The 62,833-nt window shown below is 51.6% G+C and overlaps 1 protein-coding gene across 1 annotated transcript; it reads left to right on the top strand.

Moving 5' to 3' along the window:
* Nucleotides 1-22,889: 22,889 nt before the first annotated feature.
* On the top strand, nt 22,890-56,430 carry TGM2 (transglutaminase 2). The gene is made up of 13 exons (XM_082746315.1): nt 22,890-23,117; nt 26,344-26,523; nt 31,307-31,549; nt 35,053-35,171; nt 37,830-37,958; nt 39,036-39,213; nt 43,251-43,386; nt 44,066-44,169; nt 45,990-46,232; nt 47,789-48,061; nt 52,481-52,641; nt 53,703-53,839; nt 54,612-56,430. The coding sequence occupies exons 1-13, from the start codon at nt 23,108-23,110 to the stop codon at nt 54,760-54,762; spliced, it is 2,064 nt and encodes a 687-aa protein (XP_082602441.1). The 5' UTR covers nt 22,890-23,107; the 3' UTR covers nt 54,763-56,430.
* Nucleotides 56,431-62,833: the final 6,403 nt, after the last annotated feature.

Below are 62,833 nucleotides of genomic sequence, written 5' to 3'. Positions count from 1 at the left end.
GTGGTCAAATTTTGTGAACAGGTGAGGATACCAAGCCATGTCCAGAGGGCAGGGGTGTCTATAACTTATCGTGGGTTTGTCTGATGTTTGGTTTCTTTTCTTTTTTTAAGATTTTATTTATTTATTTGACAGAGAGAGACACAGCAAGAGAGGGAACACAAGCAGGGGAAGGATCAGAGGGAAAGGTAGAAGCAGGTTTCCCACTGAGCCGGGAGCCCGATGCGGGGCTCCATCCCAGGACCCCGGGATCATGACAGGAGCCAAAGGCAGATGCTTAATGACTGAGCCACCCAGGTGCCCCTTGGTTTCATTTTTTTGTTTATTTTCCTTTTTCAAGGAAATGGTCTCAGTCTTGAGGGGCCCTGCCTTAGCCGTCTCTTTAGCAGGGACGTGTGGGCTCTGGCACCAAAGGAGCAATCGGCAGGGGCTGGGGGAGCAGATGACACCCTCCTTCTGCGCACCCTGCACCCTCCCAGCCTGTCCCGCCTTCTCCTAAGCCCCTGCAGCCTCACACTGTCTGGGTTCGGCCTACCACCTCACTAGCTCTGAGTAAATCACTTCCCTGCTCACTGCCTCAGTTTCCCCAGCTGTGACATGAAGAGCTCAAAGTCCCTGCTGGCATTCTGAGTTTTCTCTCCCTGTGTCTTGCTCCTGGGTTGGGGGTGGGGAATGAAAGGGCCAAAACATCTATTCAGGGACAGAAGGGGGTCTCTTCTCAGGGGAGCGGGCTGGAGCTTGGGGGCAGGCTGGGGGGCCTCACCCTGATAAGCCCAGCCTCAGCTCTGGGGAGGGCAGCTTTGCCACTGAGGCCCCCAGCAGGGCCGGGCAGGCTGAGCTAGCAGAGGGAGGAGGCTTGTTTTGCAGGGCCTGGCCTTCCCTAGGGGAAGCCCTTCCTTGGCCTGTAGGGCTTGGCCCAGCCCTTGGCCCAGCCTGGCCTCTGCTGGGGGTAGGAGACTCTAGAGGGTAAGCCTGGCCTGGTCCCCGTCTACAGCCTTGACTCTGACCTGGCCCCACTTTGGCCTTCCCTGATTTTTCAGCCGGGCATGTCTTCCCTGGAGACCACCTTCAGAGGTCTGGCTCTCCTGAATGAGCAGGGATGAGCAGAAGTTAGGGAAGAAGGGCTGCCTGTAGCGGCGACCGTAGGAATTGATCAGGGTGAGATCTTTGGGTAGTACAGTGTGGTGGTGAAGAGGCTGATGAGTACTTTTTTATTGAATCCCAGTTCTGTCTTTCAACTTTTCTGGGCCTCAGTTTACCCATCTGTAAAATGGTACCAGTAACGGTATCTGTTTACCTCTTGGGGTTGCTAGGAGGATTGGCTACGCGATTATTGGCGTGTAGCAGCGCATGGCACGCAGCCAATGCTCTGTAATAAGTTTGTACTCAGCTCTGTGGACCTGTGGGACACCAGATGTCCAGATCCTTCTCTGAAATTCTAGTCCTTGGAGGCCTGAGTAATACCAAGCAGATGGACAGCAGGACAGACAGCAAGAAGTGTCCAGGGAGTGAGGAAGGAGGAGTAGAACATGAAGTGAGTAGAAGGCATTTTTCTTCGGGAAGGTGGACTGCTTTATGTTCAGAGACCCTCAGAGTGTGTGTAAACGTGGTCGAGGTAGATAAGGGGGTGAGCGCACTGCCTGGGGCTGGGGTCAGGAGAGCCTGGGTCCCAGCTTCAGTGCACACCTGCCTTGCTGTGTGACACACACAAAAGGCACTGCCATTTGCAGCCCCTTGGTTTCCTGGGGGCCAGGTCCATCTGGTCTCAAGGGGTTTTTCTAGCACAACCGATGGCTGGATCTAGCACACCAAACTCTGAGCCACTGGCAGAAGACAGGGCTCTGAATCTCGCTCTGATTATCCTTTCCCTTTGGCTCAGGCAAGGACCTGATGCCCATTTTACAGAGGGGAAAACAGGTTCGTGGACGGAGACACTCACTAACAGTTTGTCACCTTTCAGTGGCAGGGATTGGTTCCAGAGCCCTTCCGGGTGTGCAATTACCCACTTAAATAAACTGTGGGATCTCACATCACACGAAAACAATGGAGCGGAAGTTCACGCATTCTGGACGCCATGTTTGGGGTGACCTGAGTTGCAATACTGGCCGCCCCTGGTATAGAGCTCATGTTGGCGTTTTTGGGTCTGGCCAGAGCATCTCAGGGAGAAAGCAGCTATCATCTGGCCAGACTGAAAGTGAGGTACAAGGAGAAGCAGGTGGGAGATGAGGCAAGTGTACTACGGAGCCAGAGAGAGAACAAACAATGGTGGGGTGGGGTGGGGGTTTCTCTGGAAACATACACTGATTTTTGGCCAAGCTGCCATCAGAAAGTCAAGGGCATGTTGTTGAAGTCATATGCTCCTTGGCAAAAGGCAATAGTTTATTTATTTAATGATGATCAACATTCCCACTTGGCTGTTTGAGGCAACTCGAACCTCACATGGCCCAGACTGAGTTCCGGTTCTCGCCCACCAAACCAGCCATCTCTCCCAGACATTGGCAACACCCTCCTTCCTTGGAATCATCTTCGATGTCTGTCTCTCACAATCACATGCAATCTGTGAGCAGGTCTTGCTGGCCCCAGCACCACCTCCCCTACTGCCACCACCGTCTTTTGCCTGGATGATCGCCGGAACCCCTCACTCAACCTCAGGCTTCAAACATCTGCTCAGTGCGGTCTAGTCCCTGCACAGCATCCAGTTAACGTCCTATTAGAACCTGAATCGGAGGGCTTGTCTCCTCTGCTCAAATTCCTTCCATGGCTCCCATCTCACATAGAGTAAAAAATAATGTCTTTGGAATGTTCTAGAAGACCTAAACAGTCTAGTTCTCTTTATTGGCTCCTTCCAGTACTCCTGGGAGGTAAGCAAGGGAGGAGGGATGGCTTCTCTGTTATAAGGAGGGAAACGGAGGCCTGAAGGATGGAGATTGCGTGCTGGGGTTTGGAGCACAGATCACCCATTTCTGGGCTCTGTCCACCACTCTGTCCCAGACGCCTGAGCAGACAGCTGCTGGTGTCTCTAATCCAAAGGGCTGCTCACCCCACCCTCTCCGCAAAGCACTGGCTCCCTGCCCGTTCTCCAGAGGGGTTACTGCCAGATGTTGAAACAGGCTTGTAGATACTGGGTGCTTGGCTGGGACAGGCCCCTGGATTCCACCCCTTTTTAGGCCAGATCACAACATGGCATGATCCACTCTGGGCTGCTGAGTAGCCATCAGAGGAATTTAAATCCTCTAGGGCCCGAAGGGGGTCAGCCCTGGGGCAGTCTGCTGGACCCTGGCTTTTCCTCTTATTTGCCAAGTGACCTTGGGCAAGTCACTTCTCTGTTTTTAATTGTGCTCTTTCTACCCCATGGGGGTCTAACATTTAAACACTCTAACAACAAGTTGATGAAAGGTGGCCTGAGGTTCTATGAGGTTCTATGAGGTTGAAAAAATAGCTACAAGCCAGAAGATGCCAAATATAGGCTCACAGCTGATTCAAGGAAACACCTATGGTGAAATGGCGCTGGGTTTGATCCCAACCCCATTCTGTTCAACATGTCCATCAATCATGTTAAGATGCGAGGATGGCCCATTACAGTGTGGTTTGGGCAGGCAATAAGACAGTGGGTGTCTGTACCAGGATGTCCAAGGACTTTGACCTGCAAGACCAATGGGCTGATTATAAGAACACAAAATATAGGGGCCCCTGGGTGGCTCAGTTGGTTAAGCGTCTGCTTTCGGCTCAGGTCATGATCTCAGGGTCCTGGGATCAGGCCCTATGTCAGGCTCCCTGCTCAGCTGGGGAGTCTGCTTCTCTCTCTCTCTCTCTGCCCCTTTCCCTGCTCATGCACTCAAATAAATAAATAAAATCTTAAAAAAAAAAAAAACACACAGAATATAATAAGAGTGAATGTCTAGCCCTGCACTTGGACCCAAACCCCAACAATGGAGTCTGGAATGAAGAGGTCAGGATGGAGGTGAAGCCAGTCTAAATCAGTGGTTCTCAGTGGGCATTTGATTTCATGGGGTCATTTTTGGCTGTTTCTACAACTGGGGGACTCTAATGACATTTAGGGGACAAGGACCATCCCACGTCACACCGAGCAGTCTCCCACAGTTGAAAATTGCCCGACATCCTTTCTACCTTACAGATAACTATCAGATGAAAACACAACAAATGAAAATAGGTCAGGCTTTCATGCAGCCCACTGGAAGGTTCGTACAAGAAGTGATGTGGAAAGCTCAGTAACTTAGAAGAAGGTTGTTACTGACAGGGAAGCATACCGAGAGTAAGGACAGTAACGCAATCGTTGAATCTGTAGTCAATGCATGAGACCGTCACCAGCTCCATATTTCGAGGAAAGGGGTTCCAGAACATGAATGCAGAAACTGCAAAAACAGTGAGGCCAACTGTGACTATTTAAGAGGGATGTGCAACTCCTTCTTCATAGGCTTAGAGCCAAATATTAGTAAGTTAGAGAGGCAAGAAATCTCACTGAATTTTTTTAAGGATGGTTGTGTCGAATCCATGTGATGAAAGCTACATGTTGAGATCAAAAGCCTGTTGTTTTTCAATCTTACTTGGATGCACCCCGAGGTGTCTTGACAACGTCGGATGGAAAGCTCCTTTTTGTGATCCATGCATTCATCGCCTCTGCCTAATGAGCGATGTGATTGCAAAGTGCTTTTTTTTTTTAAAGCTCTAAAGACAGAATGCACCCCTATTGAGGAACGGGTTTCTCTCTCCTTCCTGCCTGCCTTCCTTCCTTCCTCCCTGCCTTCCAGATTTTATTTATTTGACAGTGAGAGAAAGAGAGCATGAGCAGGGAGGATTGGGGGGGAGGGGCAGAGGCAGAGGGAGAGGCCCCGATGTGGGGCTCCATCCCAGGACCCTGAGATCATGACCTAAGCCAAAGGCAGACGCTTAACCCACTGAGCCACCCAGGTGCCCCAAGGAACAGGTCTGAGAAAGTTGTGTTCTCTGTGGGACCCCACAACCACCCGGTCCTGTGTCATAAAACGGGAATTACGTGTCACCGCGCACTGAGGCTCACCTTCTTTCTCTCTCCATTTGACAGCCTGCAGTGTGTCTTGGCACACTCTCCTTACTTCAGTTAGGGTTCTTTCTCTCGCGCTCTCTTATACACAAATAAGTCGGGACTGTTGCTCCTTGCCCTAACAACAGTTTTTAGTTTAATTTCCACCTGCGCCTCCTGCCCTGTCATTTTCCCGCACTGCTTGTGTGTGATGGTGTCTGGTCTGCCTACATCTCTGGAATCCAAAGTTATTCATTATGAGTAGACATGTGTTATTACATCTGGGGCGGTGGTCGTGTCCAAGAACACATTGAAATACACATGGTTTTAGTATAAAGTACTTCTCTTTTCTACCTCCTTTATATTACAGACTGGGCATAGTGTTGACATACAAGTGTGTTGGGAGATTATCATCCATCAATTTCATTTTAGAAAATTAAAATGAAAGAAAGCATAAAATCGCTATAAAAAGGGGACTTGGGCAATTTCACTTTGGGGTTTCTACCCAACTAGAATGTGATTATACGTTGACCAAAAGACACGTGCAAGAATGTTGGTCGCAGCACAATTTACAAGAATCCCAAACCGCGAACAATGGAATATCCATCAAAGCTGAATGGATACCTAAACAGAGGCGAGTATTACTCCACCGTGAGAAGAATGGACGATTTGCCACCACACACGGCAATGCAGATGAATCTCAGGTGATCGGTGCAGGTGCGTGAAAGAAGCCAGACACCAAAGAGTATGTATTGAGTTATGTCATTTATATAACGTTCTCAAACCAGCACAATGAATCTATCTATTAGTCGGGATAGCAGTTACATTTGGGGGGTCTGAGATTGGAGGAAAGCACAAGGGAACTTCTGGGTGATGGTCACATCCTCTTTCTTGATCCGCTGTGTTCATTTTGTGAAAATCCGTCAAGCTGTATACTTCTGAGCACTTTCTCTGTGCGTGTGTGTATATATTCATAGAAAGAGATATCTGTATCTGCATGGTATCATGGGTTTTTTTGTTTGTTTGTTTGTTTTTGTTTTTATTTTTGCTTGTTTTTAAGTATTTGGCTGACACAACTCTGGACACTTGGGAAGGCCAAAAAATCTGCAGGGTAGACCAGCAGGCTGGATGCTCAAGGAAGAGTCAATATTGCAGTTTGAGTGTTAGGCAGTCTGTTGGTAGAATTCTCCTTTCCCCCATTTTGAGGGATGGGGGTGGGGGTGGGACAAGGAGGTCAGTCATTTTCTATCAAGGCCTTCTACTGATTAAATGAGGCCCACCTACATTATGAGGGTAATTTACTTTACTTAAAGTCTACCGATTTAAAGGTTAATCTCATCTTTAAAATATGCTCACAGAAACTCTTAGAATAATGTTTGGCCAAATATCTGAGTACTGTGGCATTGTAACATACCAGTGCTTTACCTGAATAAAGTTATTAAAGGAGGAGCCTTTGGACTGATAGGGCTGAGAACCACTTATTTAGTTGAAGCTCATCAAGGAATTCACCTTGTGATTACAGTCACCAAAGAGACACTTCTACATTAAATTGTGTGAGTAGAAGTATTATAACTTGATCAAGGGAGGTGATTCTTTCTCTTTCTCTCTCTCTCTTTTTTCTCTCTCTGCTGATCAGTCATCACTTGGAGAGTTTTGGTAATTTCTGGAGGCTACACGTTCACAGTCACCGAGGTCATCATTGGAATGATGTGGAAAAGGTAGTGGCCAAAGAGAATGATTGGCATGTCAAAAGGGCATGATTCATATAACAAAACAAAACCTTCAAAAAATGGGTGATCTGAACCTGATAAAGGGCATCTATGAAAAACCCATAGCTAACATCATACTCACCGGCAAAAAGCTAGATGTTTTTTCCCTAAGGTCAGGAACAAGACAGACAGTGATGTCCACTCTTGCCATTTTTATTCAACATTGTGCTGGGGATTCAAGCCAGAACAATCAGTTAAGAAAATAAAATAAAAGACATCAGGTTGGAAAAAAATAAAACTATCTCTATTTGTCCATGACATCATCTTATATACCAAAAACCCTAAGGAACCAAGTAAGAAGGTACTAGAACTAATGAGCAAGTTCAGCAAGGTTGTAGAATACAAATTCACTATACAAAAATCAATTGAACTTTTATATGATAACAATGAATGATCTGAAATGAAATTAAGAAAAAATTTCAATGTATAATAGAATCAAAAAGAATAAAATTTTAAGGAGTAAATTATAACAAAAGATGTGCAAGATGTATACTGAAAATTACAGAACACCGTTGAAAGAAATAAAAGATTTAAATAAGTGGAGAGACATTCCATGTTTATGGATCAAAAGACTTGATATTTTAAGAAGGTAATTCTCTCCAAATTGATCTACAGATTCAAGGCAATCTCTATCAAATTCCAGTTGGCTTTTTTTTTTCAGATATTGACAAGATGATCTTAAAATTCATATGGAGTTACAAGGGACTTCAAATAGTGAAAACAATCTTGAAAAAGAAGACCTAAGTTGGAAGACTCACATTTCTCAATTTCAAAACTAAATGCAATACTAGTCATCAAGCCAGTGTGTGCTGGCATTAAGGATAAGATAGATCAAGAGATCAGAACTGATCTCTAAGCACAAACCCTTGTGTTTATGGTCAGATGATTTTCAACAAGGATCCCAAGACCATTCAATGAGGAAAAGAAGTCTTTTAGCAGCAAGGACAGCTGAATGGATAGATATGCATCATACACAAAGATCAACTAAAAATGGATCATAGACCTAAATGTAAGAACTAAAACTATAAAACTCTTTTTTTTTTAAATTTTTTATTTTTTATAAACATATATTTTTATCCCCAGGGGTACAGGTCTGTGAATCACCAGGTTTACACTCTTCACAGCACTCACCAAAGCACATACCCTCCCAATGTCCATAATCCCACCCCCTTCTCCCAAACCCCCTCCCCCCAGCAACCCTCAAACCATAAAACTCTTAAAGAAAAACATAGGAGTAAATCTTCGTAAGCTTGACTTAGGCAAATCCTTCTTAGATACTACACTAAAAGCACAAACGGCAGACCCAAAAAAAAAAAAAAAAAGACATTAGATTTCATCACAGTTAAAAACTTTTGTGCTATAAACAGCACGATGAAGAAAGTGAAAAGACACCCAAGAATGGGAGAAAATATTTGCAAATCACATATCCCATAAAGGATTTGTATCCAGAGTATATAGAGAATGCTGACAATTTATACACATTGTATAAGTGGGACAACTCAATTTAAAAATGGGGTAAGGATCTGAATAGATATTCATCAAAGAAGATACACAAGTGGCTAACAAGCACACAAAAAGATGTTTAGCATCATTCTTTATTAGGGAAACATAAGTCAAAACCATAAGATACCACCTCACACCCACTAGAATGGCTGTAATTTTTAGAAAGAGATAGTTATTAAGTGTTGGAGAGCATGTGAAGAAAATGGAAAAATGACCATGGCTTGTGGGCATGTAAAATGGCAGAACAACTTTGGGAAAACAGTCTGACAATTTCTCAAAAGGTTTAAGATAGAGTTACCATATAATCCAGCAAATCCACTTCTAGGTATATACCCAAGGGAAATGAAAACCATGTTTTGTACATCCACACAAAACATGTACACAAATATCTATAGCTGCACATTTCACAAGAGCTTAAAAGGAGGAACAGCCCAGATGTCCATCAACTGGTGAGTAGATGAATAAAATGTGGGAAATCCCTGTAAGGGAATATTGTCTGGCATGGAACAGAAGTGAAATTCTGGTGTGTGCTACCACTAGACTAGCCTCAAGAGCATGATGCCAGGTGAGAGCAATCTGTCACAAAAGACCACATACTGTAGGATTCCATTTATATGACATTTCCTGAACAGGTAAATCCATACAGACAGAAAGTAGAGGAGTAGTTGCGTCCATTGAGGGAACAGTATGGAGAGTGATGTGAATAGGTATGGAATTTCTTTTTGGGGTAAAGAAAATGTCCTGAAAGTAGACTGTGGTGAGGATCAAGAACTTTGAATACAGGGACGCCTGGGTGGCTCAGTTGGTTAAGCAGCTGCCTTCGGCTCAGGTCATGATCCCAGCGTCCTGGGATCGAGTCCCACATCGGGCTCCTTGCTCCGCAGGGAGCCTGCTTCTCCCTCTGGCTCTGCCTTCCACTCTGTCTGCCTGTGCTTGCTCTCACTCTCTCTCTCTTACAAATAAATAAATAAAATCTTAAAAAAAAAAAAGAACTTTGAATACATTAAAAGCTATTAAATTGTGTGCTTTAAATGGATGAATTTTAGGACCCATTAATCGTATCTCAATACAATTATTAAAAAAAAAAAACACGAAGGGTGAATCCTTGATTCCATGGTTAGAAATTTACCCCGAGGTAATAATTGTCAACAGGCTCAAAGAGGTAGTTCATATCACTCGGAATCCAGTTGTGGGAAGCAGAAATTACATTTACCCTTTATTTATTATTATTATTATTTTTTTAACATTTTTACTACTTTAAACAGAAAGGCATTTAATTCAGGAAGTTAGGTTCTTGCAAAATTATGGAAAGATCTGGAGAGTGAGGTGGGCCTCCGGGAATGACTCAGAACATCCCCGTCTGCCTGCCCACCCGTAGGAGCTGTTGCCTCCGCCACAAGCCCGAAGCTTGGGACTGCTGTCTTCAGGACCTTGTCACATTCATTTTAACGTAGGGACCAGGTGGTGATGATGTTTCCACCACCACCCCCTGGCCACCCACAAGCTGGTGACTGGACACTGAGACCATGGCTGCAGAAATTCTGATGACTTTCAACCGGCAGGAAGAACCAAAGCAAGAAGAAAAGACCTGTGTCTCACGGATGTCCTCTATAGCTCACATGGGGGCATTTAATGGGCGTGACCTCACTGTTCTCCAAACCTGAGCTGCAAGGGAGTCTAAGAAATGTGGTCTTCACCCTTCTGGCCCCTGCAGTACAGGGAAAAAGGTTGAAATGGATGTGGAATGAGCCAACCAACCATAACCCACGGCTGCCGGGATGACCACCATCGACAGACTGAAAAAGGGTTTGAGAAATTAGGCTTCATCTATTGGGTCACATTCTTTTTTTTTTTTTTTTTTTTTTTTTTAATTTATTTGACAGAGAGAGAGCACAAGTAGGCAGAGCAACAGGCAGAGGGAGAGGGAGAGGCAGGCTCTCTGCTAAGCAGGGAGCCTGATATGGGACTCTATCCCAGGACCCTGGGATCATGACCCGAGCCAAAGGCAGCCACTTAACAGGCTGATCTACCCAGGAGCCCCACTGGGTCACATTCTAGACAACCAATAAATGCACTGTAGAAATATACTTGTGACTTGAAAAGTGTTAGACACACACTGAAACATAACGGGTGACGAGATAGTCCTTATAGGTGGTTTTCACAAGAGCAGGAACCACTCCTGTCCTATGCACTTGTGTGTCCCGTGCGCTGTCGGACCTGGTTGGGACAGAGCAGGTGCTCAGTAAACATGTGTTGGGTGACTAAAAGAGATTCTGTTGTTAGTCACTAAGTATATGTAAGTGGAAATGTATTTATATATGCCCAAACTTACAAATACACATAGATTTAAGTATGATTTAGGAACACTGAAAGAAATACAACAAAATGCTAACAATTGTTCTCTCTGGTGGTAATATTTTTTTAAAAGATTTATTTATTTATGTATTATTTGGGAGAGGGGGGAGAGGCAGAGGGAAAGTGAGAGAGAAAATCTCAAACAGGCTCTGTCTTGAGTGCAGAACCCAACATGGGGCTCGATCTCATTACTGGGAGATCACAACCTGAGCTGAAATCAAGAGTCAGATGCTTAACAGACTGAGTCACCCAGGTGCCTATTTGATATGGCTTTTACTTTGTTCTTTTGGCTCCTCTGTAGTTTATAAATTTTGAACAGTGGACACGCTTCTACATCCCTTAGGAGAAAACCACAGATGTTTGGTTAAAGCCACAGAAAGAAAACATGCCTTTCTCATTTCTCATTTCTCATTTCTCTGGCTCCCTCAGGGCTTAGCACAGAACTGGGCCCGGAGTGGGCCTCAAGTCATGCCCCGTGACCAAGTGAGTGCCCCTTTATTTGCTGCCTGAGGGATTTCTGGTTCTTTCTCAAGAAACCTGAGGGAAGAGTCGAGCTCCTAAGATAATCCTAACATGTTGGTGCTTCTCCCAGCTGAAAGTGGCCAAATGCCAAAGTCATGGGACTCTTCCCGAGTGCCATTCCTGAATGTTTGTGGAGCCTGTACCTGGGTGAGGTCATGCTCAGGGGTCTTTAGCAGCAAGATCAGTGACTCAGTCCTGGTCCTCCTGTGCACCTGTCAGGACCTGGGGCCATTGCTGCTTTGGTCTATCAGCAAGGAGGCCTGATGTCACTGCTATCTGCTGGACTTAGCCAGACAAAGGCCCTGTGGGGACCAGAAAGGGGGGTCTGTCCTTCTTCAGGGCTAATCCTTGGTATTAGCAGGAGTTCCCAGTGGACAGTCTGTACCACCTTCATGTACACAGCTGTTGAGATCTTAGGTCACATTAAGAGGAGCATAGGGACCACAATGAGAAAAGTGAGAGTCTCAATTAGCTCTGTGACACCCACAGCCACTTCTGGGCAAGTGAGCAGATTATCTGCCTCTGTTTCTCCATCAGCTTCTGCCACACCCTTTCTCCCAGTGGCCAGGAAACCTGGTAATGGCTGGGACTTTAGTGAGGGTTGGGGGAAACCCTAGGATGCTTGATAACACTGTCATCACTTCATGTATCACACCCATTAATCAGATGAGAACATTGAAGCTCCAGAGAGGAAGAGATATGGTCAGGGTCCCATAACCAGAAAAGGAACCTGTAGGGAGAGGACTCCCTTACCAGTCATGACTTTCAGAGACTCCGGGGCAGGACTGAAGGGGAGAAACAGAGAAAGGGATGTCACAGAAGGATGGGAACTAGTCCTCTTGGGGAGAGATTACCTCGAAGGACCTGCAAAGATATCCCAGCCTCAGACTCCACCCACCTAGAGAGACCAGGAGGGAGACAATGCTTCTGACCCTGGCTAGCTATGGGCATCACTTCCACCCTTGCCCCCTGAATTTGTTCAGCCTTAAGATCAGGCTCAGGGATCACAATAATTATTGCTAAATTCAAGCTCTAAACTTCCATGGTTAAAAATTACACCACGATCTTCCCCCAAACTCAGCCCTAACTGCATCACCCTCCTGCTTAGAAGTTTTTCTCATGGATCCTTATGACTTGACCTGAGCCTGGCATACAAGGTCTTCTGTGGTCTGGCCTCTACTAAACTCTCCAGCCTTGACATTCCTTCCATATCCCCCCCCAAGGTACAAGCCATGCTGGTTGACTCCACCTTCCCACAGGTTCCACAAAGTCTCCCTCATCTCTGTGACTTTGTCCCTGAATGCCCAGATAGGTCCCTTTGCATGACATGTTTTTCTTTGACCTATTTGCCTGACAAACACTTGCTCACACTGCAAAACCCAAATTAACTGTCATCTCCTACATGAAGCTTACCCTGATCTGCCACATAGAAAGAATCACTTTCCCATTTGAGTCCCCTCAGCCCCAAGCCTTCTTCCACCTCAACCCAGTTCTGTCCCCTAGTTTATGAGAATTGCTGTTTATATGGTGAGTGAGTTAGAATCTATTTCCTCCACTGACCTGACAATTCCTTGACAACAGGAACTGTGTCTTATTCATGGCTCACCCATAGGTGGTACTCAAAATGTCCAATAAATGTATTATCTAGTAAGTAAAGTCATCCTTAAAACAAACAAGCAAAAAACCCAAAAAACAAAAAACAAAACAAAAAACCCTATCTGCAGTCTCTAACTCTTTATGGGTTTCTGGACAGTGTGGGCCTCAGCATCCCTAGCCATCAGATTGCAAGGCTGAACCTGCTGGTTTCTGAGGGCATGGCCTATCTCTTCTCATAAGCTGTGATAACTCAGAAACCTCAATGTTGCCATCAATTCACTTAAGTGCTAGTTAGTAATGAGGAAATGGGGACACAGAAAAGTTAAGAAATCTCTAAGATAACACAACATCTAAAGTGTTGGCCAAATCTTTACCCCATCATTATTGAATTTCCTCTGAGCTTACTACAGCCTACTACTCAGATGCAAAACCATGCTCAGATAACCACATCAGGGAAGAGCATCTCAGCTCCCAGTGGATCTGGGAGGGAAAGTTAATGAAAGCCAATGTCCTTCTGGCCGCTGCCTTTCAGGATACCCCAATGGGTGGCCTATCTTAATGCCAGCAATCCAATTCCAGTGGCTTCCTTGGAGCTGCTGGTCTAGAAAGATGCGCTTTTCCTAGAGTTACTGATGGCCATTGGGTGGGGTGCCCGCTTTGCACTCAGCGGGCAGAATGTGTCATAACACAGGACCAGGACCTGCAAGAAAGGGACAGATGGAATGCAAACCCAACCTACAGACCCAGGGCCCATCCTGGCTCCCAAAGCCCCACCCACAACTGCAGGCAACCCCTTGCTCTCTCTGACCTTCACCCTTCTCATCTGGAAATTGGGGGATGCAGCCATTCATCAGGCTCACAGAGGAGCACTGGAGAGAATGACAATGTAGCGTCCTTGGGCAGCCAGCTGGGGATGGAAACCAACAAAAAGCACTAAGGTGCACCCATGTCCTCCACGCAGAGCTTGCAGCATTGGGTCTTGGTGATGCCAACGTCCCCTTGCACATGCCCAATGGAACACACGAAAGCTAGGTCCTCCAAGCCCTTGGGAATCATAGGAGTCACAAAAGCAGCCAACACTTTACAGTTTTTCCTGGGCCCCATGCTATCTCAGGCCCTAACTCATTATTCCTGAGTCTGGGAAGTGGGTGTTCCCTTTATGCCTATTTTGGGGGGTGAGAAAATAGGTGCAGAAGTGGAAGACACCTGCGTCAGGTCCTGCAGCTGGAGTCAGCCTGGATCCTGCCCTGAGCTCCCAGGGAGGGTGGTGTGAAGGTGGGTCCTCATGCAGGACTTGCCCTGACCTGGGATAGGACACCAGTCACCTCCCTCTTTCCACTTCTCCATCTCCCAGCGAGCCAACAGCAGCCAACAGCCATCAGGCACGGACAGGGTTAATCTCATTTGAGCCTTCAAAAAAAGGACCCCAACCTGTCAGGTCTTGTTTAGAAATCTGAACATTCTGAAAATATTGACAAAGCAAGGGAGCTGCATCCATGAGAAGATTCTCCGGGAAAGAGGCGACACTAATCCAAAGTGACAGGGGTATTTTTATCTGAGGCCAGAAAAGCAGAGGGTGCAAATTGCTCCTCTGGGGGTCAACCAGCCGGGCACGGGCTCAGGAAGCCCTCTGTGGGGGACTGCCATGAGGTGAGTGCGGGGTTACGCTCCTCCACCAGCTCTATTTCTCTGGAATAGTTCATCCGAAGACTAGGGCTTTGATGACTCTGCTCTTACAGTCTCAGCGTGTGGGAAGCACAGACTCTAGGGGCATCTGGAATTCACTATTTGGTCCAACCTTGTCATTTCTCAAACGGGCAAACTGAGGCTGGAGGAAAGGAGTGAAACCTTGGTTCTATCAACCGCCCATCAGCGAACATTGGTTAGAACCGGCATGAGGGAGCTTTTCTCCTCCCACTCCCATAACTAGGGGTTTAGAAAGACGGCTGTGGCTCCCTTCATGACTCTGATTTGGATTCAAGTCCCTCCTTTGTGGTACAGGGCTGGGTATTTAGGCTCTCTTAGCCCGTCTCCTCGGTCAAATGAGGACAATAACCCCTAAACCCCGAAGTGTTGTGGGGAGAATTATAGCAAAAAAATGTAGGTGCACCCATTCAGTCCTTTGGTTGCATGAACAGACACAGACTCAGTGAAGCTTAATATCCAAAAACTCAGTTCGAAGGGCATGGGGACTGCTCACAGATATTTACCCCAAAAAAGAGATGAAGTCTCAGGAGAGGCTCTGATTGGCTGAGTTTGGGTCTCAGGCCAGCCCTATACTCCAGTTGGGCAGGGCTACTGATTGACAGCCCCCTAAGCCAATAGAAAAGGGCAGTTACCCAGAAGCAAACTGATGGACGAGGAGTGCAAAAAGGGGCCGATGAACTTGCAGAGACCTGTGTGCATTGGAGTTCATTATTCTGGACGCTGAGGCCTGCCCTTTCAGGAATGAGGTCAAATTTCCCACCTCCTGTGCCATTGAGACATGGTGACTGCAGGCCCCCGTTAGGCTGGAAAGGTCTGGCTTCAGACTAACTGGGTCACACTGAGTGTTGCCTCAGCCCTCCAAGCGTTCCGCTGGGGCACAGTCAAGTGGCTCATCAAACAGGAGGGAGAAACAAGTGGTCAGTTCAGCCAAACAAGTGTTCGATTTAGTCAGAGAAGCTCAGCCACTGCCCTAGAGGGCCATTTATTTTCATGAAAGAAAGTGTGTTTGATTCTTATTGACTGAACTGGGTGTGTCAGACAGACACAGCCCATGACTCAGCCTCAGGGGGTGGGGGTGGGGCAGAGATGCCGGGGAATGGTGCGGAATCTGGTGCCTCATCCCCCGCCCCCCCCCCATGGGAACTCAGCAGGCTCTCACCCCAAGTCTTAACTCCCCTCGCCTGAAATTCTAGCAATATTGCTTATTATCTTGGACTTCAGAGAACCCATTCTGCTCCTCCCAAGCTGTGTGACTTGGGGCAAATCTCTTCACCTCTCTGATTCTCTTTTCAACTAAGAAAAAGATTTTTGGAGCACTTTCTTGGAGTGTGTGTGTGTGTGTGTGTGTGTATCGGGGGCGGGGGGGGGGGGGCTGTGGTGTTCCAGAAGCATCGTGAGACATCTCTAGGGAATAAATGGAAAAGCAATATATAGTCCTCAAAATTCTGAGTTTCAGATGTGGGAACTCTCATCATGAGTTTCATCTTTATTCATGTCCTGTGCTTTAGGGCTTTATTGGTTAAGTTTGTGCCGATATTGACAAAGGTATTTTATGGGTTGGTTGTGGATTTTTATTTTTGGAGGGGCACACTTATTTTCTGTATTATCTCTGTCTATATTTTTTCTACTAACTTTGCCAGAATTTCTTTGTTTTAGAGTCTTTCCATTTTTACAAAGCCTCGATTCTAAGTGTAAAATGGGTTATTCTTTTCTTCTGAAAAATCAGTCTTTAAGAACCACAGGGATACGTAAAAATATTTCTCCACTTAGCAATTTTCTCAACTTCCAGGGAATACTGAAACCACTTTTAATCACTGCTGCCCACCCCTCCAATCATGGCCCCCAAACCCTTCCCACCAGGGTCAACAATTTGGAGTGCATTTTTTTTTTCAACTCTTCTGTGTACTTACATTGACATACTTTACATATATTTCCTTATTTGTTCACATAGAAAGTGAACAGTCACGTGGAAGTCATTATGTGGGAGCACATAATATCCTACTATTTCCTTTCTTTGCTCAACGTTATGACTTGGAGTTGATCAACCCTGGCTGTGTGCGGAGGACTTCCTCTTCCCTTTTTCAACTGTTGTCATCCCCTCCTTCCTGGGCACTCAGGTTGTGGCCAGTTTTTGCCATAACAAATAATACTGTAAAGACCCTCCCTGTCCATTTCCCTTGGGCAACATTCAGAAGTGCTTCCGTTAAGTTCGTGATTGGAGAATGGGGTACTATTTGTCAAAGATCTCAAAGATTTTCCTTGATGTTTTGTTCGTTTTTAAAGCAACCCTTATTTCTTTTTTAAAAGATTTTATTTATTTATTTGACAGAGAGAGAGAGATCACAAGTAGGCAGAGAGGCAGGCAGAGAGAGAGAGGGAAGCAGGCTCCCCACTGAGCAGAGAGCCTGATGCAAGGCTCTATCCCAGGACCATGAGACCATGACCTGAGCTGAAGGCAGAGGCTTAACCCACTGAGCCACCCAGGTGCCCCAGAAACCCCTGAGATACAATTCATACCCAAGAAGATTCATCCATTTCAAGTACACAACTCAGTGGGTTCTGGTAAATTCGCAGACTTGTACAACCATCACCAAATCTGATTTTCTTTACTGCCCTCCACCCCAAAGAAACCCCAGACTCATTAGCAATGACTCCTCGACTCCCACTCCCTTCAGCTCCTGACAACCATGAGTCTACTGTCTGTGTCTATGGATTTACGTCTTCTGGGTGTGTCATGTACATGAAATCGTATGATGTGTGGTCTCCTGGGACTGGTTTCTCTCACTGAGCGTAATGGCTTTGAAATTCATCCATGTTGTAGCATGTGTCAGGACATCGGGCCGTTTTATCATCAAATAATCAACCACCCCTTCTGACTGCTTGTTCGCTACCAGGCATGGTGTTAATCCTCACAGAAAGCCCAAGAGGGTCACTACCGTGATCGTCCCTGCTTTACAGATGAGGTGCCGTGATTTACACCCCCAATCCCCCTGCCATTGCATGGGAAAGTAACTGGCAGAGGTGGGGATGAACTCGGGTCTTTTGAGCTCCCAAGCCTGTGTCCTCTTAGCTGAACTACATTGCTCCTGTGAGAAGCAAGAAAGGAGTGGAAAGTGCCTTGTGGGCTCAAGACGCAGCTCACAAAGGGACTTTTACTCACAGGATGTCCCTGGGTTGCTGTCCTGAGCGCTGATCAGTGCCCTGTGTGGCTGGACAGAGTGAGCTGGACTATATACCCAAAGCCAACAGCCCCAGGCAAGGCCATAGTTGGAGGTCCTGTGCTGGGGCTGGCTGTTTGTGCAGCATTTGGGGTTCCTCTCTCTGTCTGTCTGTCTCAACACCTTGTCTAGTGCTTTTCTTTTTCTCTCCGATCCCAATTTCTCAACTTCTAATCTTGGGGATGGTTACATCAGATCAGAATGTTATCTCTTTGTTAAGACCGGATGCCAAGTAAGGGATAATGGGTTGTGAGCCTGCTCTGAAGCGGGTTTTCTCCGTGAGTAGAGCAAATCTTGCTGCCTGAAATGGTCAGCACTCCACTCTCCCAAAGTTCTACAACTCTCGGCTCCCTGAGGTTGTCTGGAAAGATCACAACTGAAACCACTTAGTGGGGACAACAATAATAGAACCGACTTTCCTTTTGGGAGGGGCTTTCACTTCCTCTTGGGATCTCCTCCTTGTAGCCCAGTCGGCTGGGGTTTTGGAGTCTGTTTTTGTAGGAGAGAGAGACTTGAGGCTCAGATGCTTAAACCAGGGGCGGTGGGAGCTGGGTCAGCCCCCGCCATGCCGGTTCATGCTTGTCCCATTCCGCATGCCTCTTATCCCACCCTGCACCCTGGGACAATGTGGTACCCCACTGCAAGTCACATAAAAGCAGCTTTCTACCTTTTCAAAATGAGGAACAGAGGTGCAGGCCAGAATTTACTTGGTATAGTGTTTGGAGGCTCTATTCCAACCTTTCTGTAACTGGCTATGTGGCCCCGAGCCTAGCGGGAGGTCTTTCTATTCCTAGGATTGTAGGAGAGGTAAGGTGGGTGCAAACGTCTTATTTCTGAGGGATATAACAAGAGTGGAGAGAGGCCCCAGCACCACACCTTGGCTCCTGGTCTTGCCACAGGCAACGGGCACCCCGCTTCCTGCGAATCAAGGCTCTGGGGTTAGTCCAGGCTTGAACAAGTCTCTTCCCTCCGCCCCTACTACCGCAGGTCACTTACTCACTCAACAAACATTGATTGAGCAGGTGGGTGGAGGGAGATGGATACACACACTGGTTCTGTGACAGTACCCTGCATGTCAGGGAAAGGAAGTCCCACTGTGGTGAGCTCCAGGAGGAGGTGGCCTTTGGGAAGGGCGCAGAGCCTCGGTGAAACTTTGAGAGGTGAAGAGGGGATGGCATCCCAGGCAGAGGGCACAGCTCAGGCAAAGGCCCAGGGGCAGATTACCTCAGAGTGTTTCTGCGGCCAGTGGTGTAGCGCGTGAGGCTGGAGAGTACAGATGTGGACGACATGATTGGAGGGTAGGTTGGGCCAGATGTGAAGTGCCTCGAATGGCAGGTGGAGAGCTCGCCTTGCCCCTGAGGTATTTCAGCGGGACAGGCCCATGCACACAGCTCCCAGAAGGCTCTCTTTGGCTCCACGGCTCCCCTCATCATCACAGCAGCCCCGTGAGGTCTGGAAGGTGATTCGTGCTTTCAAAGAAACAGAAACCGAAGCCCCACCAAAGGGAACTCAAGTGCCCACAGTTCCAGAACTAGGGGGCATTGTGAAGGCAGAGCAGCCGACAAGATGGCCGGGTCAGTTTTTCCATCTCTAAAATGGACACATTGGGAGGGCCCTTCCCAATCAGGCACTCTGCTCTCTGCTCCTCACCCCCCGGGCCACCAAGATCCTAGCCCCAGACAGGACACCCGTTGAAAGGTCATGCCTGTGCCTTGACATTTTATAAAAGTCCCCTGTCCTGACACCCCTACCTCACCCCATCCCACCTCAGGGGAGTCTGGCCCTGCCCTCCCTGGGCTCCCTCATGCTAGACACTGCTCATCTGTCATTAGTCATCAGCTGGTAGAAAAACTGAGGCTTTCCAATGCCCTATTATGGTCCCACCCACTGCTGCCCTGCCCTCATCCCTCCCCCTAGCTCAGCCGTCCAGGGCCATCTCTGGCCTGGAGGTCCCTTGCCTTTGGGGAATGGCAGAGCCCAGACATGTCCTGGGAGCCCAGCTGTGCTGTGTGACCTCAGGCGGTTTACCCAACCTCTCCAAACCTTATTCTTTTCTTCCTTTCCTTCCTTCTTTCCATCCTTCCTTCGGCTCTCTCTGACTCATCCGTCTCTCTCTTGTGCCACAAACATTTATGGAACCTACACCAGACACCATGCCTCAGGAGCATGGACCACTGCCTTTGGAGGCCTCACTTGCTAAGAGCTGTAGGACTGAACATAACCCAGTCCCCTGAGACCCTCCACCCCTGGGGGCCCGGGATGGGACAGGTCTGCGCTCTGAACCATGGGAGAGCCAGCACAGGCTTTGGAATCAAGCCTGGGTTCCAAGCCCCTGTTTCCTGACTGTGTGACTCTGGGCAAGTCACTTCACTGTTCTGAGCCCCAGTTTCCTTATTGAACAAAATGACAAAAGCTATACTGTGAGGTTTAAATGCCACATCTGGCTGGTAAGGGGTTATTCAAAAGTTCTAAAACTTCAGCTTTGTCTCTACCTCGAGCCTTAAAGATCCGTATGGAGGGATAGGACTGATCTCTCTAATGGTGGGGGTTAGGCATCAGTCAGTAACCCCAGGTATAAGACTCACCTGGGATGCAAGGAGTTCTTCTGAGCGCCCCTACCTCAAATGTTCTATGTGGTCTGCAACCTGCTTTACTTATACATCAGACTGTCCCTGTTTGGGGGGAGGGGAGTCCTGATTCTCGATGGCATCATCATTAAGTAGTTTTAGGTAATTTTTTTGAGCACTTACTACTGTGCGGGGTACTGAACAGACATCATCTCTAATCCCCAGAGGTGGCAGGGTGGGGCGGGGGGGGGGGTCCTTATTATACCCATTTTGTCGAGGAGGAAACTGAGGCTCAGAGAAGTCTAGTAATTGCCCAGAGTCACACAGCCAAGAGTGACCTCAGATGCTCCCCATCCAACCGTTGCACAGCACTTCTCCTGCATGGGATGACGAAGGACCAGCCGCCACTTTTTGAGGACCTGGAGTGGATTATCACCCTCTCTGGGCCCCTGTTTTTCCTTTAATAAAATGGAATTTTGAATCCTTACATGTCCAGTAACGTAAAGTAAGGCCGAGTTTCCCAGCCCCTCTGAACAGATAGGAAAACTGAAATCCAGAGTAGGGTGGGGGTGGGGCATGTCTTTAGGCCCAGCCTGGGCCCTGACCCCCCGCCTGCCATTTCCTGGAAGCCAGTCCTGACCCCGACTGACCCTCCATTGCTCAAGTGACTGCATCACTCAGGTGACCACAGTTCTCTGGAAAGGGAGAGGAAGGAAGCAGAGATCGCTGTGTGGGCTGGGGACAGGCCTGGGGTCTGGAACAACCTGGTGGGTATTCTAATAAGACTCATGTGGCTTCCTGTGCCCTATGGAGTTAGTTCCCAGAGGTTACAAGGGAAATAAGCTGCAAGTAAAGAAGAAGCTAGCATTTCCAAATGAATGGACGAAAGCAAAATCCACTCTTTCAACCAAGGCAGCGCCGACCCTTGTAGAACCATAATAGCCTAAGGATCTCTTTCTGCAGAACCTGACTGTCCCCAGGCTTCCTGCCCTTCAGGCCCAGGTTTGGGGACGCTGGCATCTTTGTTCCAAAACTCAGGGACCCTAGTTGTCAAGTGCTCCTTACATCCTTGGTGGTCCGCCTCAGTCATTCTGGTAGACTCTCACTCCAGGCCTGAAAAGGAGGAACTCTTGCCCCCATCTTGCAGAAGGGAAACTGAGGCCCAGAGAGCCAAAATACTCACCTGTGGTCACACAGCTGGTCATGGTCAGAGTGAGAACTCAAAACCGAGTTTCTTGACTAATGTCCACTTGCCCTGCTTCTTCCTCTGAGCTCTTGCCAGCTGCAGGAACATAATTGCCCCCCATTTTACAACATCTGTAAAATGGGGGGCAATTATAAGTTTCGCTCCCAGTGTTACTTATATTTTACAGGTCAGCACGGTTATGAGTTTGTTCACCAAGACCCCAGGCAGGGCCCATTGGGCCCAGGAACAAGCATCCATGGAAGCAACATGGGTTTATTCCTCGCATTGTGTTACACAGGAATGGGAACGAAGACCAGTGTGGTAGCCCAGATCCATCAACAGATACAGAACTCATTCCAGAAAAAAATTGGGGGAGACCTACAGGCCCCGGGCCTCTCCAGGGACCCTCTCCACTCAGGCCTCATGTAAGATGTGTCAGACGCTCTGGGGAACCAGAGAGACCAGGATGGGCACAGCTAGGGTGCTGGATTCCCGGGGTCAGAGGTTGAATCCCTAGAAGTTCAGGCTTTGGTCTCTTCTGGTACACAGGGGATCTGCAAGGAAGCTCAGTGGAGGGAAAGGGGGAGAAGGGAGGGAGGGATAGGTGGGTAAGTTGATGGATGGATGGATGGATGGACGGATGGATGATGAGGGGGACAGAGGGTTGGATGGGAGGGGCAAATTATCGGAGCTGGGCTACGGGAAGAGGTGGGGGTGTATCTGTTTGTGGGCATATTGCCGTGTCTGCACATGAGCCCGTGTCTGCATGTGTCCGTGTGTCTATGGGCGCTCCAACCTGCTTTTGTGTCCACACCTGACGACGTGTGTGTGTGTGTGTGTCTGTGTGTGAGGTCGGTCCATGTGCATGCGGGAGCTGGCTACATCCGGACACCTGCTGGTCTGTGGGTGGCTTGGGCTGAGGACCTGTCCGTGTGTGTCTGGCTGTATCAATGTCCTGGCGTGTGTTGGTGATTTTGTGTGTGTGTGTGTGTGTGTGTGTTGGTGATTTTAATCTGATTTTGTATCCATGTCACTGGTTCTCTGTGTCCAGGTTCATCTGCTGTATCTGTTGGAGTATCTGTGTCACTGAGTGCCCCCATCCCAATGTCTCTGATTGTGTCTGTGTCCGCTTCATCTGTATCTGAGTGTGAGTGTGTGTGTGTGTGTGAGTGTGTGTGTGTTCTCCATCCGGGGCAGACCTGACTGTGGTTCCGTGTCTGTGGGTCCAGGTAAGCTGTGTCCTGGTGAAGCTCTGTGTCTGTACCTGCCTGTGTGTCTATTTTTGCGCCTCCACGTTTCTGTTACCCAAAATCTGATTAGGTGTCCAGGTGTGTCTGTGGGTCCTGGTCTCCTTGTGTAGCCCTGTCCGTTGCTGTCCCGGCCTTGATGTCTGTCCGCTCCCGCAGGGGGCGCCCTTGCCCAGCGGCTGTTCCCTCCCTCCTTCGGGCTCCTGCCCCTGGGGGCACCCTAACTGAGCGGAGAGCGGTCCCAGACTGGGCAAAGGTGGCCCCACCAGGTCCCCGCCTTCCAGCACGGCCCCGCCCCCTGCCGCCCAAAGCGGGCTATAAGTTCACGGCTCTCTCAGCTGCGGCAGTGCTTGCCTTCAGTGGTCGCACTTGGAGGGTCCAGCCACCAGTCGGAGGAGGAGCCGCTGCCACCACCTGACCATGGCCGAGGGTGAGTATCAGGCTCAGCGAGCGCTGCCACCACTCGGGCGCCCTGCCCCTGGCCATCCCTCCCTGGTCTCAGGAGTCCTGCCTGGGAAACACCTGGCCAGGGGCTGCTCAGTCCCTAAGTCCCCCAGTTTGGGAGCAGCAGGAAGGCTGGGCTGGGTGAGGAGTGCCTGGCTCCCAGTCCTGGCCCAGTTTGGGCCTTTTACTTTCCCCATCCCGAGGGCATGATCATTAACCCCTGCCTCCCTGGATCAGATGAGGTAACGGAACGTGAAGATGTGTTGTAAAGTGTAATGTACTGGGCTAGTGGACCATTGTCACTTGTCCTCAGTCAGATAGTGGGGATGGGTCCCATGAGGCTGTGTGGAAGGGTCTGGCCTGGCCTCAGAACGCTTAGTTTTGGTTAGTCCCTGCCAGCTGGAGAGGCGTGCGCGTTCTCCCTAGTGGTGCCTGGGAGACTGACCGAGGCCAGAGAATAGGTTCCAGCACCCTTCAAGGGACTGGCCTGCTAGCAGACGGGTTCTTTAAGATCCCTCCAGCCCTCAGATTCTACAACTCTGGTCTTGGGCCACTTGTTGACCCTTAGTTTCCCCTCCTGTAAAATGGACAGCTCTGCAGGTCTTGGTACCTCCATGAGGGCCAAGAGGAGTAGAGAAGGGATCTGATTAATTTCTTACCTGCTCCTTCCCCTACACACGCGCGCACACACGTCCACAGTGGCAGCACTTCTGTCCCAGGGAAAGGATTTCTGCAGTGGGGCATCTCAGTGCCCAAATGCGCTGTACCCCCTGTCCCAGTTAACTCTTGGGTCAAGTCCACTTGAAATGACCTTGGCACACTGCAGCCCCTGGACGGAGGTGTAGGGAGAGGGAATGTGAAGAGGGAGACGGGGCACGTGGAAAAGGGAAGAGAGGGAAAAACCCGTGGACCTGCCTGACTCGCAGTGTGACCTCAGGCCACCTTAGTCCCTATCTGGGATCTGGCTTCCCAACACAAGGGCTTGAAAACCAGCTCAAGGATGGCTGTCATGGGTGACCTAGGTGGCTGCTTGTCTACAATGCATTTTCCCATCCCTGTCCCCAAGAGAGGCTCCGTGGGGCTAGGGGACCCTGGAGGTGCTGATTGTATGAGTCACCTGCCCTCGTACCACGGTGGCCACTTCCTACAGGGGTCCCACTGGCCTGGAAGACTGCAGCTCCTTTCTCAGTGCAGAAATCCTAGGATCCTAGAACTCAGTGTTTCTGCACCTTTGGAGCTGGTCATGATTTCTGGCAATCCTTCTTCAGACGATAGCCCAAGAAGGCACCCCACCTGCCCCAACCCAGAAACTAACCATCTCACGATGTTTGTGTGTGTGTGTGGGGCGTCCTCTTAACCACTTAAGCTTTCTGGAATAGAAGTTTCCAAAAACAATGTTTCCTTACCTCAGAAGGCCAGCAGGAAGCTCTTTCTGGTGGCTCGGAGGTCTCTCCCGCTGTGACTGCAGAGGGGTTCAGCTTCCTCAGGCTTCCTCCCATGCTCAGAACAACACAGGAGTGGGAGGCAGAGGAAGGAAGGAGTGGGGGGATGGTGAGCAAACCCTGAGCTCTGAGCGAGGTGGTTTCCAGCTCAGGCTTCATATTCCACAGCCCGGGATGCAGATCCCTACACTAGTGCTTGCTATTGGACCTGGGACCACAGAATATTTCCCTGTGCACCGGGGAGCTGGTGATAGTACCCTTGTGGGTGGAGCGGCTATGAGCTTTAAGTAGAGATAAGCCATGTCTGGGTCCTCCCTTAGCAGTCACCACGCACTGTGGGATCTTCCACGGCAAAAGTCAGGGGACCTGAGTCAATGTGTCCATGGAAGTACCCATTTGCTGGATGACTTTGGACAAATCCCTGCCCCTGGCCTCACTCAGTTGGGCCACTTACTCTCCAAAGACCCCACAATGCTGAGAGTCTCCCTTGCCTACTCTCCCCATGCTACGGTCTTCCTAATCGTGACCTTGAGCTTGCCAAGATTTATGAGGTTTGCTCTTCCCTCAGACCTCCACCCACCTACCACCCCTGCCTCCGCCCTGGTCTTCAGCTCCCTCCAAAACTATAAATAGAGCTTTCACATAACAGACTTCTGCCCTGGTCCAGGCCTTGGGGAAGGAGTGCCCAGCATTCTCTCCTAATCCTCACAGGAGACTTCTGAGACTTCAGAGGAGGTCCAGAGAGGGAGAGAGACCTGCCCAGGATAACACAACAGGACCAAATGAAGGTCCAGAAGACTCCAAACCCCCTTCATTTAAAAAAAAAAAAAAAAAAATTATTATGGAGAATACTGAACGTCCATCAAAGTAGAGAGAAGTTTAGAAGAGTTTTTAAAAAATAAGGATCCAAGTAGGCCAAAATGTCTCTTAAGTTTCTCTTAACTTATAGTTTCTCCCCTCAATGATTTTTTTTCCCTTGCAACTTATTTGTTAAGGAAACTCCACCTGTTGTTGCCCAGAGTGTGTGTTTCTGTCAATTGTATCCTGGTTCTCTGTTGAACATGTTCCTCAGTCCTCCATATTTCTTATAAATTGAAAATTGAAACTAAAAGGCCAAGCCTGTGTAAATAACTTATGCCAAATACTGCTCCCCCCTTCATTTTTTTTTTTTAAGATTTATTTATTTATTTGATAGAAATCACAAGGAGGCAGAGAGGCAGGCAGAGAGAGAGGAGGAAGCAGGCTCCCTGCAGAGCAGAGAGCCCGATGTGGGGCTCGATCCCAGGACCCTGGGATCATGACCTGAGCTGAAGGCAGAGGCTTTAACCCACTGAGCCACCCAGGCGTCCCTCCCCACCTCATTTTTAACAAAAGGACCCTTTCATAAGGACAGAACAGCTTGCATTGAAGAAAGTAGGTGATGGGCAAGGCACCAGGCTGAGCGGTTCACAATGGTCCTGGGGACGGATGAGGAAGGTGACACCCGGAAAGGGGACTTGCCTGAAGTCACACTGCTGGAAGGCGCCAGAGATCTCCCCCACATGCCATAGTCGGCATGACCTTGTGATTGAGAGTTGGGGACATATGGCCTGGTTAGCCCCAGGGTGGCAGGGCGGGGTGGGAGATTGGGAGGGGGTTGGACAGGTAGGCATTATTTAGAGAGAGCTGACTCCCAGATGACCCTGGGGGTCCCCATGTCCAGGGAGCCCCAGGGTCACAGCCAGCTGAGGGAGGCCACCACGGTTCACACCCCTCCCACTGTCTCCATAGATCTGGTTCTGAAGAATTGTGACCTGGAGCTGGAAGTCAATGGCCGTGACCACCACACAGCCGAACTGTGCCGGGAGAGGCTGGTGGTAAGGCGGGGCCAGCCCTTCTGGCTGACCCTGCACTTCGAGGGCCGAAGTTATGAGGCCAGCGTGGACAGCCTCACCTTCAGTGCGGTGACCGGTGAGTCCCTCCACCATCCCCTTGCCCTGACCTGTTTTGTGATTTCATGGCCCCCTGACAAAGGGGAATGGGGCTCCATTCCTCTTTGCCCCCTGAAGAGTTCCTAGCAGCCGCTAGTCCATTTTACAGATGAGGTAATTGAGGCCCAGAGCGTGGAGGGAGTAATGTCCCAGGCCACCCAGCCTCATAAACAAGTGGGCTGGACACCCGGGTTCTGAAAACCCATTATCACTAAGGAGTGGGGCTCAGCTTCCGACCACAATGGTCTATCAAGGTCCGCCCGCTCTTCCCCACATCAAAACAGCTTTCAACTCTTATCAACAGCTACTTCCCCAAATCCACATAACCCGACCAGGCCTCTGGCTCTGGCCCATGTTGGGTACATTTGGGTGGTAGAGAGAACCTAGCGGGCTTCGTCTCTCTGAGAGGACAATTTTGTGTTCCCACAGTTCCTTCTCCAGGCCTCGGTAGGCTGCCTCAGGCTTGGGGGCTGACAGACCTGGATTCTGGTACAGACTAAAGTGCCCACCCGCTGTGTGACCTTGGACAAGTTGCTTAGCCTCTCTGTGCTTACGTTTTATCCTGTGCAAAGTACTCACAGTGGAGGGTTGTTAGGGCAGAAGGGCCTGACATGGGTTGTAGATGTTAGCAGCAGTCGCTGCACTTGCTCCGGGGCTGGGGTGGGGTGGGGGTGGTTCCAGCGATGGGTGAAGGGACAGTGAGGCCCCAGCCACCCTATCCCCCATGCCCAATGCCCAGGTTTCTTGGTTTGCCATTCCTGGGAAAGGAGCCTTCAATACCGAATCTCTGGATTGGGCTTTGGATGGGAACCACTCCCTTGAGGTCAGCTAGGGGCCGCCTGGCTGGGACTGGGCTGGAGGGTGAGAAAGGCCTTTCTGAGACCTGTAAGGGCAGAGAGAGCAACAAACAGGCTCGGGCCTGTATTTACCTGGCAGCCCTTTGATAAGGCTTATCGCTGAGCCTGCAGACTGGCCACGGATATCCACCCCATGCCTTTCCTCCCTCTCCCTCCCCTTCTGGCAGGGATACACCCACTCTCCCGGGCTGGGCCCCCTCACAGACAGCCAGCAGCTTCGGGGCCCATTTTAACTGACCTGAGGAGCCTCCAGGAGCCTCTGATCTTTTCAGCCTCCGTTTCCCTCTCTATAAAGTGGAACGCTGTGGTGCATAACAGGATACCCTGAGAAGAGTCAGGCTTGGGATGATGAGAATCCCAGCACCTATAGAGCACCTGCTGTATGCATGCTCGACCTAAATCCTCCCATCTTGGAAGCATAAGGAGACCCCATTTTACAGATGAAAATACTGAGGCTCAGAAAAGGTTGAGTTACCTGCCCAGGTTGCATAGTGAGTTAGGGACAAAACAGGATTCAAACCCCGCCCCCAGTGTTGAAGTTTTCCTTGCTGCAAGCTGACAGCAGGCACATTGACCTACTTACCATGAGGGCCAGCCAGCCAGGCCTCAGTTTGTTCCTCTGTGAAATGGAATGGTCGAGGAGTTGCCAGTGGGAGCTACCTGTGACTTCCACCTTCTTTCCCTTCTTTCCCTCTCAAGACATTCCCTTTCTTCTTCTCCCTGCATCTAGGCAGCCTGCTGCTCGGTAGTTAGACCCTAAATTAAGGGTTGGGTGACCAGCTGCTCTTCCACCCTAGCAACTCATCTCTGTACTCCAGTCTCCACCGGCTTATCTCGGACCCAAGCCAATCTGCCCTGATCACCTCCAGAACCCCGGCGGGCAGTCTGGGAAGACATTCCCTCTCTGGAGGCAACACAGCTTCCGTGTCTGAGTTACCAAGAACTCTCATGGAGTGGGGAAGCCTGAGGGACAATACCAGGAAGCTGGGCCTTTCACCTCAAAGCCTGGCTTGGATTAGCACCCAGCCCCCGGCCTGGCCTGGCCACCCTGCTCTGGTGCCAGAACACTCTAGCCTGTTATCAGCCTTTACTACCTCTTCAGGGAAACTGAGGCCCAGAGAGGGGAGAGCGCTGGCGAAGGTCCCTCAGTGAGCAGAGTGTGTGGCCTGACCCTGTATAGACCGAGATGCTGTGTATTTTGCCCAGAAGGTTAGAGACCTGGCAGGCTCTGTTATGGGGAACAGACCACAAGAGACAAACATCGAGACTGAGGTCAGCATCAAGAACCTTCATGAGGGGGCGCCTGGGTGGCTCAGTGGGTTAAGCTGCTGCCTTCAGCTCAGGTCATGATCTCGGGGTCCTGGAATCGAGTCCCGCATCGGGCTCTCTGCTCGGCAGGGAGCCTGCTTCCCTCTCTCTCTCTCTCTGCCTGCCTCTCCATCTACTTGTGATTTCTCTCTGTCAAATAAATAAATAAAATCTTAAAAAAAAAAAAGAACCTTCATGAGGCTGATAGAGGGCTTTCCTCCAGAAGGTTTCCCTCATCCACTTCCCCAACCCCACACCAACTGTGGTCTAGGGGAGTCCCCAGGACTCCTGCATCTCCAGGTCATTTAGGCCCAGAGGGGTCCCTGAAACATCTCTGGGTCCACAAACAGTACCACGTGGAGCGGCAGCCAGTGCATTTTCCGAGCTGGCTTATGGGAGCAGTGAGGCTGTCCTCACGCCCCCTGCCCAGGGCTCCTTGGAAGAAAGGGATGTGTGTGTGTGTGTGTGTGTCTGCTCCAGGATGGAGAGAAGGGGGAATGTGTTTCCTGACCTGTCCTTGAGGGTGGTACGTCAATAATGACAGTGGCCGTGGGACCCAGCCCGGGCTGTTACCATGGTGACCAGATCATTGATTCTCCAAACAGGGACATTTCTGAGAATAAAGGAACACCATTAAGAATTAAGCTGGGGCCACATCTGTAAACAGGGACTGTCCCAGGCAGACTAGGTCATGTGGTCCCCCTGACTTGGTCCCTTTCAGACTCAGTTTCCCTCTCTGTAAAGTGATTCAGCTGAACAAGGCAATCTCTACATTTCACTCCAGTCCCCCAAATCTGTGGTTTGGTTTGCAGATTCTGACTTTTAATGGTCCTTTTTGGTGACGCGGAGGAATGCTCGCGTACCCTGTGTAATTACTGTTTTAGTCACTGTTTGGAATCCTTCTTACGAAGTCTCTGACAGTCCTCTGAACTGCGTTAGGACATGGGAGTGATGGTAACAAAAAATAATCGTTTACTGAGCACTTACTTTGTGCCAGACACCGTGCAATGTACTTCCACCTTTTTAAGCTTTACAGTGACCTTATAAGGAGGTATTTGTAACTGCCTGTAATTGACCCTATTTTACCGATGAGCAAATCGAGGCACAGAGAAGCTAAGTAGCTTGTCCAAGGTCACAGAGTAAGTTTGAGACCTAGAATCAGATCTTCCCAGGCATGTGGTCTAAGCCTGTTTTCTTCTTTGATGAAGAAAATTGCAGATTAGAGAGGCCTGCTGACTTAGTCCGGGTCACACAGTGCTCAGAGCCTGAGCAGGAGAACCAGATCCTGGCTACCTCCCGGGGAACCCAGTGAGACCTAACTGCTCAGGAGCATTTAAAGGCTTACAGCCAACTCCTGGCATCCAGACAGGGCCCCCGAGGCCTGTGTCATGCCTGTTAGCTCATGGTTATATTTGGGTCTGGGCGTGGGTGGGGCTGGAGGGTTGGGAGGAGGGGCAGAGTGTGGGGAGGGAACCCCTCAGGGAACAGGCCCCCATATTGTCCACAGCAGGTGGGCCGGGCTACACGGAGAGAGATGGAAGAATAAAAATAAATTTTCCTGGGCAGCCGCCCAACGAGGCAGAGAAGGTTCTGTTTCTCCTCTCGGCCACCCAAGTCCAGAAAGGATGACCAGCCCCTCCTCGCCCTCCCATGACTCAGACCTGCCTGCAGAGGCAGGGCCTTCTTCTCACCAGAAAAAGCAGCCAGCCAAGCTTGAGGCCGGCTCCCTCTCTCATAGAGCCTTTAAGACCCCATGAGGAAGCAAGGGAATGAGAGGTGCCGTGGAGGACAGCCCAGAGCCTAGAGACCTGGGCTCAGACGCTAACTTTGCCCCAGACCCCTGGTGCTATTGGGAGACCCTCCTTTCTCTGAGCCTCAGTTTTCCTACCTGTACAAGGGGTTTCGGGAAGCAGGAAGTGCCAAGGCTGTGGGGTGGGAAGGAGATGGTGATGACCCCTGCTTGGAGCTGCCTATGGAGACACAGAGGTCAAAAGTTGGAGGGAGCCAGGGGGAGACAAACACCTAAAGTCTGCACGGGCCAACACCCCACAGCAAGGGGCCTCTCAGATGGGCTTCCGCGGGGACATTCGAGGACCGAGGTCCTATCCTGCTCAGTGTCTGAGCTGATTCTTCTGAAAGGGAAAGCTGCTTCCTAGCAGGGAAAGTATTCAGGTGGGAAAGGGGATGGTCCCGAAGCATTCCTCTTTGTGCTACGGGTGGACACGTGGAGCCCAGAGAGGGGGAGGGTCTTGTGCATAGTCACAGCCGCCCAGGCAGCCTGACTGAGACCCTGCCCCCCAGGGTGGAACTGTCCCCTCTCCCAGGAGAAATCCATCTGGTGCCTGTGGCTTTTTCCAAATTCTCGCAAAAGCACTCCGCCAGGCTGGGGTCCGATCCTCACTTTGTAGAGGAGGAAACCAAGTCGCAGGGAGATGACCTCTTGCCAAGGTTTCCTCAACAGTCAGCAGTGGTCAGCAGCGGAACCAGGCCTCCAATCCCGGCCCACGGGACACCCGCCGGCCTGCGCCCGGCCCCTCCGCCGGGCCGGCTCCCTCCCTGCCCACGTCTGGCTCACGGCCACGGCCTTTTCCCCATCAGGCCCAGCCCCCAGCGAGGAGGCCGGGACCAAGGCCCGCTTCCCGCTGTCCAGTGCCATGGAGGAGGGCGCCTGGACCGCCGTGGTGATGGACCAGCAGGACGGCGTCCTCTCGCTGCAGCTCAGCACCCCGGCGAACGCCCCTGTCGGCCTCTACCGCCTCACCCTGGAGGCCTCCACTGGCTACCAGGGCTCCAGCTTCGTGCTGGGCCACTTCACTCTGCTCTTCAACACCTGGTGCCCAGGTGAGCCGTGCTCTCGGTGGAGGGGGGACGCGGGGAGCTGGCAGGGCTGGACCACCCAATGGCACGAGGCACAGTGGCGAGGGGGGATGGGGCTGAAGATGGAGGGAAGGCCTCTGGGCAGCGCAGTGCTCCCGCCTCACAGGAGCCTTGCGGTGTCCTGTTACCCACCCTCATGTCATACAGGAAGAGACAGGCACTTGGAAGCAAAATGCCTTCCCCGAGGCCACACAGTTGCCAAAACGACCTCACCTCGCATCTGAGGCGCATGTGTTCCCCGAACCCCGTGACCTGGGCATGCAGGTGTCTGGGGTTCACAGTCCCAGTCAAGAATGGGGTGTCCAGGGGATGCCCGGGGGCTGCGGATCCCATGCCCGGTTCTGGTTCCTGGGGCTCTGTTTGAAATTTCACCAGACCGACTTGGGGAGGGGAAACAGAGGCAGAGGCGGAGGGTGGCCGGAAGCGGTGGGCAGGAGCAGTTAGGTGACCTCTGTGCCTCCTCGATGCTTCGTCTCAACAATCCCGACCGGGAGACTGACAGTGTCCCCGCAGGGCTCGGAGAGGTCTAGTGGCTTCTGGAAGCTCCTCAGTGAGTGGACAATGCTGGACAAAACTAGCAGGCCTGCTCGAGAAGGAAGGGGGTGGCAGCCCCGGCCTCAGTTTCCCTCTCGGACTAACAGTGCCGTCCGTCTCCTTCTTGCTCCTGCATAGAGAAGCAGAGAGACAAGCCTTGTGGATGGGCCCCAGCCTAGGAATGGGGTGTCCTTCCTCAGAGCTGGCATCCAGCCACAAGTTCTGGACTCTCCAGCTCCAGACAACCAACTCCTTCCTGGGACGCTGCTTTATATTTTTCTTCTCCATTTGGGGGCATTTTATAACATAGTTGAGAGGATTTTTTATTTTCTCTTTTATATATTTTGGCTTGTATTTTTACTTATCGCAGTCAGACATGGGGATGTCCTCTTCCTATAAGCTTTAAGCACTGTAGGGAAACAGCTCCCACTTTGACTCTCCTTGGGGAGCGGAATTATTAGCTGTCTTGGGGGACTCATCTCCTTAGATTCCGGTGTATATGCCTGGAGACATTGCTGCCTTAATGGGTTTCTGTGTCCCTCTTAAACACAGAAGGATCCCACAGTACACATCAGCTTACAACTTATTTAACGCTTCCACTCCACCACACATCCTGACGATCTCTCCACATCGGTGTGCATACACATCTGCTTTTTCTTTTTCTTTTTTTAAAATATTTTATTTATTTATTTATTTGAGAGAGAGGGAGAGAACACAAGCGGGGGGGGCGGTGGCGGCATGGCAGAGGGGAAGCCAGAGGGAGAAACAGACTCCCCGATGAGCAGGGAGTGCAATGCGGGGCTCGATCTCAGGACCCTGGGATCATGACCTGAGCCCAAAGTAGACGCCAACCAGGCGCCCCCTGCTTTTTCTTTTTAAGAGCTCAGAGTGCCCTGTATCTAGCCAAGGTGGATCGTTCATTGATCTGGCCCTCTACCCCGGAGAAATGAGGTCGTCCCCAGGGCTTCCTTACAGGAAGGGTATCTATGAAGCACCCTTGTTCACAGGACCTGGGGCCACATGGAATGGTTTCTCGGGACAGAAGTGGCCTTGCCGGACCCCATTGTAGACTTGTTTGGATTTTGTCAATCTACAGAGCTTACGGCTAGTAGGCCACCTGGCCCAGGGAGGAGGAAGAGGCCAGTGTCCCCTGCTGCTCACCAACACAGGCAGGGTTTCAGAGCTCAGGGAACAGGGAATGAGGTTCTGGGAATGTCCCCTTCCTCTGGCCTTTTCTCCAGCCCTGCTCCATCCCTGCCCTGTGGGTTGGGGTGACTAAAGTGACCCACATCCCAGGTGGGGAACCTGAAGGGGGGCGGGGGGGAGGGGGGAGCTGGAGATGCAGAAGCAGGAAGTTGGGTTTGGAGGGGGTGGGGCTGCCTCTGGGACCTGCCCCTGAAACCAGAGCCTTCCACCCCTAGCTCAGTGAGGACTGGAGGACAGGAGGGAGCGAGCCTGAAGTATGTGCAGGACCTCTTGTTCCCAAGGCCGCCACCTGGACCAGCAGAGCTGGGGGGGAGGGCACAGTCTCTGCCACCTGGGTCAGGGTGGGGTCAACACTCTCCCCCCAATGACAAAACAGCATGGGTTTTTCTTTCTCTTTTGTTCTTTCTCCTGCACCATCAGCTGACTATAGTTCATTTGCTGGAAGGCTGATTTTTATCGGTGGGGTGGGGGGGGTAGCTACAGTGCAGGGTCTAGAAGGTGAAAGATGCTCGGCCACTTCCACATGTACTTGGCTCTGTGCCATAAGAGGGGGCCCGCACATGGGCCTGACGGAGTCTGGAGGCCCAAGGGCCCTGAGCAGCTGTGTTCCAGGCCAGTGCCACTGTATTTTTAGGGACCCATAAAAATGTTTTAATTTCTTTTAGAATCAGAAGAAAAAAAAAGAAAGTTTAGGTCAGAGAATATGTTTTAATATGTAATATTAATATATTTGTCATCATACCAGTGCAGTCATAAAATTTATTATTATTATTATTATTACTGTTATTATTTTTTTTTTTTTTTACAGAAGAAGGGGCCCACTGAAGTAAAAATGCCTAGGGCCCACCAAAATCACAAAGTGGCTCTGAATTTCCTCTTCCCAGCCTCAGTTTCTTCACCTGTGAAGTGGGGGATGATAAAGGCCAGCTTGACCTTTGACCCTCTGCCATCTGACCCCGCTGGTCCCAATCCTCTTTTCTGTGGTTGCCAGCCATGGGGAGCTAAGTGCCATCCCAGCAGTTGTCCTTGTCCTGTCTCTGGTCCTCTGCTTAGCCAGTCATTCCGCCAGACTCTGAGTATCTAAATCTTAGTCATTTCTCAAGGTAGCAATCACGAGCCACCGCCTCTAGTGTGCCCTCCCTGACCACCTCCCCCACCACTGGGCAGGACCCCACTTCCCCTGAGCCCCAGTGACCCTAGTAGGCTTTCTCTCTGCCTCGAATCAAGCTCCTTCTCACACTTCTCACACTTTAGCTTGCAAAGCCCCTTTGCAGGTCTGCATCCCATGTCACGCTCAGGGAAGACAGAGAGGGGGACGAAGAAGGAGAAGTGATCTCCCCAAGGTCATACAACAAGTGAGGATCAACTAGGAGATTCCTGACCCCTGTGCTCCTCTATCTCTTGGGTGGGCATCAGTTTTCCTACCTGTAAAATGGTCTTTCAAGGTCCCTTTCTCATCACACTCTTGCGGAATTAAATGTAACATACGTCATATGCTTATCACGGGTAAGTGTTGGAGAAATGGCAGCCACTGGTAACACGAGCCAAAAACACCTCATCTCACGGGTATGGGATTATTAATGAATGATTAGCTTTTCTGATTCAAAGATAGAAGGACCTTTGAGACTCTGACCTGGCCCTGGGTCTTGGCCCTCTGGCTGCTGTGTCTTTGGGGACCCTGCAACCTGCCAGACCCAGAGCTGAGGTCCCCTCCTTCCCACCCCCAGCGGACGCTGTGTACCTGGACTCAGAGGAGGAGCGGGAGGAGTATGTGCTCACCCAGCAAGGCTTCATCTACCAGGGCTCGGTCAAGTGCATCAAAAGCATACCTTGGAACTTTGGGCAGGTAGGGCCACATCCTGCCCTTCCCAACTGCTGCAGGCCCCCTGGGTATGGGGCCCTGGGTCCGAGGAAGTCAAAGCTGCAGATGTGTGTGCTGGTCTCTGAGCTGCCCTCCCCATGCTGTCAGGGATTCAAGGGCCCTGGAGTGGCTGGAGGATCAGGGGAGGGGTCCAGGCCAAACCTGACTTCCTAAAGCAAAAGGTTACCCTACCCACTGTGGGAACAGCAGCCCCAGATTCAAAGTGGAACAAGAATCAGGGGAGCCTTTGGGAATTGTGGGGCTGACAGGTGCTCCAGGAGGGAGAAAGAGAATATTCCAGGCCATATACCAAAATGATAGAAATGCTATTATGTGTGCTGAGAGGAGGTTTTATGCTATTACCTAGATCAGTGGCTTTCAAACTTGAATGTATCTATAATCACCAGAAACGTGTGTTAAAATGCAGATCAGGGAGTCCCGCCCCTAGTTTCTGGCTTAGTAGGTCTGGGTGTGGGCTGAGAATTTGCATTTTGACAAGTTCCCAGGCAATGCTGATGCTGCTGATCAGTGGTGGTAGTTTGCGAACCACTACCTGAATCGGTTAGCTACTGCTGAATAACAAACAAGCCCAAAATGTACAGGCTTAAAACAACACCTGTTTATTATTACTTACAAATCTATGGGTCAGCTGGAGCGTGGCTGCCTAGGCTGGGCTTGGCTGAACTCTGCCAGATGGCACATCTCTGTTCCATGTGGTTCCTCGTCCCCCAGCAAGTCAGCCCAGGCTGGTCGTTCGAAGTAGGGCTCTTATTTCCTCTGCCATCCAGCCTCCCATGACAATTCTTGAGACAGAGCCGAGAAAACTCATAAATCAAGAGTCGCCACACTTCTTCCTGCCCCTGGTGTGTTGGGGGCATTGGCCTTTTGGGTCAAGGTTCACCATGAGACTTTTTCCCAACGGCCCCCGGGGTAGGATTTCCATATGCAGGCTCCCAGAGTCCTGCCTGCCCTGGGACCACAGGGAAGTCTTCCCTGTGTGGTATGGGGCTCTGACCTCAGTTTCCCCCATCTGAGTACTGGGGATACTAATTGCAAGAATATCTGCCCAAGAACATATCACCCACTCTGGGATATACATGAAATGGTGGTGTGGGGGGGGGGTACAAAAAATACATCATAAAGTCAATTGGCTCTTATTTCCCAGCGATCTGTATTCCCCCCTGAGAAACAGAACAAAGCCAAATCCTTCCTTTTGTTCCCTGAGTTCCTGTTCTGTGTCCAGGCTTACGTTGAGCCATTGAACGCAGCCCTGGCGAATCTTCAGGAAGCCGTCGCAACCCAGAGTGATAAGACCGAGAGGAAAGAAGTGAATAAGTGTGGATGGGAGTGAGGGCGATTCCTGTCTAGGCAAGATCTGAGCTGGGCAACGGAGGAGGTGGAAACATACAAGGCAGAAGGAACTGTCTGAGCGAAAGCTCAGAGGTGGGAGTTTATGCTGTGCTTAAGAATTCTGTAGCTCAGGGAGCGCTTTATGTCTGAAGGAGCCCGGAGAGAGGAAGTGGGAGAAGTCACCAATGTCCAGGTTGTGAATGTCAGGCATATGGCAATAGAGAGCCACAAAATGGCTCAAAGCCATTGAAGCCTGGTTTGGGACAAGGCGGCAGAGTAACAGGTTACTGTTACTGGTCAGAGTGGTCAGAGACATAATCCAGTGTCATGGCACAAGGAGGGAGGGCCCTACTTTTGATAATGATAACATTTGAGTTGCAAGGATAAGAAGGTGTGAGCCACGCAGAGAGTGGCAGGAAGAGCATTCCAAGCAAAGGAAACGGTAAGTGCAAAGGCTGTGGGGCAATGAGTGGTGATAATGAGGTCAGAGATGGGGTGGAACACAGATTGTAAAGGGCCTTCCTTGCAGGTCACAGGGAAAAGTTTAGATTTTATTCTAGGTGCAGTGGAAACAGAGGAGATAATTTACCTCCGTTTTAATCAGAATAGTGTATTGGGGTGGAAGGGGTTGGGGGGAAGAGAGGATTCTCATCAGCTCTGCAGGGTGAGTCAGGCCTTAGGGGAAATGATATATTTGGCACAGCGGAGATGGGAAAGGGGCAGTGGCAGGGCCTGAGGTGACTCTGAGGAGAGGGAAGTCCCAGGGACACTGTGGGTTCTAATCCACATTCCCAGGACTCCCCCACCCCCCAGCTAGGCCCTGAATGCAGGCATATCTGTTCCTCTTTCTCACAAACTCAGTCATTGTTGTCCCCCCTCCCCCACCCCATCCTGGGCCAGGAAGATCTGGCCTCACAGAGACAGGGCAGACCTAGCCCAGACTTCCCTAATGTATAACATGAAACAGAGAGGACCTAGGGGCACTGGGGTGGCTCAGCGGGTTAAAGCCTCTGCTTTCATCTAGGGTCATGATCCCAGGGTCCTGGGATCAAGCCCCACATAGGGCTTTCTGCTCGGCAGGGAGTCTGCCTGCCCCTCTCTCTGTGCCTGCCTCTCTGCCTACTTGTGATTTCTGTCTGTCAAATAAATAAATAAAATCTTAAAAAAAAAAAAAAAAGAAAAAAGAAAAACAACGAAACAGAGCGGACCTATAGCTGCAGGGCTGCAAGGCAGGCTTCCTGGAGGAAGTGGCTTCTCATTTCCTGCATCTTTCTCTTGTTTTTCCCAACACAGTTTGAAGATGGGATCCTGGACATTTGCTTGGCACTCCTGGACACGAACCCCAAGTTCCTGAAGGATGCTGGCCGTGACTGCTCCCGCCGGAGCAGTCCTGTCTACATGGGCCGGGTGGTGAGTGCCATGGTGAGTGAGGAGTGAGGGGCTGCGCCCCACCCCAAGGTCGTGGCCCATCGTGGATCCCAGCAGGGCCTCCCACCTTCTCGTGATGATGGAGGCCACACTCCACACTGGGCTTGGTTAGGGGGACCCAGGAGATGGGGAAGTCTCAGCTGAGAGAGCTTGTATTTGGAAAGACAAGATTTACACAAATAAGGGTAATGTCCTATGGTCCCTAAAAGCAATTCATCTATTCATTCACTCATTCAGCAAATATTTATTAGATGCCACCTGTGTCCTAGGCACTGGAGAAACAGGTAGGTGTAAGGCATGTATGGTTCTCTAACTTCAAAGAGCTTACATTCTCGTGGGTGAGAGGAAACAGACATTGACAGAAACACTGCGGGAATGTGTCATAATCAGAAATGATGATGCAGGCACTGAAGGAAGCCAGAGGTGTGAGAGTGTCTAATTGCAGAATCCAGCTTCAGGGAGAGGCTAGGGGCGGGGGCGGGAACCTTCGTAATTGATGATCCCTAAACTGATATGGTAAGTGGGAGAAGAGTATTCCAGGGAGAGGGCACAGTATGTACAAAGGCCCTGAGGCGGGAATGACTTTGGCAGGTTCAAGGAGCAGAAAGGAGGCTGGTGGGCTGGAGTGGAGTGAGCAGGAAGGAGTGGGGTACAGGAGGTGGGCCGAGGTGAGACCATGCAGGCCTCATGGGCCACAGTCAGGAGGCCCGATTTTATTCTCAAGGCAATGGGAGGGTGAGGGGAACGACACAATCCAGGCAGGGGTCGGAGGGGGTCTTCGTAAAACTCAGATCACATCTTGTCACCCTCCTGCCACCCCATAGCCAAATTCACACCACCAGTATCACCTTCATGACCTTGACCCCTCGCCACCTCCTCCCTTCTTCTCTTTCTCTCTCCCACACGCCGGGCTCCAGCCCCAACCATCTCCCACATACCAGCCCGTCACACCTTGGTATCTTTGCATGGGCTGTTCCCTCTCCTAAATTCCTTTCCCTGCCTTTCACCACGTACTGAACTCACAGCACCTGCTCCCCAGGCTCGGTCCCTCTGATGCCCCGCTGGTTGTAGGTCAACTGCAATGATGACCAGGGTGTGCTGCTGGGACGCTGGGACAATGATTACAAGGATGGTGTCAGCCCCATGTTCTGGATCGGCAGCGTGGACATCCTACGGCGCTGGAAGACCTCGGGCTGCCAGCGTGTCAAATACGGCCAGTGCTGGGTGTTCGCTGCTGTGGCCTGCACAGGTGAGTGGCATGCTGGGCAGGGGTGGTTGGTGGGCGGAGGACGGGGGGGGGTGTGGGGGGGATGCTGGAATCTGTTCACAGCCTCCTGAGCCCTGGGGGAGTGCAGACAGAGCACTCAAGTGGGAATCAGGAGACCCCAGTTCTGGTCCTGCCTCTGCCTCCAATATCACCAATGTACTGTGAGGCCTGGAGTCGGCAGCTACCCCTCTCTGGTCCTGTTTCCAACAACTACCCTACAGGTGGTTATTAGGATCAAGGGATGTCATGTGGGAGGCAGCCTGAGCTCAGGATTGAGAAGATGGGCTTTGGGGCCAGGCACCCCTGAATTTAAAATCCCCGGTAACATTCACCTGCTCTGTGACCTTGAGCAAATGACTTCCTCTGAACCTCAGTTTCCTCGTCTGTAAAATGGGGGCAAGAGGACCTCCCTCCCGGGGTGAGTTGGTAGAAAACTGCTCAGCGCAGAATTGAGCCCAGTGCAGCTCTCAGTAAATATTAGCTCTTACTAATTTAATAGTAACAGCCATATCAATGTCAAGAAAGGGAAAACACTTTCTGAAATACAGATGAGGCAAGAGAAAGAAATATAAAACCAAAATGGAAAATAAATCTTTTTAAAAAATCTTAAAAATTCGAGCCCAGAAAATGGCAAAAATCGTTCTGGGCTGGAGATGGCACGTGTGAGAATGGGTCAGTATCCTGTACCAGTTAAAAACACAGACTCCAGAGTCAAGGCCCAATTCCCAGTCCTAGCTCTGCTCCTTACCACCATGTCTCAGGTAATCACTGAGCCTCTCTGAGGCTCAGCTCTGTTACATGGGATCCGGACCCAACAACAGTACCTTTACCCTGGGGCGGTTGTGACGTATGAAGGGCTGGAAATGATTTCAGATGCGTAACAGCGAATACTTATTCCTGCTGCTAGATTATTCTTATTAAGATGACTACCACTGCTATTATCATTGTTTTTTAAAGATTTTATTTATTTTTTTGGCAGACAAAGATCACAAGTAGGCAGAGAGGCAGGCAGAGAGAGAGGGGGAAACAGACTCCCCGCTAAGCAGAAAGCCCAATGTGGGGCTCGATCCCAGGACCCTGAGATCATGACCCGAGCGGAAGGCAGAGGCTTTAGCTCACTGAGCCACCCAGGAGCCCCTGCTATTATCATTTATTAGGCTCGGGAAATCTAAGAGGTTGGTCCTGAATCGCAGCTTCTCTGACTCGGGGACCAGGACCCAGGCCTAGGGAAGGGCCTCAAGGTGTTCCAGAGCTGTCATCCACCCCAGCAGTCTGGGTAGGGGCGGTGCCGCCTGGGCTCCCCACAGGGCTGTCTCTGCTCCCCCTTCCCTATGGCCGAACCAGCCATGCCTGCCTGCTTCTGGGACCTGAGCGTTTCCTTTTCTTGGGCAAATTCCCTAGTCCCAGACCCAAGGGGTCTTAAATGCCTCCTGAGAACCCCACAGATTCTCTGGAGACCCACCACCATCTGTGGCCTGGGTCCCTGAGCTTACCTGCAGGCGCCTCCCTCCCCCTGGGATGTGACCTCCAGAGGTCTTACTCGAGACCCCTCTTTTCCCAAGGCCAGGGCTGAGTCTGGCTCCCTGCAGCCTTCTCTCAGGCCTGGTGCTGGACTGAGTCAGGGAGAAGCGGCGCCGAGGAGCCACCCCCCAGGGGCTTCTGCAGGGAGCGTCCTGCTGGACTGGCCCAGGGACTCTGGTATCCTGCTGTCTGTTTCGAATCCCAGCGCTTTCGCCAGCCCCTGGGTGGACTTGGGCAAGAGAACTGGGGTCTCCGAGCCTTTCTCCTCAGCTATGAAATGGACAGAGCAGTGACAGAAATAATTCCCAGGGAGATGTCACTTCACCCAGGGTCTCGTTCAGCTTAGACTTGAGTTTGTGGACTTCCGGGGAAAGTTGGGATTCCTCAGCCGGATCCTGGAGCGTTTCAAAATGTCTGACAGTCATTTGACTGGATAGGCGGTGACTGGTCGGGCATTTGCAGTGACACTTGCAGTGACGGGCACCCGTGGCACCCTGCCCTTCTACCCTGGGCACGGGGCAGACGAGACTGCCCACACCCACTGCCTCTCTGAATCACCACCACATCCCCGAAAGTGGCTATTATTAGCTCCTCTTAGAAGAGGAAATGGAATCTCAGAGACAGGAAGTGGTTGCCTGAGGTCACACAGCTGGGGAGCAGCGAGGCCAAGCTTGAACTCAGGCATCCCCAGCTCTGGGGCAGACTTCTGGCCTGAGCCTAGGATGAGGAGGCCTCTCGGGACACCAACTCTAGGACAGAGGTGATGCCTTGCTCCTCGGGTGGTGGGTACAGGCCTCCTCACGCCTGGTCTGTGTCCTGAGGCCTGTCCTGGGGCAAGGCCTGGGGTTGGTTTGCTGGTGCTGGAGTCTCCTGCTGGTGGCTCAGGGCAGGCAACCAGGCAAGAGGGGGAGAATCAATGCTGCCCTTCCTCCCCCCTTCCCAGAGGCCCTGATCCGGGCCAGAATCTAGGGCCTGCTAGGGACCTCTTACCCTGCTTGACAGAGGGCCCAGGGCAATAGGGCAAAGGTCACACACACACACATACACACACGCTCTGCCCACCATCTCCAAGACTCAACCTCAATAAAAATTAAAAGGCCAAAGTCCCACAGGTTATATTCAGTAGGGCTTTTCTCACTTTTTTTTTTTAATTTTTATTTATTTATTTGACAGAGAGAGATCACAAGTAGGCAGAGAGGCAGGCAGAGAGAGAGAGGAAGGGAAGCAGGCTCCCTGCTGAGCAGAGAGCCCGACTCGGGGCTCGATCCCAGGACCCTGGGATCATGACCTGGGCCGAAGGCAGAGGCTTAACCCACTGAGCCACCCAGGTGCCCCCTTTTCTCACTTTTTAAGAAAAGATACTTACTTCCTTTATCCTACTCCAAGAACATGTTACTTTCACAAAAAAGCTCATTGAAAAATGAGGGAGTGAAAAGGCACCAAAAACACCGCCTGGCTGGAGCACCCCGCCATTCAGGCGCGAATTATGCCCTGGGTTTCCCTCTAGCCTTGGAGGTCTGTAGATGCCACCTGCTGTCTTGCCTCCTTGACTCCACACACCCATCACTGTGGCCTCCGTAAACTGTGCTTTGGCGTGAGCACAGGGCCCTCCCCTTCCATGGCACAACTGCCAGCCCTGCATGTGTACCGTGACCTTGTGCGGTAGAGGAGGAAACAAGGCCCAGAGAGGTGGAGGGACTGGCCCCAGGTCACATAGCCCAAAGTAGCCAGCACTGCAGGGAAGGCCCCTTGACCTTCGTTCCCTCTTCTCCCGGCTCCACAGTGTGCTCCTTGCCCTGAATCTCTACCAGTCCTTCCCTTCTTCCCTGTTCCCCTTCCTCCTCCTCCTCTCTCTTCTTCATCCACCCCTTCATCCATTTGACAAAATTGTCTGTGCCAGGCCTTTGCTGGGCTCTGGGAACATGAAATAAGATAGATCACTCACTGCCTTCAGAGGACAAATGAAAGGATCCCTCCTGTGCCTGTCCATTGCGAATGACGATGAACCCCCAGTCTTGCTATGAATGCAAACGATGGAGCCATCTAAACCTGGTGGGTGGCCTTCCAGGCTTAGGGAATAGCATAGGCCAATGTCCTGTGGCTGGCAGGAGTGTAGAGTGCTGGAGGAACAGCGAGCGTGGCTGGGGAAAAGTACCCAAGAGGTGGTCAGGGGCCAAGCTTTGAGAGGTCTGGCCTTGACCTTCAGGGCCATGGGGAGACATTGAAGGTTTAGCAGAGGATTGTTGATGTCAGATTTGCATTTTGGGGTTTCCTTCTGTTAGCAGTGAGATGAGGAGGCAGAGTGGACCTGGGGTGACCAGTGAAGTGGGCACTATCATCCAGGTAAGGGGAAGGTGCCCACTTGGATAATGGGTACAGTGTTGCCAGGGGTACAGATGGGAGCATGGATGCTCAGAGCAGGGCAGATGGCTCCAGATCCTCAGCTCTCACCTTTCCCCGAATCCCGCTCTCCATCCTGTCCCCTCCCCCACCCCCAGTGCTGCGGTGCCTTGGCATCCCCACCCGAGTGGTGACCAACTTTAACTCGGCCCATGACCAGAACAGCAACCTGCTCATCGAGTATGTCTACAACGAGTTTGGAGAGATGCAGAGGGACAAAAGTGAGATGATCTGGTGAGCTGGAGCCCAGAGTCAGGGGTAAACCCCAATGAGGCGGGGGGGGGGGGCGCCCTGGAAGGGAAACTTAGGAAGACTTCTCAGAGGAGGTCATATCTGAATTGGGATTAAAAGTTGAACAGTATTCAGACAAGGGGGAACGGGACCAGGGAGGGCCTTCCAGGTAGGGGCCCCAGCATGAGCAAAGGAGGGAAAGTCAACACACTACGAAGTCAATAATGCATGAAAATGTGTCAGGGTGTTGGTTTTTCAGGAGTCTGGAATGCCAGGTGAGAGGGTCTGGGCTTGACTCCAAAACCAATAGGTTGTCACCAAAGGCTTCAAACCGGGAGAGGAACTCTGATGACACCGCAGCAGGAGATCTGAAGGGGAGAGATTGCAGGCAGGGGGCTGGGGTGTGGCCCAGGAAGGACTGAAATGGGGCAGAGCCCATGAGCTGGAAAGAAGGGACAGCCAAGAAGCGAGGACGTCCCATCCGGTGGACTCAAGGAGCCACTGAAAGAGGAGGGCTGTGGGAGAGGTGCTGACAATGACTCTCCGGGCAGGAGTGAGCACCTGGCTAGGGCCCGAGGAAGAGCAGGCAGGTGTGTTGGGGATGCTCTGGGCTGAGCATAGGACAGGTGAGTGTGTACTGCCCATGGGAGAAGTGTAAGTCTTAACTTCATTTCTCCAACAGGAACTACCACTGCTGGACGGAGTCATGGATGAGCAGGCCGGACCTGCAGCCGGGCTACGGGGGGTGGCAGGCCCTCGACCCCACGCCCCAGGAGAAGAGTGAAGGTGGGTGGGCGTGGCCCCCTTCCCTGGGCCGGCAAACTGAGGCTTGGTGAGAACTGCTTTCCCCACCGCCAAGTCCCTCAGCCTGCAGTGGCAGAGCCAGGTTCTAACCCCAGTCTGGCAGAATCCAGAGACCACTGACTGGTCTGCACACATGTGGGGGTCCTCACTCAGAGCATACGATCAGCTTCTTTTATCATTGGAAAAGGTATTCACATGCAATGTGGAAAACAGCAAATATGGAGATCAAATAACATCTTTGTCCTCTCCCCCTCAAAAGAAATATCATTCATATTCACACACATCTTCCAGTAATTTCCCATTATATATTTGTTGGTAGGTGTGTGTGTGTGAAAGACGGAGAGGCAGAGACAGAGAGAGGAAGAGACAGAGAGAAAAAGACGGAGAGGGAGAAAGAGAGAGAGAGACCACCAAGGCAAAACTGGGTGAAACCAAATGGATCCTTTCTCAGAATAATATTTGTATTTATATTTATTACTTTATTTTATTTTATTATTGTTTATTTAATTTCAATCAGCCAACGTTAGTTTTTGCTGTAGGAGTCAGTGATTCACTAGCTACGTGTAACACCTAGCACTCATAACATCACGTGCTCTCCCTCCTTAAAGCCCATCACCCAGTTACCCTGTCTTCCCAACAGAATAATATTTTTAAATGCATAGAATATATTACCTAGGGGAACAAAGAAAAACCAATTACACCAAAACATGGTTATCAAAATTTTTAAAAAAATAAATTTATGATATGGTAATATCTGCTTTACAGAACAAGGTCTAGTGGTAAAGATAGTAAGTTCCATGATGCACTGTTACAGGTGCATATAAGCAGTATTTCCAGTTGTCTATGACAACTAAAAAGTGATGCCTCAGGGTCTGCGCTCCTTACGGGTAAGAAGTCCTAAGTGCACCTAAGACAATGGTTTGTCTGCTTTCACAATCGAAAGAAGTGTTAGCAAAATTCAGTGCAGACAAAGATGTCATTTTTTGCCATCCAAGTTCACGGACCCCCGAACTCTCCCGGCAGTGCTTTGGGGGTCTTTGGTCCCTCAGTTAAAATCTCCGACTGCATGTGACCTTTTGTCTTGGTCCTGTCATGTCTCCATGTGTCACTGACATTTCTTTATCTCATAGTTTCCCCTGATTTTAATTTTAAATGAATGTTACCAGGCCTGTTGCATCAATGCTGACTGGTCTGGCACTACAATGTAGTGCCCTTTGTGGCCAGTTTGAAGCAGCTGTGAACCCCAGAGAGAGAAACATCCAGCTCTCATGGTCATTCAGTCAATATGCACCCCCTAAGTACATTGATGGGGGCGGCTGTGGCTCTCTGTGTGGGCAGGAAGCCGGAAGGACAGACCAACTGTCTTCTACAGCATGGCTCTCTCCCTTCCTCGGATGCCTGGGGATACCCTTCTGCTAATATTTCAGACACTTAAAAAAAAAAAAAGAAAGAAAGAAACATTTCATTTACATAGTATTTAATATACTCAAATCCTCATTAGGTGGGTCGTAAATATCCCCACCACACAAAAAGGGCTTAGAGAAGTTAAGTCACTTTCCCAAGGAATAAGAAGTCCCCCAGTTAATGAGGCCAGATGAGATTTGAACCCCAGAAGCTGGGCAGGCTCCAGAGCCTGCATTTTTAATTCTTACTCTCTGCTACCTTCCCACCAGTGGAATCCCTGAGTCAAATGGCTGGACAGTCTTGAGATTCCCTGCAACAATGTGGCTGAAATGTGGAAAGTGGGAGAGGGTGTCACCCTCCCCTCACCCCTGCCCATCTCGCCTCTTACCCCCAACCAGGGACGTACTGCTGTGGCCCGGTTCCGGTTCGTGCCATCAAGGAGGGTGACCTGAACACCAAGTACGATGCACCTTTTGTCTTTGCTGAGGTCAATGCTGACGTGGTGAACTGGATCCAGCAGAAGGATGGGTCCATGCACGAGTCCACCAACACCGCCCTGACCGTGGGGATGAAGATCAGCACGAAGAGGGTGGGCCGTGATGAGCGGGAGGACATCACCCATAACTACAAGTACCCGGAGGGTAGGTGCTGGGCTCCCCAGAGCCTTTGCCAATGCCTTGCAGGGAAGCAGCCTGTTTTACCAGCCAGTGGGCTTGTGTGTGTGTGTTTGTGTGTGCGCGCGCACACACGGATGTGTTTTCTTTGACAGCCTGCATACAATAAGGACCTGTAGGTTACTCTCCATTTTACACCTTTTCTTAGAAAAAAACACACTGGGACACAGTAGTAGAAGAGTATTCATTTAAGAATTCTGTATTTCACAAAAGGATTCAATGGGGGTTTTTTAAGCCTTGCTTTTTGGCTGTTTGGACTTAAATACAACTGGAGGATACTCGTTATGGAGGAGCTGCCTGCCTCCGAACAGAAAAATGAATGATGTCTGTGTCGTTTCGTGACAGTATTTGTCATCATGGTACCTGCAACCGAAGACGTGCAATCCCACACTCCCCCCGCCTCCCTTTTTTAAATTGCAACATGTTTGGACTAGAGCGGCTTGGAAGTCCAGAGGGGCGCGTCCTGGAAGAGAGATTCCAGGAATCCGTAGTGTTTATTTGTGCTGTGTTTCACACACAGCTGGGGAGGTGAGCGGGCAGATGGAGAGGGAAGGAGAGAAAGATCGTAAGAGTGACTTAATGAGAGAGCTGTAATCTGATCCAAAGATGAAGCCACTCTCTTTGTTCAATCAGGAGAGGGAAGAAGGGACACAGCTTATTTTTAAAATTGCTTTGGAGCACAACCAGCAGCCAATTCAATACAGTAGCTGTTTTCTAAGCATCCTTGGTGAGCCTGGGGGTCGGCGGGAGGTGGCTCACAGAGGTGAGTAAAGAACCATCACTCCTGCCCTCCTCTGACTCCTGCTGACTTACCTGCGCTGGCTGGGGGTTGGGAAACAAGCAGCCATACTCTGACAGAAGGAAAAGGAGCTTCCGTTGCTCTCTGAAAGGTCTAGAGCTGATGGTTTGATGGGAGACGTAGATATGCACCCAGCAGCACCGCAGAAGAAACAGGAGCAGAGGAGAGAGGCAGATGGGACAGAGGGGGGGAGCGCTACAGGTAGGGAGGGGGAGGAAGAGATTTCAGGTAGATGGAATCCCTGCGCAATCACTGGGAGGTGAGAAAGTTTGCGTCCTACTGGAGTTTACTATCCACCAAGCACTGTTAGAGGCTTCGGGTATGACTAGAGATGAGTAAAATACAGTCTTAGTCTTTGAGCAGCTCAAGTGGGTAAGTACATAAACAGAAAACTTGGCTAAATAAAAAGATGATAGACAACAGGCACTGGTGAAACTTGAGAAGACATGGCGACTCATTCATCCTGGGGCATGAGTGTTCAGAGAAGGCTTCCTGGAGGAGGGGGCGTCATTTGGGACTGGGTTTTGAGGGATGAATAGGAGTTTACTTGTGGAAAGTAAATAAAATCTCCTATCATCCTCCTGACACGGGAGTGTAGACAAAGGGCTCCTCTAGACCTGATCTGAGTCCCCAGGACTCTGAAGAGCCAGCTCGCCCTGTCTCAGCCCCGTTGTCCTTGGTCCCTATTTCAGCCATATCGGAGCTCTCTTCCCCGTTCCCACAGGGTCCCCAGAGGAGAGAGAAGCCTTCAAAAGGGCCAACCACCTGAATAAGCTGACTAAGAAAGAGGAGACAGGGGTGGCCATGCGGATCCGCGTGGCCCAGAGCATGAACATGGGCAGTGACTTTGATGTCTTCGCCTACATCACCAACAACACGGCTGAGACCCACACCTGCCGCCTCATGCTCCATGCCCGCACCGTCAGCTACAACGGGATCCTGGGGCCCGAGTGTGGCAGCAAAGACCTGCTCAACCTTTCCCTGGAGCCCTCATCTGGTAAGGCCCTGTGGTCCCGGAGCCATTGCTGACCACCAACCAGTGGCACAGTCGTTAAGTGTCCTGAGCACCTGACACATGTAATTGACCTCACGGATGTTTCTGTGACACTTTCTCTGGGTCACGCCCTTCCCACGGCCTTTATAAACAAGCCACCCATTTAATTCTTTGTAACAAAAGTGGGAGGCGGATTCTTTTATTGCCCCATTTTTCAGATGAGAAGACGGAGCGCAGAGAATTTAAGCAACTTTCCCAAGACCACACGGTTAGGAAGGGAGAGGACTGAGACTTGAACTTATGCTCTTAGCAGCCGTACTGCTTTCTTCCATGTCATCTTCATGTGACCTCAGACCGCTTCCTGGGGTGTGTTAATGCTTGCTCCTAGCTCAATCCTTCCCTCTGCCTCCACCCACAGCCCCTGCGAGAACTCGGCCTCAGAGAGAAGGGGTTCTAGGCCAGTGCTGCTCATAGAACTTTCGGCATGCGGGAGCTCTCCTGCGTCTGCGCTGTCCAGGCGCTGGCGGGCAGCTCCCTGTGGCAACTGAGCACTTGAAATGAAGTGAGCACAACTGTGGAATTCGAGTTTTAATTCCACTTAAAGTTAACCAGCCACATGTGGCCAGAAGCTGCCCTATTGGGCAGAGTAGCGCTGAGGGCAACAGGAGTGGAGAATGGGCGGGCCCCCAGGGAGGAAGTGTTTCCTCCCACCCCGACCTTCTTCTCTGACCTGGCGCTGGCGCCTGGCCTGGCCTCCCTGTGAGGCAGATCCCCTGCCCTGTTCTGGGGCAAAATGATGTCAGCAGAAGGCCCAGTCTGCAGCCCTGCGGAAGAGCGTCTGTCACTCGAGCCTCGTGGTCAGAAACCTGCACGCCCGCCTCCTTGGTCTCTTTCCCTGCCTGGCTTGGCCACTGCACCCAGTTATCTTCCTGAAAATAAGCCTGAGGCCCTGAGGGGGGTTGTGACCCCTCAGGTAATTCAGTGAGGCAGCACAGAGCAGTGGCAGCCTTCAGGCCTGAGGAGGCAAAGGGGTCTTGGTCATGGAGCCTTCTGGTCGTCCTCTGAGGTGCAGTGTGGACACTCTTCGGCCCTGGGGCCTCAGAGAGGTGCGTCCCACTTGCTGGGTCACCTGGGCCAGTGGCTGCCTCCCTGAACCTCAGTGTAGCCTGTGAGTCCCGTGGCAGTCAGGACCCGGCAGCCTAGGACTCTCCAGCAGGGGGGAGTGGGGAGGGGCTGTGCCCAGTGTAGGTGCCCCTTATCCAGAAGCCAGCATGCTCACGTACGGAGCTGGTGGGAAGGCCCAGGGTGGGGAGGGCTCTTGTTTGTGGAGTCTGTGTGCCTTCCTCTGCCCGCCCCTACTCTTGCCTGTCAAACCCATGTTTCCTCCCCTTTATTGCCTCTGCCCTTGGCCCCTGTGTCGGGTGGGATAGCCACGGCCTTGGAGTTCCTCAGAAGGCCTGTCTGGGTTTCAGGCCTGGAGTCTGTGGTATAGACGGCCTCCCTCTTGGTTTCTTTATCTTGGGCCCCCCATGGGTACTCCTGGGGCTGCATGCTCACCCTTTGCCCCTTAGGGGCAAAGCCAGTGGCACCAGGACAGGGCCCCAACACTCAGGGCTGTGAGAACACACGTTCTGAGTCCATCCAGACATGGCTTTGCCACTGCCCCTCCCCCACTTCTGAATGTACAAACTTGGGCGGCATGACCTTGCACTCAGATCCTCGAATCACACCCATCATTCAGTGGAGCAACAGCACACCCTCCTGATGGGCCTCTGGGAGGACTGGAGGAGACCGTGCGCTCAGGATATCTGGAAAGTATAAAATGGGGCCTGGTCATAGGAAGGAAGAGAATCCCGGAGAATCTGTCCTGAACACCTGGTGTGCCGGATGGTGGTCTCGGTGCTGGGCCCAGGGGTTCCTGAGCCCCTGCCAACCTCGATGGCATGCAGAGGACCCAGCCATCACCTCCGCATCCAAGCCCTGGGGTGTCGGGGGCAGGGGTCCATTCCTACGGGTATGTGCCACGGCCAGGATACCCAAGTTCTGGTTCCTACGATGCTGTCGACGGGTTGTGGGCTCCTGGGGATTTGTCCTCTCCTTTCCAGGCCTCAGGTTCCTCCCTTGCAGGAAGGCTGGTTCATGATTGAAGAGCCCGCCAGCCCCTGCGTGTGACTGTGTACCAGCAGGTTCTTCTCATGTTCAGAACCGCTTCAAAGGGAGGAACTGTCTTTCCTGGAATGTGTGGCATGAGGTCAACTCCAGCCCTGGCCAGCGATGCCAGAAGAACTTCCTCTTGAGTCACCCTTTGCCGGCTCGCTACCATCTGGGCCCTTGGAGCGTTGTTCTGCCGAGGCTCAGCCAAGCCTGTCGGTGTTTCCCATCATCCCGGGGACATGTTCACTGCAGAGCGGTCCCTCCTGCCTCAGAGACCCACGAAGGGCACAGCGTGCAGGGAGAGGGCACAGGAGGGCAGAGGTCCTGTGTGCTGCCTTCGGGCTGCAAGGTGGGGCTGGTCTAGGATGCCAGCCGGCGCCTCCAATGCCAAGCTCAGCCTCAGACAGATGATCCCCGCCCCCCGCCCTGCCCTGAGACCCCAGACTTTGGCTGGCTTGCTTGTTATTCTCTGATGATAAGATCTGGGGAATTTCCAGAATGTGCTAATGGACAGGAAACCAGGCCAAGGACAGGGAGCCATCCCCACCCTTGCCTCCTTGCTTCTCTCCCTTCCCCTTCCTGCCCCACCCGTCCTCTCTCTCCTCCCCTCACCCCTCCAGGTGGGTCACTGGGACTGCAGCCACTATGTCCTCTGTGGTCACACCCATGGCACCTTCTAGAACAGGACTAGTCACCTAAGGAACGACTGAGACTGACCACACACGTTCTATTCTCTCAACCAAGGCTGTGGTCCCTGGCCCTTGGACCATGGTTCTCAGAGGTCCTGCCCCACCCTCGCTTCAGCCTTCTGGAAAAGTCAACAGTTGGGGCCACCTCCTTTAAGCTCCTGGAGGGCAGTGTTGTCCTTTCCCGTGTAGCTGGCCAGTTTCCACTTGGTTCCACCAGGCCCTGACCTGGGGATTTTCACTCCTTGCTGTCTTTATTGGCAGAAGGTTGGGTTTTCTTCCCCAATGTCATCTGCTCAGAGGTTGGGGCACAGCCATCCTGGGGATGAGCCGCTGGGACGCGGGGCAGGCTGGGGCTTAGACCTTAACCAGCAGAGAGAAGCTGGCTGTCCCCCAGGCCCTCACCGTCCTTCAGACGGGCCCCGCAGGGAGCATCTCGGGGGCAATTACAGGCCCAGCACCCTTACCCCTCGCGGATCTCAGCCCGGAGCCCTCGGCAGACAAGAATATCAAGCTGGAACTGAGCGAGCCTGACTTGGCTTTGTATTTCTTTTTGCCAGTTACCTTCTATTTATAGTAAATGAGACTGGTTTGGTGCAAATATCGAAAAGTGTTCCCCGGGCAGAAAAGGTTAAGAAGTATAAAGCGAGTGGGCTGAGAGCAAAACAATGAACAAATAATGAGGTGATCCTCAGATTTGTGAAAAGTCCGGTGAGCGGCTGGAGTCTGATGGTAGATAGAGGGGACAGATGGTGGGAAAAGAGGCTTCTCCCGTCATGGTCCGGGGATGGCTGAGCCCCGCCGAGCCCCAAGACTGGCCGTCCAGCACTCCCATTTGACAGGGGAGCTCCGAGGAACCTTCCAGATGGGGTTTGTCCAAGGGTCTCTGCGGCCCAGCCTGCTAATTCTCAGGCCTGTGCTCTTTGCACTGTTCTTTCTTGCCTCCTGCAAGCTGACCCCTGGTGCCCTTGTGCCACAGTGTTGTCAGAAAAATGGGAATAGAAACCACACTTTGCTTCTCTGCGTTGGGAGGGGTTGGCCCTTCTCATCTCTTCATCACTATGTGGCTTTGGCTCTGAAGTGACCCCTGGTCTTAGCTCCTCCCAGCAGGTGCAAGATTCCCAGGGTACAAAAGAGAAACAGAGAGGGGAGTTGACCTTCCCAGGCTCACACAGCCGGTCAGTCAGTGGCCGAGCCACACCAGGTCTCCCAATCTGAGCACTTACTGGTAGAAGTATTTCTTCATCTGTAAAATGGGCACAATCCCACCAGCTTCATGTGGGGAAACTGAGGCCCTGAGAGATGGAGTGACTTGCTCAGCATCACCAGCTGGCAAAAGGCAGAGAGGCAGGATCAGAATCCAGGCCTGTTGGAGCTCCAGCACTTCCCTGACCAGGATCCTCCCTGGGAACCCCCAAGCCAGGGGGAAATGGGGGCAGGGGCGAGGCCTGGGATCTGCCCGTTCATTCACTATGCGACCTTAAGCACAGTCTTTCCCCCTCGCTGCTTCGGGGCAATGCCGTGGGACAAGTGGGGGCCATGACTCAGCGATCACAGTATTCTTCCCTCTCGCCTCTTGCAGAGAAAAGCATTCCCCTCCGAATCCTCTATGACAAGTACTGTGAGTGTCTGACCGAGTCGAACCTTATCAAGGTACGGGGCCTCCTCATAGAGCCGGCTGCCAACAGCTACCTGCTGGCGGAGAGGGACATCTACCTGGAGAATCCAGAAATCAAGATCCGGGTAAGGGATGGGCTGGGCAAGCGATGGTGGCAGGGACGGGTCCCAGAACAGCCCGCCCCCACCCCACCCACGTACCTACCAGCAGCCCAGCCCCTCCAGATCTTTGATGCCCCAGGCTTCCTCAAATCCTAACTTCATCGAAGGAAAGCATCGTAAAGCTGGAAGGATTGGGGACTCCGACCTCTAGGAATGAATCCTAGAATTCCAGAGTGGTGGGGAGGTGGAGTTTAGGGATCTCAGAATCATGGACCCTTGATTGCCTGGATTCCATCCAGGCCCTGGGGCCCTGGTGAGGCAGGAGGAAGAGAAGGAGTTAAGCGCACAGACTCTGCAGTCTGACTCCCTGAGTTTGTGTGTGGGTAGCCCTGGGCAGGTCACTCTGCCCCTCTGGGCATCAGTTTATTGTCTGCAAGGTGGAGTTAACATACCTAGCACCTAGACGTGTTGTAAGAGTGAAATGTACATCCAAGAAAGTGCCTTATAAGGGTTCACAGTAGCTGACTGTTCTTATCACCATCATCATTGGCATCCTAGCGAGCCACAGCCCCAGAATCCCAAATGCAGCAGTTAGAAATAAATGGCAAAGAGCAGAGGGTTGCGGGAGTAGGCACCCCCGTGTTAGCTCAGTTAATCCCCATGAGAGCCCCGCAGCAAGGCATTTCTCTCCTAAGAAGAAACTAAGGCTCAGAGGCGGTCATTACTTTCCCAAGGTCACACAGTGAGGAAGCAGTAGAGATCAGCCTGGCGGGAAAGCCTGTGATCTTTCCATCCAGACCCTAAAACAAGGGAGGCACTTTCTGCATCCTCCCAGTCACGTGGAACCTCACTGCAGGTCTGTGAACGACCGTGTTTCCTAGATGAGGAAACAGATGCAGAGGTGGGGAGCAATCATGCCCAGCCAGGCCAAATTGCAGCAGATAGCGCGCGCGCGCACACACACACACACACAAACAAACACACAACCCGCCTTCGCGGGGCTCCTGCCTGCCCTCAAGGGGCTCTTGGCTCCTCTCCCTCAGGGCCGCCCCGACATCTGTCCCTCTTGTCGTCTTGTCTTCCAGATCCTGGGAGAGCCCAAGCAGAACCGCAAGCTGGTGGCGGAGGCGTCCCTGCGGAACCCTCTCACCACGCCGCTGTTAGGCTGCACCTTTACCATGGAGGGGGCCGGCCTGATGGATGAGCAGAAGATCGTGGACGTGTAAGTGCCGGTCCCTCCAGCAGGGGGCGGGGTGGGGGGGCGAGCTGGGAGCACAGAGCCGGGCGGGTGGAGGGAGGGGCCGCCCGCAGGCACCAAACCCTGGCTGGCAGCTCCCTCCCATCGCCTCCCACCCACGCACCCACACGCCTTCCTTAATTTAAGGCTGTGACCCTTCGCCCGCCCCCTTAGGCATGGTTCCCACCCCTGCATCGTCTGTGATGCAGATAGCAAGGCGTGCACCTGTCTTCCCAAACCTGAACAGTTGACATATTTCAGTCCCTAAGCACCTGCCTCTGGACACGCGAATCCTCATGTAAACACAAGTACCCGCATCTGGAGCCTGTGCGAGGGGGCACCTGTGGCTGTATCCGCAGAGAGACACATCTACACACACAAGTACAAGCATAGATACTTTTTAAAACTTTTTTTATTGTAACTTACATCCGGTGAATAACAGAAATGGTGTATATGAGTGGGGCTCAGTGCATTTTCCACATGTAGTCCCCTGAGCGTACCCACTCTTATCCCAAGCACAGTGTTCACTCACACGTGCGCACGCGCACACACACACACACACACACTCTCTGCACGAGGGAGGGCACATTGCCCCAGGCCCTTGGATATCGGTGAGTGTGACCCATTTTGTTCTTGTCACATGAAGTTGTGTATTCACAGCAGCTCTGTACCAGGGTCCCTGGTCATCCTGGCCTGACCCCACCGCAGAGACCGAGCTGGGCCCCTCCCCTTACCCTCTTGCTCTTTCTCTCCGCAGCCCAGACGCCGTGGCAGAGGGGAAGGAGGTCAAGGTGAGGGTGGATCTGATGCCGCGCCACGTGGGCCGCCATAAGCTGGTGGTGAACTTTGAGAGCGACAAGCTGAAGTCTGTGAAAGGCTTCAGGAATGTCATCATTGGTCCCGCCTAAAGGCCACATGCCCAGCCACGCCTCAGCCAGCTCAGAGCCCCTAACCTGATCCCAATTTTTGTTCCAAGTTAATGCGCCAATTTGCCCCCTGTTGGCCCCAGACCTCAGAGCCTGTGGGGCCTCCTAGCCTATCTTGTGCCCCTGAACTTGGATTCCCATCTCCCTTTAACTGTGAAGAATGTTCTGTGCTTCCCCATTGGGAGCACTGCCCTTGGCTGATTGGGTCTGGGGTGGGAGAGGGGGGACCCACGCCTCCCTTTACATCCTAGATGCTTTTGGAAACCACTGACCGCCCACCATATTGTTTAATTTACTCCAGAGCCCCTTGAAGCCAGCAAAAGAGAGACGGTATGCCCCTTGACCAGATCCCTGACAATACACAGGCCCCAGGAGCCCTTGGGAGAAGGAGAGCCAGGGCAGGTAGAGTCCCGGGAAGGGCCAGATCCAAGATCCTCTCATATTCCAGCAGCCCTGGCCCAGGCATCCCACTGCCACCACTGTGAGGCTCCGGCCATGTGCGGGGCCCTTTCCCTGCCTTTGCTGGTGCTCACACGACTACAGCCCAGTTAAGTCACCGTGGGAAATGGCAGGGTAGGAACTCCTTTCGGGATGAAGACTCTGGGGCTTGGAGGAGGGAGGGGAGGCTCTCTCTAAACCAGCAGGATATTTGCAAGGCTGGGTAGTAGGAAAGCTCTAGAAACATAACCCAGGACTTCTGACTCCGAGTCCAGCTCCTCGTTCATGGCCCCAGCCCCGACCTGAGAATATTAAAGAGGCCATCGGGACCTGAGCAGAAAGGAGGCAGTTGGGATGAGGTAGGGAGGAGATTAGAGGGGTCAGAGCCCTGGGTTTGAGCCCCAAGTCCAGTCGGTCACTGCCTTCCCCTCTCTGGGCCTCAGGTTCTTCATTGGGCGATGGGGTGTTGACCCAGCCACGAGTAAGGCCCTCTCAGCTCTGCTCTTCCAATGCTTATAGGACCCAGCCTTGCAAATGACAGCAAGTCCTCATCCCTGGCTCCCACAGCCTGAGGCCACGGGTCCAGCTTCTGAGTGCGAGACTCTGACCATGACCACCTTCCCACCCCCAGTCCCAACTGTGTCCCCTGTCCATGCCCAGTCACCTTCTTTCAGACCACAGTTCTGGGGAAGAGAGCTCCACAGGCCCCTGTCCTACCCATGAACTTGCCCGCTGCGATGCCTAGACTTCACGAGAGCCTTAGCCGCCTGTGTTGGTCACTAACAAGGTTAGCACCTCAGCCGCCCCCTCTCTGCAGGACTAGGGCCCAAAAACACAGCCCCAGCCCCAGCCCTGACTAAGCTCCGAGAGCCTAAGGGCTGTCATCTCTGACTCTATCGCCCTCTCTGTCCACATGACTGGGCTGGAAGAGGGATGAGGGAGAATGCTATATCTGGGGCGGGGTCACAGCCTCCAGGGCCCCCAAAATCTCAGAGGGGGACTTGGAGAAAGCCATGCAGACACACATAGAACTTTCTGATTTGCACTGGGAAGGATCCCCAAATAAGCCGACTTGTGTATGTTCTTACGAAGGTTGCAGTAGTTCTCTATGATTCTGCAAACATTTTTGGATTCCAAGCAGACAGGAGATGCATTTTCAAGCCACAGAGTGAGCACCGAAATAAAAGCGTTTGCTTTGCACATTCAAACAAAGTCTGGTCTAGTCCTTTTTCCGCTTTGGAGGAGGGTGTATGGGTGAACGAGCTCACATTGGAACCAGCCACCTCCTCCTGCCCGAGAGTCCACAGCCTCAGTTTCCCCCTCCCTAGGTCCAGACTTAACTGGCATCCAAGCTTTTACCCAGTCCAGCTCCATCTCTAGCCCCTTCCTCCAACGAGTCATGTTTAGATCACAGTCAAATTCCTGAATCCCTCAAGTGCCCTGTGCACCTGTCAACCTCTTAGCTTTTGCTTAGGTATTGCCCTGAGCCTGGAGTGCTCTTCCTCTTCCTTATCCACTCCTACTCATCCTATGCTTAACACCAAAGTCACTTCTTCTGTGAAGCTTTTCTAGATTTCTTCTCAGCTCCCCCCAGACTGCTGGAACACGGACCAACTCAAACACTGATCACTGTGAATTTTATTTCCATGTTGCTGTATCTGTCCCCCTTCTCATCCTGTCTGAAGTCCCCAAGAACATCCTATCTGAATTCTGTCTCTTAAATAGTTTGCAACAAATGCTGAAATGATACACTGATGTTTCGGGTCAGCTCCCCTAAGCCCAGGGCTGTCTAAGAGAGCTAGCATGCGAGCCACACATGCAAAGCCATAGGAACTTAAGTTTTTCTAGTGGCAGTGTTAAAAAGAGTAAAAAGAAACAGGTATATTATGTTCTGATGGCGTATTTTATTTAACCAGGTATGTGTGAAACATTATGTCAATATGTAATCAAGATAAGAAATGAGATCTTTTACATTTTTTTCATATTACATGTGTGAAACGTGGCCTTTGTTTTATACCGACAGCCTGTCTCAATTTAGACTTAGCTGCGTTTCAGGTTCTCAACAGCCATAGGAGCCTTCTAGACTGGGATTATAAAAGTAGGGGAACTTGTTATTCACCTCATTCCCCACTGACCAGCCATCAGCAAATATTTGTTGATTGAATAAGTGATGGAGGACAGTATCTGCCCTCAGGGAACTCTTGTTGAAACACATGACATGCACTTAAGAAGATAAATCACAATGAAAACACGACATTGCATTTGTTGGGTACTGAAGCCTTCTTTCCCCTGAAAACTGTAGCTTGTCCTGGTCTATGCTGACTGACTATTTTCTCAATAGAGACCGGCTGGAAAACAGAAACCCCTGGGTCATTTCAGGCCGAGAAGACGAGGGACATGGGTTCCAAATGCATCCAACGTGCAGGAAGAGTAGAAGGGAGAAGGAAGGTGACAAAGCAGCTGCTTCCCAGAAGAGCTGGGAGCCCCCGGCCGAGCCGGTGCTCACAACCTACCTGCTGGAACCAGCAGGGCCGCTGGAATGGCCGAGGTCTGCCCAAGTCGGCGGGCCCAGGCCGTGGTGGGAGCTGGAGGCCGGTTGGCAGCTCTTCCTCTCCTGCCTTCTCCCCACTGGCAGAGCCTAACCAGAAACAAGCTGGCAAGGGGCTCTGGAAAATATCGTTTTCAGGCTCCCAGCCACCCCAAGAAAAACAGATGGCTAAGCAAGGGTGCGGCATGGGGATGGAGTCGAGTAGCTGATGCTTATCGCTGTTCCCTCTGCTAGGAACAGCTTCCTGTCCTCTCTACCTAAGCAACACTTAATCAGCCTTTAAGACTCTGTCCCAAGGAGGCCGCCTCTAGGAAGCCTTCCTGGACTGCGGCCAATGGCTTCTACCTCTGGTTCTCCTGGGTCTATCATAGGTAGCTGCTTGTGTGCCTGACCGGCGCAACACCTCAAGAGCAGAGTCAGGGCGCACGCTCTACAAGGGGGCCCCCAGATGGACTCAGGACTGCTGACTCTGCCTGCAGGCCTGACTGCCTCCCCAATGCTGAGCAGGTCCAGAGGCCTCTCCTGACCAGCCCCCACGTCTGTCCCAGCCCCAGAAGCCCCCTCGCCAGGAACCCAGGAAGGATAAAGGCCCTGCTGCTCCCAGAGGCCCAGACAAAGAAAATGAGCCTGAGCTCCGGCTCCCCAAACCAGGGCAGGACTGAATCCGGGTCCCTACAGGGCAGGACAACTGTGCCCGGCTCCTCGGCGTCTCAGAGGCCTAGAGCCAAACAGACCCAGGATCCGAGCCTGCCAAAGAGTCACAGTGTGGCTGCAGGCAGGTTCTCAACCTCTCTGTTCCTCCGCTTTCTCATCTGTTGAGTGGGGATGATTTGGTGTCTCCTTCCATGACCAGTACGCAGGTTCAATGCAATGACGGACAGAAACTACCTGAATCTTACACATTGTAATCCTAAGAGCCAACTTCACTCCAGGCTCAGGAAACTTTCCGTGCACTGAGCTCCTTCCTCCTTGGACAACCTTATCTGCGTGTTGCCCCCATTTTACAGATTCTATAGTCACAGAGCTGGGACTGGCCTCCAGGCAGCCTGCCCTACCCAGCACAGAGGCTAGCCCTGGCGAGGCCTGATTTCCACCCGGACCCTCTTCCCACCATGTTCCAGGACACATGGCGCAGAGCCCTCCACACAAGCCCCGACTGGCCTCAGTGGAGGGCTCTGCGCCCTGTGTCCCACCCCTAAAAGTCCCTCTCTTCTTTCAGTGCTCTTGCTTACCTAGGATGCCTGCCAGCTCACCCCTCAGCCCCAAGCCAAGCCTAGAATAACAGAACATTGACAGAGTCCAAAAGGGAGGGGCCTCGGGAGGAGGGCCAGGCGGCGGCCTCCTCGAAGCCCGTGCACCTTGGGGCCAGGACTGGGTCAGCACCTACCTACGCCGTCCCGGCTTCCCCGCTTCCCTCCTGCACAGGCCTGGACAGATGCACAGACACACACGCCCGGGAGAGTGTGAGACCCTGTATTCTGTTTCAAGAAGAAAAGCCCAAAGAGACCCATTAAAAACAGAGGCAGTGAAAACAATGATGGTTTGCGTGGCCTTGAATACAGGGGAGTTACGACCACTCACGACAACGTGATGAATCTCACAGGCCTGACGTCAAGCAAAAGAGACAAACACAAAAGACGGTGAACTATGGAACTGCACTCATGTGAAGTTCATGAACGGCAGAACTCACCTGTGTTCTCCCTGGCAGGGAAGACAGGGCTGGAGTGCAAAGGGGCTCAGGGGGATGGGGATGGGTTTCAATTTTCTTCATCTGAGAGCTCAGTACAGGTACATTCAATGGTGCTCTTTTTGCCCGTAGGGCTTACTGCGATGAAAGTTCAAAAGATAGAGTACTCCAAAGTTCTAAAGTTAAGTCCAAAGGGGGATAGAGAAAAGGGACTTGGCTTCCAGAGTTCTCTCTTTTTCTTCTCCTGGGGAGGTGTTCCTTCCAGGGCTACTGTGAGGTTTCAGTAAGACACTTCCTGTGTAAATACGAGGGATTTTGTGTGTCTCCTCTGCTGGCACATCAGCTACCAATGAACGGACACAAGTTGTGTTTTTATGATCTCAGCTCACCCTCAGCAGGGACCATAGGGCTTGCCGTCCCATTTCCCAGGGGGAAAGACTGAGGTTCAGAAACATAACATAGCTCAGCCGGTTGATGGCAGAGAGCGGGGATTAGAATCCAGTTGACTCTCCCACACGTCCTGCAGGAGACTCTTCGAAGTGGAAGGGAGGACTGGGTCCCTAGACCCTGGGCACCGGGAGTAGCAAGCCTCCCTGTCGTCAGCGCCCTGCAGGTCTGAGAAAGGCAGAGCCAGGAGCGCGGGCTCACAAACTTAGGAGCAGTATTTCCACTCCTTTGTATACACCCAAGAGAGCTGAAGACATGCCCATGCAACAAACACGGCATGAGCGTTTATGGCAGCATTATTCACAACAGCCAAAGAGGGGAAACAACCCAAGTGTCCATCAGCTGATCCCTGGATGAATAAAGTGCAGGCCACCTGCACAATGGACTATCACTCGGCCATAAAAAGGAACAAAGGACTGATACAGGCTACACCACAGAGGAAACTTGAAGACACGATACCTTGTGCAAGAAGCCAGTCACAAAAGACCACATGTTGTATGTGAAATGCGCAGAATAGACCATATACGGAGGCAGAAAATAGATCGGTGATGGCCTGGGGCTGAGGGGATGGAGGCATCCTGGGGGAGGGGAAGGGGGTTGACACCTGAAGGATACGGGGTTTCTTTCTGGAGTGGAGAAATGTTCTCAAATTAACTGTGGTGATGGGTGAACAACTCTGCTCAAAGCCATTGAATTATCTGCTTTAAAAAAGTGAATTGCAGGGCGCCTGGGTGGCTCAGTGGTTGAGCCGCTGCCTTCGGCTCAGGTCATGATCTCAGGGTCCTGGGATCGAGTCCCGCATCGGGCTCTCTGCTCAGCAGGGAGCCTGCTTCCTCCTCTCTCTCTCTGCCTGCCTCTCTGCCTACTTGTGATCTCTGTCTGTCAAATAAATAAATTAAAAAAAAAATCTTTAAAAAAAAAAAGTGAATTGCAAGATATGTGAATTATATCTTAATAAAGCTGTTTTAAAAAATTAATCATGAGCAGGGGGTCAAAAAAAGAAGGCTGAGACCCAGAATCACAGACTTGATTCTGATTTGAGAGGTCTGCCTGGATGTGCTGGGCGACGTTGGGTAAATGTCTTCCCTCTCTGGGCTTTCGTTGTCCCTGCTGTCACCGGGGAGAGGAGAGAGTTGGGGCAGAGGAGCTGTGAAGTGCCATTGATTTGGACATGTTATCACGCTGTTCACAACAGCTGTCCAAGATCATGTCTGCTTGTTGTCTGCCCTCTGAGGTGGCAGTGGTGGGGTGAGGTCTGAAGGGTCCTCCAGGGGCTTCCACCCCTAACCGTTCACCGTTATCTTTGCAGATCATCTGGCCTCACCAGAGGCAGGCCACGTGCCAGCAATATCCTTTAAAGATGGCGGAGAAGAGAGTTCTCCAAACATGGCTGCTGGCCACTACTCTGGGTCAAGTCGGACACCAGAGGCTTGGAGGGAAATCCTAGCTTCTCTCTGTGCCATTAGTCAGTCCTGATTCCACCCCAGCTCCTTCCAAAGTCATCCTGGGGTAGACAGACAGACAGACAAAAGGACCAAGGAGAAATACCACCCAGGCCAGTTGAGACAAATCTGCCTTCACTTGAACCCCTCTTACAGATGGGAAAACGGAGGCACAGGTGGGCCAAGGCCATCCCCATTGTCCAAGAGCCAATGACTGAAGCCCAGCCTGTTTCCGTTCTTTCTGAACAAGCCTAAGTGCCTACTCTGTGCTCATCCTGTGGCTCTCACTGGAAGGATGAGAGGTGCCCTGGGACCAAGGGTAGGCAGCCCACCCGGGAGTCCTGGGCTTGTGTCCTCCCTCTCCCCTTTCTCATGCCGTGTGACTTTGAGGGAGCCACTCACCCTTTCCAGACTTCCATTGCACTGGGGCTCCCAATCACTGCCCTGTCACTGACTCCAGAGATGCGGTTATGGAAGGGAAGAGGCCTTGTCAACTGTAAAGGCCTGGGGACACGGAAGCCAGCTCTGGCCCCAAGACTGAGAAAGCTGAGATCAAGGTAGGCAGCCAAGGCTTGTGTTTTCAGTCATACCTGCTGCGGGGGAGCAAGGGGGCTGCTGCCTGTGGGGAATGAGGGAGACAGACCACGGTACGGCTGTGGCTTGGGGATACCCGGATGGATGTGAGCTCCGTTGACGAGAGTCAGTCACTCAATGTCTTCTCTGCTCTTGCTGTGTGCCAGGTGCCGCATTTGACCTGGGGGACACAGCAGGCCCCACGGCAGACAGCACTCAAGCTGATCATCCATGTGAGGGGAGATGTGTCGAAAGGAGAGAACCAAGGCTCATGATAATGGCGGCCCTTGTGACAATCTCACAAACATGGGTGCCACGCGCCCTTTCGAGTGTGTAAACTAGCAGGGTCCTCACGACACCCTGCCACATGGGAGCTAGCGTGGCCTACTTCACTCTGCATGTGAGAAAACGGAAGCCCAGAGAGGCTGTGAGAGGTGTCCAAGGTCACACAGCGAAGAGATGGTGGAATCATGAGGTCAACCAGGCAGGCTGGGTCTGCAATGACTGCTCTGTCGTCATCTGTCTCAGGACGGGGCTTTACAGAATGAGGGCAGGAAAGGCCTTCTGAGAAGCTGACATGGAAGCTGAGACCCAAAAGAGAGGGAGTCAGGCCAGCAGAGCGGAGGAGATGGTCGGGGGCCATAAGTCCTTTCCCGGGAAGCTGGTGACTCCTGAGCTCTGGGCCCTTCACTCACGGGGGGCCTGTTCTCTCTCATGTAGCTGTTAAGCACTCCAGGCAGAGAGAGAAGCCAGGTCGCTATCAGGAAGCCCTTCAGTGTAAGCATTTCTGGGAAACAGCTTCAAAAAAAAATCTCACAACAAAGGAATCTGAAGCTTGAAATTCTCCAGAAATATGTTATGATTTCTTTTCACGTTCTTAGTAAATATTCACTTTTGTACTGCGTATTATATTCAAAA

Source organism: Mustela nivalis, assembly GCF_964662115.1.
Source record: "Mustela nivalis genome assembly, chromosome: 8".
NCBI lineage: Eukaryota > Metazoa > Chordata > Mammalia > Carnivora > Mustelidae > Mustela > Mustela nivalis.
Note: the sequence above shows the minus strand (reverse complement) of the source record. Positions and strands in the feature narration are given on the sequence as shown.

Bases quoted from the DNA above. Each gene is read 5' to 3' on its own strand.
- TGM2 (XM_082746315.1), top strand. The intron at 26,524-31,306 runs GTGAGTCCCTCC...TTTCCCCATCAG, and splicing joins CACCTTCAGTGCGGTGACCG to GCCCAGCCCCCAGCGAGGAG. The intron at 37,959-39,035 runs GTGAGTGAGGAG...CGCTGGTTGTAG, and splicing joins GCCGGGTGGTGAGTGCCATG to GTCAACTGCAATGATGACCA.